At 43.2% G+C, this 61,377-nt stretch overlaps 2 protein-coding genes across 3 annotated transcripts; both read left to right on the top strand.

Annotated features, from left to right (window-relative positions):
- The first annotated feature begins 1,207 nt into the window (after nucleotides 1-1,207).
- Nucleotides 1,208-24,162, top strand: SLC5A3 (solute carrier family 5 member 3). The gene is made up of 2 exons (XM_055803168.1): nucleotides 1,208-1,349; nucleotides 15,408-24,162. The coding sequence occupies exon 2, from the start codon at nucleotides 15,710-15,712 to the stop codon at nucleotides 17,849-17,851; it is 2,142 nt and encodes a 713-aa protein (XP_055659143.1). The 5' UTR covers nucleotides 1,208-1,349; nucleotides 15,408-15,709; the 3' UTR covers nucleotides 17,852-24,162.
- MRPS6 (mitochondrial ribosomal protein S6) lies at nucleotides 1,214-48,284 on the top strand. Of its 2 annotated transcripts, XM_055803170.1 has the most exons (4): nucleotides 1,226-1,349; nucleotides 35,612-35,691; nucleotides 35,774-35,913; nucleotides 47,641-48,284. In XM_055803170.1, exons 2-4 carry the CDS (start codon nucleotides 35,680-35,682, stop codon nucleotides 47,816-47,818), a joined length of 330 nt encoding a protein of 109 aa, XP_055659145.1. In that variant the 5' UTR covers nucleotides 1,226-1,349; nucleotides 35,612-35,679; the 3' UTR covers nucleotides 47,819-48,284. The 2 variants fall into 2 exon arrangements, with proteins under 2 accessions (XP_055659144.1, XP_055659145.1); XM_055803169.1 differs by lacking the exon at nucleotides 35,612-35,691 and having other exon boundaries at nucleotides 1,214-1,349.
- The last annotated feature ends 13,093 nt before the right edge of the window (nucleotides 48,285-61,377 follow it).

The following is a 61,377-nucleotide window of genomic DNA, read 5'->3' as shown; positions in this document are numbered from 1 at the left end:
TCCTTCTTTTCTGACAGCTGACAGGGCCAAGTGATGAGGGCTTCAAAACTTTGGGCAGAAGCTCAGCACGAGCTTGCTCTCCTTAAAGCCAGCCCATGTGTTGGGCGCTCAGGGGTACGTGTGAGTGTGAGGGAAGGGGGTACGCCTGGAGGGACGCGTTTCTGCTGTGGAGGGAAGAAATGCTGTCCAAACCAGCCTGATGCACCACCAGGCTTTCCAAATGCCCCTCTCTGCTGGGTGCAGGTGGTTGCAGGCTTCCAGCACAGCCACAGCTGGACACCAGCGCTGGACGTGCTGCTGACAGGGGGTGTCTGTGTCGCTGACCTTGATGGCTGCGTGCAAGTACAATGCCAAGGGCTGAGCACTGCTGGCTGGGACACGTTCGCCCAGAAGCTCCCTCGCCGGGAATACCTGGGCATCGAGGCCAGACACCTTCCAGCCACGCAGCTTTACCTCAGCCATGCTGCCCCTCTGGCCCCTACGCCCAGCCACGCAGCTGGGTCCCATCCACCTGCGCTTCTGTCAGTGGGCGACAGGCACCCAGAAGCGCCGGGACGCGGAAGGTTCTGGAAGGGCTGCGGTGCCCCACGTGTGCAGCCCCGGCCCGCCACAGCTCCCCCACCCAGGTGCGTGGGGACGATGGCCGCTGCGCCGCGGCCGTGGGCGCCGTTGGCTGGGTGCCAGGCGCAGGGGCCCCCCGCGCCGCCGGCGCTGTCCTCCCCCCCCCCGCCATGTGCGGTCTCGGGTGTGTGTGTGCGCGGAGGGGGGAGCGAGGGGGCGGACACAGTGGAAATTTCCACTCCCTGCAGCAGGCACGGCCGCCGCGGCGGGAAGGGGGAAGGCGGGCGCAGGCCCCGAGCCGCCGCAGGGGGGGAGGCGGCGCCCGTGCCGCGGCTCGGCCCGCCCCGCCCGGCTCGGCCCGCTCCCCGGCGGCGAGTGTCCCCCCCTCCCGTCCCCTTTCTCCCCCGGGCCGGGGCGGCGGGGCAGCCCGCGGGCGGGCGGGCGGTAGCGGCCCCCCGGCGGGCGGGCGTGTGCGCGGGGGAGGCGGCGCTTGGCGCGGGCAGGGGGCGGCGCGGCGGAGCCTGCGTAGCTGCCGGCGCCCTTTAAGCCGCGCCGCCCGCCCGCCCGCCCGGGTGTCTGTGCAGCCTGGGAGCCGCGCGGGCAGAGCCGCTGCCAGCACCGCCTGCCGCCGGGGACGCGCCTTCCTCCTCCGGTTCCCCCCCTCTCCGGCATCGCCGCCGCCCCCTCCTCCCCACCCTCTGCCCCGCCGCGTCCCCGCTCCTACCGCCACAGCCAGCTCTAAGATGCCCCGCTATGAACTGGCTTTGATCCTGAAAGCCATGCAGAGGGTGAGTGAGGGAAGGGAGGACGGGAGGGAGGGAGCCAGGTGGGACCTGACAGACCCCCGCCCCGGCGTCCTCTCGCTGCCTCCTCCTCCCCGCCGCAGCCGCACGGCCCGGCCCCGGGCGCCCGGGGGGCGGGGGGCGGCCCGGCCGGCCCCTTCCCCTGGGGCGAACCCTGCCCTCCCCGCCCGGCCCGCCGCGCTCCGGAGCGGCGCTGCGCAGCGTGCTTCGTTCAGGCTGCCGTGTGCCTTCCTCTGCCCTCTCTCCCCTTCCTCTTTCTGGCTTCCCCCCGGCTCCCTTGGCGAGTTTGCCTGGTTGCTGCCCTAGAGCCGCAGTCCCCCCCCTCCCCCCTCCCCTTTGGTCCGCAGGTAAGCAGATCCCGCGCTTAGCGAAATAGATGCATTTACCCCTCTCTTATCTGCCTTCCCCGCCCCTCGTGGTGCCAGTGAACTTAGCCCTTTCCTTGCCTTTGCACACCGATGCCGGCACGTCCCCCGTCCTCCCCCGCAGCACCAGCGCTTTCCATGGCCGTGTGCTCGCCCCCCCACTCCCAGCACCTGCCATGGCCGCGCTGGGTACCGCGCTGGGGGTCCCGTCGCCTCTGGGAGGCCTTGCGGTGGGCTTTGATGGGGGAGAGCAAGGACTCGCTCTGGCAAGCATCCCCTCGTGGGATGGCAGCTCCCTGCCTCTCCAGCCAACCTTTCTGCCGGGGAAGTCTCAAGAATTATTCCCCCCCCCCCCCCGCCGTTGCTAACACCAGTTGAGCTCTGCTGATACGGCTCGCCGTATTGCCTACGGGAAGGGTTGCTAGCCGTTGCCGCTTTTTTTTTTTTTTTGGCGGCGTGATGATAAGCCGTGGCGTGAGCAAGTGAGGCTATATGATGCTCTTTCTGTTTTATAAGAGCTGAATCAGTGCGGGGTGTGTGTGTACTTGTGCGTAATAATACTACAGAAACATCTCTGTAGATGGGACCCTTTATTTGGAAAATAATAGCTGATACTGGTCCTTCTCTAGTACCTTCTATAGCCTTTGTTTATCTGCTACTTGCCAGCTTAATATGCAGTGCTGGTGTTGGAATGTAGCAGCACTTCTGCTAGGCTGTAACCCTTCTGCTCTGACCCAGCGTGGACATGCTTGCTGTTGCATTTAACCGTAATTTAAATGGACATGTATAGCTGTCATAGAATAGCAGGAAGCTAAATAGTATTACTGTGTTTCTTTTGTGGTTATAGGAGCATGTCTTCATGTATTACATGTGCGACACATACTAGTACATTTCCATTCATTTTACATGTACCATCCACATGTCAGGGTTGGCTTTTTTTTTTTTTAAACTTGGCTTAACTGCAGAAGCTGTAGTAGACCTCAGGTGAGTCCTCTAGTGGAGAAATACAGCAACAGAGAAAAATCTGGTGACATTGCTGCACCACCTCACGGAGCAGCATTTGCTTTGACAAAACATGCTGGCTGCTTTTGGGCTTGGGTTGTCAACATGGTAATTTTATTTTTTTTCCATACCCCTCCCCATCAGGGTATAAGCCACAGGTAAGGTGATGAGATGCTTTTTGTATACATGCTGTTAATGTGGGAGGTGCATTATGCTGTGTGGGCAGTGTAAATGCAGAGCAGGACAGAAAGCATAGCAAGTCTGACATAATACTGAGACTAATAAACTGACTACTCTGAAAGGATACCATGGAGTGCTGTCAGGTGGAAAGGATCTTTGGTTCCTAGAATCTGACACAGAGATGCAGGGATAAGCTTTTAGCTGTAAGATGCTTCTAATGAGCATCGATGCACTCGGGATTTAACATCTGCAACCTTTTCCTCTTTGAAGTTTGACTGCCTAGTATATTCTTCCCTGATAGATGTATATTAAGGTGTTCTTTAGCTTCGTGATTTATGTCAAAACACTTAAGTTTTGGCTCAGGTGTACTGCTGTTTTTAATGTACCCTTGTTGTAGCTCTAAAATTTAGATTCTATCTCTAGATGCTGTTGTTGCTGTTGACAGTACACCAGATCAAGGTGCTTTTTTTGTGTTCCAGTATCTTGCTGCTGCTGCCTTTCTTGTGTAATGAGAACACTTGAAAAAAATTTCTGTAGTGGTTGTAAGCTATACAGTGCTGCTGAATCCTGGCAAAGGGGTTGCTCTAGTGACCCCCATAGCAGTGCATAATCTTGACTGTAATGCTAACTTAAATTAGTCAAAGGACGGACACCTGAATATGGGGTTAATTAAGCAGTCTGAAATGATAAGGTGACTGCATAACTCCTTCCTGTAGAAGTCTGAGAGATCATATACAGTCCTGAATAAATGACATTGCTGTTTAACGCTAGTGCTTCCTGAGGAAGCTACCCTGGGCAGGTGTTCACTGTCCTGCCATGATGTCAGTCCCTCTGTGGTGGCTGTGTGCTCTGGTGCCCACTTTAGTGTGAAGGCTTGAGCAAGTGTTGACTTTTCTCTTGCTGTCTGTGGCATCCTTCCTCACCTCTGGCGGCTCCCTTGCCTTGAAAAACAAAAACAAACAAACAAAAAAAAAAAGGCAGACCTTTGCTGCCTGGCTTTCTTGTGCTTTAGGGCTGTTGTCAACTTCTCTGAGCTCCCTGGCAGCTTGAGCACAAGCCGTCTCAGAGCTACAGGCCAGTAGGCTTTCACGGCTCTCTTCAGAGGTAAACTTTGTGATTTTGTGGGGTTCCCCCCCCCAGTTAGTTTTAATAGTTACCTTGGTATTTTCATAGATGTAGGCAGAATAAATCCCTCAAATTCACTTTTGTTGCTTTAAACTCTTTTGCTCCCTAGTACTGGTTGTGTTCAAGCCGGGGATCCTGCCTCATTTTTGTTCTTCCATGTGGCTTCTGCCGTGAACCATGGAGTCTGTTGCGCAGCTGGTCTCCTCCCTACACAGCTAGCTTTGACATGGTTACAGGGCAAGCATGACCCCTCAGTCCTGCCTGATGCTCCCATGTCCCTTTGCTTCTTGGCAGACTTCCTCAGAGTCTCTTCAGCTTTCCTTTTGTGTCTTAAAAATGCAGCACCAAAGAGTTTGCGGGGTGTGTGTGTGTAAGGAGGAAAACTCTTGCTTTCAAACTTTGTCACCAGTTGTCTGCATGTACTTTTCACAAAAGCTTGTGAGTTTATTCTGATGAGCAGCTATTCTTTGTCCTGTTTTGTAGGTAGGGTATGGTCAGGTGATTGACATGCACTAGAGATACTGCACTTGTAAATTGCCTGTGGATGGAGTTCTTGATCAGCAGAGGCTCCAGTCAGTGTTTTTCAGGAAAACAATAATAAACCCTCCTAAAATACTCCCAAAATAAAGAAATCAAAAGCTACTTCTCTGTGGTATCGCTATATTTGAAGAGTAGCTGCAGTGAGGGACTTGGATTGTGTTACTCTGTGTGAGTATGTGGAAGAGATGCTTTGGGAGAAGGCTGGAGTATGAGGCCAGTGAAGTAACTGGAACTTAGGGTGGAAATAATGAATTTTGCTTGTGTGTGGCTTTCAACCCTCCAACATGCAAACAACAAAATTTGTATGGTGAGCTTGGGGAGTTTGATGGCAGACTTATCAGTAGTGTACAGATAGATGTGTGTAAACAGCACGTTTGGCTAACCCCAAGAGCCTGAGTCACGAACTGCAGTTGTAGTGAAGGTGCAGAATGAAGACACAGTTTTGTGCTCTAAACTTCACTATTCATAGCAAAAGATGAGTTTCTAATTATTTCCAACTTTCTCCCAGGGGAGTCACCACTGGCTTTCAGCAGGGGGGTTATGGCAGAGCAGGACCTTCGGCAGGAAAGGGTAGTGACCCGCTAGTGATTTAGCAGTTGTCGTCGCTTGCTGGAGAAAGGAGAGGTCTTCAGGGAGGCTTCTTCCCTACCCTCCTCGTCCTGCGGAAAGTCCCTTGAGAGCCTGGGGAAGGAAGTGGGGGGGGAAAGGGAAGGAAGAGCTGGAAATGGCTTCCTATTGCTCTGATGCTGTTTTGCAGACTGACCGCAGGGCGGCAATGTGAGACACCCGCCAAGGAGAGCTGGCAGCCGGCGGAGCCTAGGACAGACAGAGAAGGTGGCGATATTCCCATGCGGTTCTTGCTGCTGCTCGACTCTTGCGAGCTGGGACACCTGTCTTCAACAAAACAACTTTGTAACTGGAACTGAAGTGAATGGACAGTTTGCAAATACTTTGTTAGAGTATTTCACTAAAAATGAGGAAGCGTGTCAGTATTTTATTAGCAGCGTACTCTTCTCCCCTACTTCATGTGTAACAAAGGACAAACGTGTCATAGTCTAAAACCTAATCACCTCATTTCAGCAAATATCTGGATTCGGGGACCCATCTACCCACCTCTGTAGTACTGTAGTGAATCTGGGCTCTCAGTTTGACTGGCACGTTCATGCAACGTAATTTGTCTCCAGCATCTGTTTGTTGCCTTTGGAGTGGGTTGCCATGTTTCAAAAATTCCCTACCTGCTGTGGAGATTGTTAGCTATTTTAGGAAAGCCAAAGTAATGGGCAGTAGTGTTGCTTGACATCTTGACTATTACACTTAATTGCTGTGTAGGCAGCTGCAGCAATTGGGCTTTTGATGTCTTAGTTGCTAGGAGGAAGCAGGGGGAGAGTGAAGAAGGCAGTAAGCAGGCAGATACTGTTTTTATTTATTGCCTTTCCTTTCCGGTGAACCTACCTGTTCTTACAGTTCAATTGTACATCTTTGCCACCCTGCTCCCCTACTTAGCAGGTTAAAATGACAGAAATGTTTTTCTCTGTTTTCCTTTGACTTTTTTAGTAGGCTGAAACGGGCTCCTCTTCATAGTATTATGCATAGCAGGGAAGGACCCTTGTGTTGGGGGTGGTCCTGGAAAGAAGGCCAAAGATCTGGATCTAAAAGCCAAAACTGGAAAAACCACATGATCTCATGCTGACTGTCCTGTAGGAGTCAGCTTTTTGTTTTCTGTCTTAAGCATTTCCATAAGAATAACTTGATTTTGAAGTGTGAGATACAGACAGCATTGGAGAATGATACAGTCTTGGCTGACGCTTGCCCCTTTTCAATCTTAAGACTTGAGAGTGGTCCTCATCTAAGTTTCTGCCAGGTGTGGGATATGTGGCTGTCTTGGGTATGGGGGGAGGTAGAGGATTATTCTCTCTTGCAAAATAGTTTGTCTTTTTATAGCAGATAGTTGTTAGCTAGGTGGATTTGGCAAAGTTGTCCAAAGTGAGTGCTCTCTTGATGTCAAGAGTAAAGGCTTTGAAATCCTCTTGGTTCATGCAGGTTTCCGCAGTGTATCAAGTGGTGTGCTTGAGTGTATGTAATGGCATGCCCTGGGTTAACTCTGCCACTCTTGTTCCCTAGTCTGTAGAGTTGCAAGCCTTGAGTGCTGAGGCTGAGCTGTGGGCAGGTTCTTGTGTCCATGCTGGGACTGGCAGATTTCAGTGAGATTTGGCTAGCCCCTCTTAAGTGGGCAGGAATGGTGGCTTAGTCTTTAAAATACTTTTTCTTTGCCCCCGTTACCTACTTAGCAATGTGCTCTTCTCTCTTGGCTGTGTCTCTCTCCTCCTTTGTTCACTGTATGTATACATGTGGATGCATCATGTATATGAACAGGGGGATGCTTATAAACTTCATAAGGGCAGATTGTCTGTCTGTTAACGTTTGAAGGAGGGAGAACGTATTCTGATAAAATAAAATTATTGCTCTCCATTGTTGTAAAAACCCTCAAAAGCAACTGACACTTTAAAAGATGTCCATCATATCACTTAGAATAAGCTGTTGAACTAATTCAAGTATGAACATGTGTATATGTTTTCTTTCTTCTAATATATCATATATACCATATTTTCTAATGATGGAGCTTTTGCTTTCTGTGCTTATTCAGTAGTTTTCTCCAGTTCCCTTGTTCCAGGGTCATAACGCTGGCAGTTTCCACCCAAAGATTATGTTGGTGGTTGTTGATTATTGATCACGTAACTTATCTTGCTTTTTGTGAGACTCCAGCCAGAGCAGGCTGCTGTAATTATTTGAGCCACAGCTGCCCAGACCTCCTCTGCTACAAGTCTGCCAGTAAGAGATTTTACATCTGTTACAGAAGAGATTTTACAAAATTTCTGATGGTGTGCTTCTAACAGGGTGGTAAAGTTTGACTTCCCTGTCCAGAAAACTTGATTATGTGCTCCCAGATCCTCTACAGATATCAATACTTGCCTATTTATGCTTGTTTTACCCATTCTCTTGCTGTTGCTGTTAGTGACTAAGTACTTCATCAAGTATGGCTTGTGTGGAAGCAGTTGCTTGATAGAGCTGCATATACCAGCCTCTGTGCTGCTTATCCAGGGGCAGCAGGAGCCACTGGGCACTAGGCTGTTCCTTTCAAAACTGGCTGCCCAGTGGACCAGCAGGAATATCTCTGGTGTGCATTCTGTAGAAGAGCTGATAAGAAGGTGCTAGGGGGAGGGGGGTAGGGTAATAAAAGGGAGGACAGATACACAAAATATAACTGTTTTATGCAGAAGTGGAACAGGAAAGATGGGAAGTAGAAATATGGAAAGTAAGGCAAGATCGGTGTAAATGAAGGACCTGTGCTGTGGGAGCACTACCGCAAATAGCGGTGCTGGAAATGAGATACTAAAGAAAACGCATCACCCCTGGTGAGGGGAGGGGGAAGGGAAAGAAGCAGATGGAGTAAAGGAAAGGTCACAAACCCTAGAAACAGGATTGTGAGGAACTACACAGGAACTATTGTTCTATTTCTTGCATCTTTTTTTAGTCCTAGTTTGTCCACTTGTAAGCCAGTCCTTGTGCTTCAGTTATGCAAATATTTAAGGAATAATAATTAAAAACAAAGGTACATGCAGAGCATGGATGCAGAAGGGGAATGTGTTCAGTGGAGTTGATGTGTTTGAGACTACTAGAAAAATCAATGTTTGGTAGCTTTTAATAAAGGTCATTACAAAACTTGATGTAGACTAGCTAGTTGTTTTATAACCAAGATAACTTTATTTAAGCCTTGTTTTGGGGTCTTAAAAATCCCCAAGAAGAATTAGAAATCTTGTAAGAGCACACTGCAGAGCAGGAAGCTTAGAGGGCCTTGAACTTAAATTCTAGGATTATGTATGTCCCTGAAACTTCTGTCTTGCCTTTCAATAAAACTTGTGATGCTTTATGTTCTTGTAAAGGTGTGGGCAGCCATAAATGTGTTGGATACTTGGGGAAGTCCTAAATTAGCTAAAATGAGTCTGGTTTTAATTTGTTTTATTCTCCCTAGAAATTCTAGGAAGAAGTTATTCGTAGTATTTTGTCCGGTTGCATGTGACTAATGCTTCTGCTACTCCTTTGTTATTTCCCAAGTAATTTCTGAAGTCTGTACTCTCCTAGCCAAGATCCTCTTAAAACTGGGTGAACCAGCATGTTTTTCTAGGCTAGGAGTGGAGTATGCCAGTTACATCAGTTACTGCTGAATGGTGATAATCACTAACTGGATCACATTTTTGTACCTTGCAGCTAAAGAAAAGGTCATCTTTGGCAGCAGTAGAGATTTTACAAAATTTCCTGACGGTGTGCTTCTAACAGGGTGGTAAAGTTTGACTTCCCTGTCCAGAAAACTTGATTATGTGCTCCCAGATCCTCTACAGATATCAAATACTTGCCTATTTATGCTTGTTTTACGCATTCTCTTGCTGTTGCTCTTAGTGATGAAGTACTTCATCAAACTAGGTGAATAGTACTTATCAGTGACAGTGAATATGTTTGCGCTTCTCACCTTTAGGTTGCCACAAAAAGGAATTTGAGTCTTCGGGCTAAGTGTCCCTCTGCAGTTTCCAACTTAGTATGTTAGCTGATGTCTTGACACACTTACCTGGCAGGGAAAATTCGGCCTGGTGCTGCATGATACCAAAATTTTCTACTTTTTACCATCTCCTGGAGGAGACACCCCCTCCCATCTGCATTAAAATGGCTTCTTTCCCTGTTGCCCTCTTGTGCTCTTTAGTAACTGTTGACCGCTTGCCTCCTCAGTATCCTCTGTCCTCTTCTGTTTCCAGTTCCTGTGTAAAAGGAAGAATGTCATTGTGTCTGCAGTTGCAAAGAAAAGCTTGTTTTCCTTGCTGAGGGATGGAGCTGCATATAGTGACAACCCATATTTGAGCATCTAAGCCTCTGGTAGTCATCTGCTTGAGTTATGGCAGAGGCATGAATGATTTGGCTTATTTGCCAGGGAAGAGTAGCCCAGTTCCTCAGCAGTGCTGAGCAGCAGCTGAACCTTCTGCTCTCTTCAGAGAACCCAGATAACACCTGTCACCTGTGTAAACATAAGCCAATTTTTTTGGCAGACAAGGGGAAAAGGAAGTACTTGCATACATGTTTTCTTTAAACTAGTAGTCCAAGTTAAACTTAAGAAAGTCCATCAGCTTAAGACCCAAGTAAGGTGACTACAGTATGTCTAGGTAGGTGTGGAGAAGATAGTCTTTCTTTATGGTATGTATTTTAACAAATAAAAAGGAACCTTCTATCTCCTTTCTTCTGTCCCCAGCTTAACACCCCACCCCACCCCCTTGTAGGTGTTTGGAGTTTCTGAAGAAGTAGAAGCCAATAAATCCACTGTTCCTGACAGTGCTGGGGACTGACTCATGGGGAGAGAAACCATCCAAATGTGAATGCCACAGGCAGTGGTATGAAGTGGCTTGCTGAGGCACTGCTAGTGATACTGGTTTCAGAAAACAAGCCACCCTCCTCTCCCTTTGCAATTAACGGTACTGGAGCTTCTGTTTTTATGGAGTACTGAATAAGGACTCTGCTAGAGCTGCATCCTCTTTCTTCTGCCTTCTCTCCTCCCCCCCCCCCCCCCCCCCCTTCTTAATTTCTGACTTGGTGGGAGACCTAAATAGGTCTATACACTTGGGATGGGGGGGTGGGAAGAATGGTTAAAAACAAAAACAACTAATTGATTTATTACTCTAACACTGTCAGTCACAGTGCCCTTCGGCTTCAGTTGGCCTAAAGTACTCCAGTTTGCTTCTGTAATAGTTCACAGTAGCATTACATTTCCAACTGGGAAATGCAGTGTAGTTCTTTTTCTGCTGCTGAACTGCATGCTGTGAGGTTACTTATTTCTCTCATGTCTCCTTCAGCAGTCCTTTAGAAAAGAATCGAGAAGACTGTGTTCTGGAGCAAGCTTCTCTTTCTGATGCTGCAGTAAAATGAAGACCAGAACTGGCGCGATTCCTGAAACCCCAGACAAAAAAAAAAAGTGTTATATGTTCGTAACAACTCCTTTGAGTGACTGACTTGAACATTGCACCTCAAATTGGACCTTTACGGTAGTGATGGTTTATAGAGTTGTCTCTGTGGCACTTGTGTTCTTCAAGGCCAGCAGATGTATTGACGCAGTACCACTTTGGGGCAGCAGAGCATGTGTGGCAAACAGGTTAGTCAGGTTGCTGCTGGGTCAGCTCACTTGGAAATGTGGTACTCTTCTTCTACTCCAGACTGTTGAGCTGCTGGGAATGCCAGTCCAGATCTTAACTCAAGTTATTTATTAGATGCTACAGGCCAACTTCTGCCTCTGAGCTTTCCTGCTTCCTACAACATAACCGGTTTGTCTCAGGTGGGTTTCCTGCTTGGCCTCTCTGCTCCAGGTCCTGGTTTACAAGGGAAGGTCCTGAAACTGTGGTCTTGGATGTTTAGGGCTCTCAGCAGCTGGCAGGGCTAGCCCCTCCTTTCTCAAGGGCATGTACTACGTAAGAGTAAGTTGGTGTGTATCAGTTACTCCATGAAGGACAATTGTGCTCCTTTTTTTTTTTGTGTTCTAGAGTGCTGCAATAAATGGAACAAAGCTTTTTCCTATGTTTTTCCCCCTGAGAGACGGGCTGCCTCAGACAACCTTGTTTTTACTGTGGAGAAGTGGACGGGTAGGAACTTGCATGTCCATAGCAGGTAGCCTGCAGTGTGAGCAGGCCAGACAACACACTTGAGGAGCTGGATGTGGTACAGGCCTGCTCAAGGCATAAGACTCTTATTCTTTTTTTTCATTCTTCCCCGCCCCCCCCCCCCCCCCCCCCCTTGGGAGAGCTATTGTTAATATTTGCATGTATCTGTTGAGCCTGACAATCTGGGTATACTCCTTCCATGCAAGTGAGTTGTTGAGTAGGTAAAATGCTATTGATATGAGTTATCGTGCCCCTGCTTGAAGAAGATGAAGAAAAATGTTCTTTCTAAGAAAGAGCCTCAAAACTACTGTGAAAAAAGTTAAGTATGTTCTTAATTTGCTAACAGATGATAGCAGTGGACATTCCTGTGTCGTATGTGGGTGTTTGCATCCCCAGACTAACCCTTAAAGCAATGGTCATTGGGACTGACTCTTTAAGAGAAAAGGGAAGTCAACTGAGAAACTTCCCATCTGCTAAGAAGAGAAATAGGTTGAGCAGAAAACAAATAGTTGCTTTAGGGCTGGAGCAGTTTGATTCTGGCATATTAAAAGACACATCTTATTAGAAAAGCACTGTGGAGAAAGTTTTCCTTTAAAACAATCATAAAAATTTCTCCTAAAAATCCCACCCTAAATCTGCTTCACATTAGCTAATATCTCTTCAGGGAATTGCTTGACTTTTTTTTTTTTTTTTTTTCTTAAAGGACAGGCTGCCTGTTGGAGCGACATATGCATTGTTTCACCAAAGCTGTAGCCCTCTATCTTCAGACAAGAGGGAAGCACATCATTTTGTGTCTTTGATATGATCCAGCCAGAAAACAGCCTTAGGGAAAAAAAAACTTCAGTCCTTGGCAGCAGTGCTGTCTTTCTGTCTTTTTTTTTTTTCTCTCAGTGCCACAATGTATGCTGTTCTAATAACTTGAGATTAAACTCACATGGGGCATCTCAAAAGTCCTTCTTAAGACTTGAGGTCATAACTTGCTGAAAGTTCAGAGGGACGAATCTCATTTTCGTAATGAAAAAAAGTTCCAGGGTTATTTTAGAAATAGGTCTAATAAGAAACTGGTACAAGAAGCTACTTTAGTACAGTAATTTAGTAACAGTGCAGCAAATTTGTAGCAGCTACTGAAAGCTTTCCACCTTCCTGCTAAAGAGAGCTAAACCCTGCAAAATTCAGATGTTGATTACAAAGGTGATGATTAGGGTCTCTGTAGACTGGTTATTTCAAATGCATCATCTGGCTGTACCTTCCAGTGGAAAATGCTCAAGAAACTTAATGTATTGTTTATTTTGGTTAGGCTGAGCCCACTGTAGTTTTGCAAGTATCCTTATTGGGAAATGTCATGATTTATTCAAGAGAAGCTGTCTAATACTTGCACTTTTCAGAGTGCTTGAATGTGCTTTTAACAGTTGTGCTATGAGCTGGGTACCCCTTGTATCAACTAGATGTAGTTTTAAGAATATTTTTTTTTTGTGATTCATAGATATTACTGTCTAGTATAGTTTGCCAGGTCATTGATTAACCTACAGGGAAGATGGTGGGATGTGAACTGAAGTTCAAGTCTGAACATTTTCAGTAATAAAAGAGGGGATAATATCAGTTATTACTATTTCTTTAGCTTGCACGTTATTCTAATATTCTGTGTAGCGGTTTTTTCTTCTGTGTCTGAGTAAAATCGCTTCTTACCCTTTCATTACAATATTTATAGTTTTGGTATAAACATTATAATGTAGTTGCATTTGAAAATATAACCGAATATAGTAAAAGATGCAACAACACTGAAGTGTTGCTCAAAAGTGCTTAAAACTAAGAATAGTACATTATACCTGTATCTGGCATCATATGGTTGGAAGTGTTTATAATTCTGTGTTGGATTACACTAATAGACTATTTAACTACTGCTGCATTTGTGGGTGGGAATAAATGTGAATTCTTCTGTGGAAGAATTTAAAATACATCTGTGGTTTGAGGCTTATGAGCATGATAAATTTAGCACACTACTGTAATCAGTCCATTTTGTGCCATGTCTCCGTAGTCTCTCATTATTGGCTGTAACTCCAGCAGAATGAATATCTGTATTCTCATGTGGGTTTGTGGTGGTGGTGGGGAACCCTTATTATCTTTTTTGATTCTGAACTACTCTTGAAAAACAGCCAGCTTGTACAAATAACATGATTGTGAATTTCTCCTGAAGGCTGAAGTTGTGGTTTGCTGTAAGCTATGTTAAAAATACATTTGCCTTGGAGAAGTGCACTTTTTTTTTTATATCAGCACTGTTGCTGCCTTCAGTAATGCACAAAGTAAGGCAGAGGGGAGGGAGTGTGTGATTTTTTTTCAACCTCAACTATAGTTTTTATTATTGTCTATCTGAGAATTTTTAATGTTTTTATTCTTTTTTTAAAACAAAATGAATAAGCTACAGGAATGCTAAACAAAAACCCACCCAAATACTAGAATACGTTATCTGGGTGTTTGTACTAATCATAGATGAATTACTAGGGAAATGTGAGTTTCAGCATAGTGCCAGAGCACTTCTGCAAATGAAGTGGGAGTGCCTGAAACTGATGCTTGTACAATTTCTAAGGCTGGTAGACCTTATGGTCACAAAAAAGGTTCAACAAGGTGTTTTGTTGGTGGTTTTTTGTTTGGGTTTGTTTGTTTTGTTTTGTTTTTTTTGGTGTGTGCCTACATTACCTTTACTGGTGGGTGGGATAGAGGAATGGAGGCAGACCCCGTTCCCTACTTTTCTGTAATAATCTTGAATACTAAAGATTTGTGTTCTGATCATTAGACTAGACTAAACAGATTCTTTGGTTTGGTCTTCTCTTCCTTTGCTGTGTACATTTGGTGTAGGAAGTCGAACTTTGTCCAGCACCCTCTAAATCCATTGAAAAGTTTCAGATGGGTATTGGTAAATGATACCTCCCAAAACATAAATAGGAGATAGAGGCATCCTGTCTGTGTGGCAGAGGTAGGAGCCCCAGTGTGCAGCCCTTCAGACCCCCTTCCTTTCCCACCTGTCTGGTTGTCTGCTAGCAGTCTTTTTATTATCCCCTTCCCTCTACTCTGAGTGCTTCAGTCCTGCTTGCCTAAATGAGTACCTGTTTTCTGACATGCTTTGATAGAATTGGGTGTGATTGGGGCTTGAGGAATGGAGAGGCAGGGTATGCTTTGCCTTCAAAACCTTGGGTCTCTGATGTTAGTGATCCTCTTCATGCTTGGATGCAGATAGATGGTGCTGGCAACAGTGCTCTTTGTCATCCTGGCAACTGTAACTGCTACCAAAATCCATCTGGTTCTCCCTCCTGTGTCTAGGGTGCTCCCAAAAAATCCTGAAACCATGCGGGTGTGGGTATCAAAAAGCACACTGCAGACAGAAATATTCTTTAGAGTATCAGATGTAGTCAGATGTCGGGTGTAGCTTTGCTTTTGTCACTTGCTTGAATGGGACTTTTTTTTTTTTTCAGTTGGATTACATGGGATATGTATGAAGGACTTCCAGAGCAAAATGTAACCCTGTGATTATCTGTACCCCAGGCAGGTGCAAACTCACCTAAAACCTGTGGAATAACATTGATTTTTCCAGCTGATCTTAAATTTATGTTGTTTTTTGACAGCATTGTGACTTCGTTTTGATTTTTAGCTCTAGCAGCCAGCTGGTGTCTCAAGTGCATGCACGTGATGCCAGAATCTATCAAGATTTGTGGGGTGCGGTGCTAGTAATGCTCCTTAGTGGTTGTTTTTTGTGTTCTGGTCGCCATCCCCATTGTCCCCCCCTAGATCGCTTGATAGAGGAAGGCTTGTTTAGTGTCTTGAAGCAGACTTGGGCAATTCTAAAGTAAAGAAAAATAAAATGTCTGTTCCTTACCTTGGTCTGGGGAATTGGGGTCATTTAATACTGCAGAATTGCTGCGTCTCTTAAAGTACTTGTAAACATTAAAGTTGATTTGTAAAAGGCATTACTACTTAGTTCTACAAATAATTATGTGTGTTACGGTTTGCATAAATGCAGCAGGAAATATAAGGGGGAAAAAAATCTGTGGTGTTCAGTCATTGTTTTACTAGACTTCAAATTTTTTCTCATTACTTCATGAAATTCTTCTCTAATTCAATCTTTGTCTTTTGTCTTTGCTGCCTTGCAGGGTTGGTACAGTAGGCCTCACTAAACTTAGCTGCAACTAAGAATTTCTCCTACATCAACTGAGTTAAGGCTGATGCTCTTGTGGAATGTGGATTAAAAGTGCGTGCTAAGTTCCAAATTTCCATTTGAGAAGCGGAGAAAGTAAATGTGCCACAACCACCAGCATCAGGACAGCAAACCAAGGGACAAAGAATTTGATCCACAGTGTTGATATATGTTAACTGGTTCACGTGTTGCTTAACAGACGTTTGCTGGGGGGCGAGAAGTGGACGTCAGCTGTGCGAAGTCATTTTGTTTACAGAAATGAGGGCTTCTTTGGAAACAGCAGACATTGCCATTGTGGCACTGTACTTCGTGCTTGTAATGTGCATAGGTTTTTTTGCCATGTGGAAATACAATCGGAGCACCGTAAGTGGCTACTTTTTGGCAGGGCGTTCTATGACCTGGGTGGCTATTGGTGCATCTTTGTTTGTGAGCAATATTGGAAGTGAACATTTCATTGGGCTCGCAGGATCTGGAGCGGCGAGTGGATTTGCAGTAGGTGCATGGGAATTCAACGCCTTAATGCTTTTGCAGCTTTTAGGATGGGTCTTCGTTCCAGTCTACATCCGGTCGGGAGTGTACACCATGCCTGAATACTTGTCCAAGCGTTTTGGAGGGCATAGAATTCAAATATATTTTGCAGCATTGTCTCTAATTCTTTATATCTTCACCAAACTCTCAGTTGACTTGTATTCAGGGGCACTTTTTATTCAAGAATCGCTAGGTTGGAACCTCTATTTGTCAGTTATCCTCCTTATTGGAATGACTGCACTGTTGACTGTGACTGGAGGTCTTGTGGCTGTCATCTATACAGACACCCTTCAAGCTTTGCTTATGATTATTGGTGCCCTCACACTTATGATCATAAGTATTACGGAGGTTGGTGGGTTTGAAGAAGTTAAAAGAAGGTACATGTTAGCGTCACCAAATGTTACGTCTATCTTGTTAACCTACAACATTTCCAATACCAATTCCTGCAATGTCAACCCAAAGCCTGATGCTCTTAAAATGTTGCGTGAGCCAACAGATGAAGATATTCCCTGGCCTGGATTTCTGTTGGGACAGACACCAGCTTCTGTGTGGTACTGGTGTGCCGATCAAGTCATAGTTCAGAGAGTTTTAGCTGCAAAAAACATTGCTCATGCCAAAGGATCCACTCTGATGGCAGGCTTCTTAAAGTTGCTGCCAATGTTTATTATAGTTGTCCCAGGGATGATTTCACGAATACTGTTTGCAGATGATATCGCTTGCATTAATCCGGAACACTGTTTTCAAGTCTGCGGGAGCAGAGCTGGATGCTCTAACATAGCCTATCCACGTTTGGTGATGAAACTGGTGCCAGTTGGTCTGCGGGGACTGATGATGGCTGTGATGATTGCTGCACTAATGAGTGACTTGGACTCCATATTCAACAGTGCTAGCACCATATTCACACTTGATGTCTACAAACTCATTCGGAAGAGCGCGACGTCTAGAGAACTGATGATTGTAGGAAGAGTCTTTGTTGCATTCATGGTGGTTATAAGCATTGCCTGGGTGCCGATAATTGTAGAAATGCAAGGTGGTCAGATGTACCTTTATATTCAAGAGGTAGCGGACTACTTGACCCCACCGGTGGCTGCTCTGTTTCTTATGGGTATCTTTTGGAAGCGTTGCAATGAGCAGGGGGCTTTCTATGGTGGAATGGCCGGGTTTGTTCTTGGAGCGATACGGTTGATACTGGCATTTATCTATCGTGCTCCGGAGTGTAACCAGCCGGATACTAGGCCAAGCTTTATCAAAAATATCCATTACATGTATGTTGCAACAGCTCTGTTCTGGATCACTGGCATTGTGACCTTTGTAGTAAGCCTTCTCACGCCTCCACCTACGAAGGAGCAGGTTCGGACGACCACTTTCTGGGCAGTGAAAAACAGGAATGTGAAAGAGAATGCTGCAAAGGGGGAGCTGTACAAAGTGCAAGAAAAGAGCATCCTGAAGTGCAATGAAAACGCTAACCACATCATTCCAAATGGCAAATCAGAAGAAAATATTAAAAATATTAAGCCAGAGGATATCAATCTTCTGGTTACTTGCAGAGATGACAGCAACCCAGTGATTTCTGTGAGTCACTCTGAAGTTGAGACACCAGTTGATTGTTACTCAAATGGACAAGCAGCTTTGATGGGGGAGAAAAAGCACGAGGAAGAGACTGATGATAGAGACAGACATTTGAAATTCATAGATTGGTTCTGTGGCTTTAAAAGTAAAAACATGAACAAGAGAGCTCTTCGGGAGATGGAGGAAGAGACTGTTTGTTTACAAATGCTGGAAGAGACTCCAAAAGTTAAACTATTACTAAATACTGGACTGGTCTGTGTCTGTTCGCTTGGAATATTCATGTTTGTCTATTTCTCTTTGTGAGTGAGTAGTGAACTTTTAAGGGTATGGCTAAACATACAGAAGTTGATACAGGTCTCTGGAGATTTTGTTTGTTTTGCATTTTTGGTTATTTGTTTTTTTTTTTCTTTTCAAATAACAGTAACTGCAACTGAGGCATTGTTTACGCTATAATTGTAAGATCAAATCAACTCTAGCCTATGTAGAGACCATTTGAGACATGTTGTCCTATCTCTCCTGAAAGCAGAATGTGTCATGTGATGTCTTTTTCTTTTCCCTTTTGTCCTCCCCCCCCCTTCCTCCACTTGCAGTACTAACCTTTTGTTTTCCCATGTATACATGTATAAATATACCAAAGGCAGGCAGGTGGCTGTGTTTGAAGTCAGGCGGTTACAGAGCTCAGTCAGCATTAAGGTGATGCTAACAAGTAATCATTTACCAGTGTGTAAAATCTAAATGATTAAAACTGTGTCAAAATATTATTTTTTTTTTAAATGTAGGGCTGTGATGCATATTGCTGTGCAGTTGTTCTTTGTAACATAGCTGTATTACTTTTGCCAATTCGGCACTTTTTAATTTTGCTCACTGCTTCTAGGTTTGTTTTGTTGGTTTTTTTCCAGTTTTTCATTTTTCTTACGTCAACAACAGGAAGATATTTTGTCTCATCTTTAGCACTTAAAACATGATAGCTGTTAGAGCTTTTTTTTTACCTAAGAAAATTTGCCTTTTGACTTCTATCCACTGTAAATTCCATTACTGAAAAGTTGCTGTATTTAAAAAAACACAAACAAAAACTAACCAAAAAAAATTCCAAACCCAAAAACCAAACCAAAACTCTGGAGGTGATAAGACTGGCAATGGAGGAGATGGGGAGAAAAGAAAAAAAAGGAATGCTTTTTATTTGGGTTTTGTACTATATTGAAATAGAAGAGTACCTATTCAGCTTTTTCAGTCTGCAAAACTTTAGACTATAATTAGGGTTAGCCTCTTCTAGAGAAAAAATTGTACATAGGTTCCATCATGGGGGGGAAAAGTGTGAGACTTCTAATGTCTTCACTTTGGTAAGCACACTGAAAAATAACTCTGCCTCTGCTGTGTATGTCTAGAAAGAAATACTCTGCAGCCCTACCGTTGCTGCATACTGAGCCTGTAAGGCTAGAAAAACAAGTGGGAAGACAAGAGTAAGGGCAAGTGGGGAAAGAAGTGGAAGTGGTCCTTATTCTCCAGAGTCCTTTTGCCTCATGTCTTCTCCCACTTCCCCTTTCACCCTGTCAAACTTTTTTTTTTTTTTTTTTTTTTTTCCCCTTACGGAATGACTACTGAGGGATTTTGTGTCAGGAGATAAGGAGCACGTGCAGTCATAATCTGTGTTGGCAATTGAGGTCTGCCTTTATGATTCTTTGAAAAAAGTTAAACTTTTCCCAGGTGTTCATAGATGATCAGTAGGCCTCGAGATCCTGAGGTTCCTTTCTCCTGAAGGATGGATGCCACAGACAGGGATGAACAGTTTCTGGGTATGGAGGACATTCCAGCAGCTTGATGGAGCTTAGCAGACGGAAAGGTTGCGGAGCTTGGTCCGCTTCCCCCTTGGTAAAGCAGGAGAATGTGTTGCCATCGTGGGTGCTCACCTGCTTTTGGACACAGAGGGCAGCTGGCAGTGTGTGGATGCACTTACAGTATTAAACTCCTTTATCCTCCAGGACAGAATGGTCACATCCAGGCTTTCCATGTGAAAATAATCCCTCCAGTTGTCTTTGTTCCTGAGCTCGTCTTGGGACTTGTTTGAGAGAGTGTGAACTGGCTAGGCCAAAAACTGTCTGAGGGACCATGCTGACAGTTCAGCAGCATCGATTCAGGGGTCCAACAATGTTTCCTTGGCCCACCAACAAGAAACAATTCCTATGGGTGAAGTAGTTCTGTAGAAATGAAACTTGGGTTAATCCTGCCTTTGACTGCTGGAGGAGGTTTGCTTTCCAGTACAATGGTGCCATAAATGGCAGGCCGTCCAAATAGCTTTTAGTAGTGTGATGTATAATGCATATTTTCAGAAAAAATAACTTTTTACCATTTTTGTGGGGGTTTTTGTTTTGATGTCATTTTTAAGCCAGTTAAATCCCATTCATTCCAAGACTTTAAACAGAGGCTGAGATGCCCCACCTTTCTCCACTTTTAGTTGTTGCTCCTGGAAAGTAGACTGCTCTTTAACTGGAAATAAGTGTAGGAACAGTGTTACAATATATGTAGAAGAGAAGATTTACTGTACTGGAGTCTTGATGTTAGTAACGGTGTGACAAGACACATCTTCTTACTGTTTGTGTGGTTGGCTTTGATCAGAAAAACCATTTTGAATACTTCTTAATGGTAAAATTGTAGTATGTGAAATACATTAATGGCATCTCAAGTTATTTCATTAGTGGGCTTAGTTGGGAAGGTCAGTACTGTAAGAAAGGTGTAAAACATAGTTGATTAGTTTATCCTGCATAAAAACAATTTAGTACAAAATTTGGTCTTGGTGGGATGAAAAATAACAACTTGTGGAGGGTAATGATAGTCTCAGTCCAACAATATCTTCTTGAAAAGGCTGGGATTTGGTTAACATGCTTAACTTGGCACAGGGAAAGAGAGACTCTTGTACCAGGCACTGTCCCTTAGTAACTTGACACATTTTTCTATCGGTGACGGGTACTTGGATTTTTCTGGACCAATATTAAATGCATTGCCTCCTAACCTGTGAAGCCAGGTTAGCTCAGGGACCCTTTTGCTTGGCTTGGCTGCCATTGCTTCATCTGTGCTTGCTTTTTTCCCAGGGTGCCTTACATGGTTGTGAAGCTGAAGGCATGGCTTTTATTGCCACCTGAAGAGTGATTTGCTTATAATAGCTTTTCCAGCTTGATCTTCCTCCTCTCTTCCACCCAAGTAATTTGATATTTTAAAGAGAACACTGTTTAAAGAGTTAATAAATAGGATGCTTGAATCCTGTTAAGTATAACTCCAGTACATCCATAGTGAAATTTTCCTTTACTGTGGTAGGGAGTCACAATCCTTCACAAATGTGCAGTGCAGCCTTTGACTATTGAATCTGAGATACTACATCTCCCAGCTAATGTATTCCCACTTCTGCTAAACTAACAAGTTGCTGCATTAATTAGTGTAATTGGCAGTCAGTCATGATGCCAAAACGGCACAGAGTAACTGCTCAGAGACTATTTTTGTCTTTAAGCAGCAAAGGTCATTATTTCATGCAACGTTGGGGATCTAGCCGGTTTGCACTGGACAGACTAGCTCCCAAGTTTTCAGTGAAAAGTCAGGTAATTTATACAGTTTTCGTGAGAGGTTACAACATCTTTACAATATATTCGTTCGATTTTGACATCTGATCATTCTGTTCATAATAGGTGGGATCTAGGTGGAGTAAACCTTTCAACTTTCTTCGTTCAACGATTTCCTGACTTATGGTTTCCTTATCTCCTTCAGGTGCCCACCTTATCTTTTCTAATTATTCGTAGTCCATTCCTTTCTCAACACAGAGCATCACCCAGAGCATTGTACCAAACTCATCCTGACTAATCTTTTTAAGACCTTGTTCTGTTTCAGTCAGGATCTGAATAAAGTAATACCTTGCATCCCCCCTATCTTTGGACCTGTTATTTTGAAGAAGCTTTTAAGCAAGTTATTTTTCTTTTCAGTTGTTTAAAAGTGTATTTCTATGCTACTCTCTGCCTAATGCCAGCCTCTTCAGTCATATGCTGTTTTCATGTCTTAGAGGTCATAAAAATTGCTGTTGTTCTTTGCTGTGTATAACCACTTAATAAAAGGCCTTCATTTGAGGGGAAAAAAAAAAGGCTTCAAGCAAACTGTCTATATTGGTGAGCAAGTACCTTGCCTAGTGTAATGGACCTTAGTGTAAGAAGTTGCTTGAGGATTTTTTTTTTATAGCGTAAACATGCCTTTGCTAATCTGCTGATCATGATCTTTGTGGAAGAGGTGTTAACCCAGGTTAATACATTTTGGTTTAAACACCAACTTTTCTGTCCAGCAAAACTACAAAGGGTCTCCCATAAGGACAATCAGTTGCATAAATCTTAATGCCTGGCTACTGCTTCCTCAGTGGGACTGGCTAGTCATGCAGGGGTAGATCCAGGAGGATGAGCGCTTCTGTCTTGCAGAGATTAGTTTATTTATTGCCTTGAGCTTAGAATGGCACTCTTGGAAAAACTTATTTTGGAATGACACTTTTTTTTTCTATTTCCCTTAACTTATTTTTCTGTTAAGATATTTGAATTTTCTCCCAGAAATTTATTTGAAGCCTTTTATTTAAAAAAAAAAACAAACCACAAAACAAACAACCCCCCCAAAAACCCAACAACAACAAAAAAAGGCTTCTTGGGAGCTTAGTAGTACATTCTGGGAGACTATTCTTATTTAATTTTTTTTTTAATGACTGATTTGATGCTATTCTCTGCCAAACTTTAGGGATTTTTTTTGTTATTTTTGTGATTTTTTTTTTTCCTGTTGGGTTTTAGTAATACCTGAAAGGAAACGGTGAGAGATTGTAAGAAACTAAAATGGCCTTCAGTATACCGCTTGTGTATTTTATACTTCTCCACTTCTGTGTTCCCCTTTCCACCTTAATCCCAGAAGGGCCAGCATGAGACTTCTGATGTAAGTCATGAGTACTGTAACTGAGTAGTGAAGAGGATTTATCACAAGGTTACAGTGAAGCGGGCAGAGCCATCAAAGGGTCTCTGCACGAGCACTTAAAGCTTACAACTTTGAAACATACAGCTTTATTTTTTTTATATATATATTTTTTTAAATCCTAAGATAAAGGAGGTGTTGGGAGATGCTCCCTTTCAGAGAACAGGATACATGGAAGAAGTTGGAGTTTCTAAGCTCTAGCTTTCTTGAGGAAATCTTTGGATTTAGCATGTATAGCAAAGCAAAAATACTCATCTGTTAATTTGGTATTCTGTATGTTCTGTGCCCTTAAACGTAATTGTTTTGAAAATAAAACTAACCTTGTTATGTGATGTTAAAAAGCAGACTTGTGTGCAATGTTTTACAAAATTTTTTTTAAGAAAATGTTTGTATATAATTAAATGGTTTAATGTGCTTTAATTGGCCTAAGGTAAAGAGTAGTCCTAGAATGTAAACATATATAATTAGGATTCTGATTTCACTGTGAGATCTCTGAACTCTCTTGTTTTGCAAAGTGGTTTGTTTTGTTTACAAAACACTTTCTATTATTTCTTTTATGGTGTTGGTTTAAAGGCATTTGCTTCACTTCTGTTCTAATATTGAATTCATGGTATAGTGACATCTGGTGACACTTAGCATTATCAGTTTCACTGTGTAAAGTCAGACACTTTGAGCAAAAATGGTAATGATATGACAATTCTCTGTGTCTATAAATACACGTTTTTAAATGAGGTGGTTATAAAAATAGTTGCTGTGCAAAATGTTAGTAGTCTTCTTCAAGAAGAAAGCAAATTTTCTAATATCACTAGGGCAGTCTCTTCATTCATCATCTTATTTTTAAAGCACAGTGTCAAAGTGATGCTGCTTTACCTTGTATCTCTGATATGTTTTTTTAGATATCTGTGAAGTATTTTTGGTTTTTGTTGCTGTTGTATTTTTTCTGCAGATTTTATATAAAATACCAGTTAATGAACTGCCTTTTTGGGTTTTTTGTTGTTTGTTTTTTTTAACTATTCAACTAAAATACATTTCAGACCAAAACCAAATGATATCATATAGCATTTGAAACTTGCCTTTTTGCTTGTCCCTTGTTTTTTTGAAATAAGCCAAATGGGCATGTAGATAAGATCACTATAAAGGATCCAGGTCTCTTTTGGTAAAGTGTTATTTAAAGGTCTGTTAAGATCTTATAAGACATATACTGAAAAAAATTACTGTAGTAGGAATATAGATTTAGAAGTGTTAATGAGATTAATACAGCTTAATTATATTGTAAGTTGCTACTGTCCTTAATGACAAGCTTTTTGTCATAGAAACGATGTATGATAAATTAATTTTGGTCTAGTGTATAGAATCATCATATTGCTATAAACCTTTGAAGTAAATCTGATGCAAAATTTTCATAGTTAGCATTGCTGGCCCTGTGTATACTGTTCTTTGTATACTGTATGCATATTATTTTGCCTACTGCATTAGTCTTCAAACTAAAACTCTTATTAGAGAGTATTTGGATACTTCAGACTGTGTTTCTTGCAGTTTACATTCCTTTACCATGGCATTTTGTCCTGTCTAAAAGTATTGTATGGAAATGTTTAAAACTTCTGTACAAAGTTTCAATAAAAATAGAGAAAAAAACCCAACAAACAACAACAGAACAGATATTTGTGAAGCTACTTTGGAGAACTTGTCTATAAGTGTCATACATATTCTTCCTTGTAGTAAGCCTTGCATCCCTCTATACAAAGATACCTCTCAATTTTTTTCCTGTTGTTACAAGGCAGACCTCTTCAAGCAGGGTGTGGGTGTTTGGTTAGAGGAAACAACCCAAAGCAGATTCTTAGAACTGCAAGAACTTAAGGATCCAAAATATGGGTGGAGAGTTTGACTGCAGAACCTTCAGCCCACCTCATGTTGTGGGGAGGTGGGGCTGGGGTGGCCTGGGCTGCTTTTTCTATGGCCTGAAGCAAGGCAAGGCTGAACGCCTGAAGCACCCTGCAGAGCAGCAGCCTGCATGCAAAACAAAATATGGGTGAACCCTCATTTAACGGAGCGGCTGTGTTGGATATCATGCAAAATTACTAACTTTTTTTTTTTGTTCTTTAAATGCCTTGTTCAGCTGCTGCTTAACCAATTCTTGAGTGGGACAGGCGCCTTCTTACTTGATTATGGAGTGTCCTTAAGTGGCTCCACTTGTGTTTTGCTATCCCACTGGGACTGCCCCAGCTTGGATGCCTCGGTGTCTGTCTTGTGTTTATCTAGAAATCATTCCTGGTGCCTAAGTCCTCCAAGGAGCCTGTGCCAGCAATCATGCTCTAAGAATGATGCATGTGATGCTGTCTCCTCCCTTGTAGGAAGCAGTGACCGCTTGTGGTAGTCAGTACTTAAATAGTTGCCTTTGGGGAGGGAAGGATACCTTTCCACAACTTTTATTTGAAAAAGATTAAAACATCAACACAGTTCTGTAAGCAGAGACCAAATGTGAGCCTTCCGCCTTGTCAGTGTCCCCCGTAAGGACATATTGGAACTAACAGCCAGGGGAAGTGTGGTGTGAATCGTGACTTCTTTGTTGTCCAGTGATGATGGTTCAACAAGGAGGTGGCCAGGCCTGGTGTTTAATCACTCGTGGGTTGGGGATTAACATACTATTTTAGGAATGGGATGCTGGGTAAAACTGTGAGAAAGATGCTAAACCCAGGTTTTCATCTGCAGAGGAAGTACTGCATTCATCAAAGTTATTCTAGGTATTCTCTTCTTTTGCTGCTGTGTTGTAAAAGAAAAGTGAAAGCGGCAGTCTGTTGAAGGAATGGCTAAAAGAACGTTTTTGGAGGAGGCTTTGAATTTGGGATGAAAAATAAACAAGTGTTTCCTGCCTGCAGGCTTGGTTTAGCATTGTGATTTCTAGGAGGGAGTGGGACTCCTGTGTTTTCATTAGTTAGCTGTTGTTAATTAATTGGTTATCTAATTTATTAGGTGATTATTCGGTGAGCAGCTTTCCATTTCATTGATTTTAAAAGAGGTTCAAGAAGCCTCTTCATCACCAGCTGGTTTGATTTGTATTAGCAAAGACTCTGATCCCCAATTTACTGATGTCTGAGGCTTAATGTTTCTCTGGGTGTGGAGTCCCGGCCCAGGCAAGTTGCGGGCACATTCAGTAAATGCCACAGCAGCATTTATTTTGAGGGTTCACTGGAAAAACCCAAGGAGGTGCTGGTAATGTGTACTCTTTGCGTGCTGGCTCTGATGAGAGTTCTGCCTGCTTGGATGTGGCTGTCCCAGTTTGCCCTGTACGAGTTCTTGTGCCAGGAAAGCGGACAAGCCAGGAGGTTTCAGCGCCACGCTTTCTTCCTGCCTGTCTGGCAAGCCTGTTTAATTGGGTTGTACTTGATGATTTGGGTTTTTTTGATGGTGTTTTTTTGGTGGTTTTTTTTTTTTTGAGGTGTTTGTAGACTGATAGGAATAAGGTGATAATTTAACTTCATGGTCACGATGTTTATAACCTTCAATTTATCAGCAACTATTTTCAATGCTTACCCGAACCATGAAGCTAGGGTTTTTTTAAGTCAGTTTGCAGTATCCCGGTATATATGCTGTAGTGCATGCGAGAATTTGAGCAAGAAGCTGCAGAGGTTAATTTTCACTTGCGCACACCAGTTGGTGAAAACAGTGCAGCTTCCACATTAAATGCTACTCTGGTTCAGAGCCAAAGATAGATAGTTTTCTGCAAAAGTGTGATGATTTAAAAATTGTGGCTATAGTCCTCAGCACACTCTTTGGATTTTGCTAACCATGTTCAGGTTTTTCTTAGTTCTGACTCTTCTTTGTTCTACAGCAGTAAGGGCGTGCATGATGGGTGTGACAGCTACATGTCAGGAACCAGATCTCTAGTCCTTAAAAGATTCTCTCATGGAAGAGAGCTCTTCAGTGGCTTAGTCTAGTCTGGACAGTGCTAGTGGTACACCCTAGGTCTGGAGTGTTGGGGACTTGGTTGGAATATATCCTGATGCCTGACTACTACAGTTGGTGCTTTAGACAGCTGTGGGTATTTCTCCCAAGACTGGACTATTGCTGGCACTCTAAGGCTGGAAGCCTCCAACCCAGAGAATTTAAAAATTGACTGCATTTGGCCTTTGCAGCCATGACTCAACGGAACTGGTGTTTTTCTTCTGGAAGCTATGCAAGTGCCTATTTCCTTCACCACTGTGCAGATTTCCCCCAGTTAGAGAGGTATGAAAGTTGATCTGGAAAATGCTGAACGTGCCCAAGGCAATTACACTGGAAGAGCCTCTGTGGGTTTAGAGCTGTCTGCGTTGTGCCATGTTGGCCAGCAAGCTATTCCCTGTGGAGAAACGTACCAGGCTGAGTATCGCGTGGCAGGGAGGTGGCTGGGGTTTTGAGCCCTGAGCATTTTGTGTAAAATGTATTGAAGCCTTCCTCCTTCTTGGTACCACCACTGGCTTTGCCCCAGAAGCATCCAGGGAAGCAAACGATAACAGCAGCAGCGTGAAGGTAGTTTGATTCGTGGCCCTTCCCCAGCTTGCAGAGAAGCTTGTGAACGGAGGTGCCAGGCAGCTGAAGGTATGATTGCTCTGTGTTCAGGCAGTCTTTCTCTTTCAAACACTTGGAGAAAGGGGATGGTGGGCTTCTGCTTACCTTGGAAATAGCAGCCATTGCTCTGGGACTCTTTCTGTCAGCGTCTGTAAGTTTTCCAAGCTGGTGTTAAATATGTGGGTGAATAGAAGAGCTTAAAATAAGTTGATGAGAGAGAATTCTAGGGGAGCTGGAAACAAGGCTGGGTTAGAGGGAAGAGAATGAAAGAGTGAGGCTATTTGTGAATAGAGATCTTATCCAGAATTAACATTCTTAAAATCAGTCTTGTCTTGAGAAGTTTGGTAATATAGGTGACATTCTTGAGAAGTAAGCTTCCAAACTTAAGTTCTAGCTTAATTCTGGTACTGAGTTGTATACGTTATCTTCCATTTACAGCCTGTTTTCTTAGGACTTGCATCATATTAAACATCTTGGCAGGTAAAATTGCACCACAAGACCTATTATCCAGAGGAGGCATAACTACCTTTCTCAAGAAAGCAGTAAACTGTAACAGTCAGGTGTAATCTTGAAAGATGGGGAGGGAGAAAGAGCAAAACTTCTGCTCTCTGTGGTGCTAAAATGCTGAATGCATCTAAACATACTGTTGTGCACAGAATTTCTTCTTTAAACTTGTTTAAGGATGGCTTGATGCAGATCTTCGTTGGACTATGCTGCACGTTAAGTCTGGCTTTACATTTTGCTTATCTCAGGGTCTTCTGAAGGTGGGTCAGTGAGGCTGGGCAACTGCAGTACAAACACTTGAGGAATCAATGGGAGAGTTTGAGAAGCTGAAAACAGTTCCAGGGTGTCTTAAAACTGGCAGTTCATTGTTTCAGGGAGTAGAATTGATGACGTGAATTAGGAAACGGCAGCCATGTATCCCCTTGCAGTGGGCTCAGGAAGAGGTTTACCAGTGAGAAATACGGCGATGGTGAAGGGAAGCACTGGCTTCTTGACTGTGGTTCCAGCTTCTGTATCACAAGATTGAGGAAGGCTTTTTTTCCCTCTCACTTTTCTGTTTTTCTGCTCCTAGTGTTATCTTTTTGTTCTCCTCATTGGAATGTCTCTTCTGTTTTTCATCTTGAAATACAACAAATGTGGAAACAACAGAAATTGTATGTGAGCGTGTGTGCATTTCAAAAGCCAGGGAGAAAAGGTGTTGGAAAATAACTCCCTCTGTTGTTTTTTGGCTTGTTGTTTGATTTGTTGGTTTTTTTATTATTTTTTTTTCCTTTCCAGTCTTGAAAATTTAAGCTTCAGGAATACATAAAATAAACTTGATGAAATTATTCACATCTGAAAGTGATGAGAGGAACAGAACTTACTTGTAGTTTCTGGTAAGCTTGGTCGTAGCAAGTTTCTGATAAGTAGATTTTAGCTGACTAGGAGTATTACACTGACGTCCATAATATAATTTATTATGGTTGGGAAGAAGAGGGTAAGTTTCTAAATGGACTTTAGAAGATGTTTAATTGATTCAAAAATTGTGGCCAACTGTTATGTTAACTGTTTCTAGTAATAAACCTTTGAAATGGCCCTGAATCATGGAGGATTTGGTTGCTGTTTACTCCAGACTTACAAGAGACCTTCTAGAGTTCTCTTTAGAAATTATCAAGAGTGTCAGCTCTAAAACAAATTAAATTGAGCTAAGTTCAGAGTTGAGACAGATGTGTTACTTTAACTGTGACTTTGTATTTATAAGGTACTTGTATTACTTTTTTTTTTTAGTTCACTTTCTGTAATAATTTCCTTTGATCTTAAATGTTGAGTTAAAAATTTATAAATATAGCGGAATTTTGATTCTTTGAAGAAGAAAGGTGGATTTTGCAACAAAAGAGATACTTGAATCACTTTGACTTCAAAAGTTGCTGCTTCCTCTGCATCCAAGCCCCCGGGCTTCATATTTCCATCAGGTGAAGTTGTTAGTTCCTTAGCTTATACCTCATTAAAATGTTAATTAAAGATCTGTTTTGAGGGTGGGGTGTTATTTTTAGTTCAGACTGAGTCAGTTTTGATCACTCCCTCAAACTTATTTTTGGTGACCTGCCTGCTATAACTTTTTTGCTATTTGCCAAATCCTCTTCTAGAGTAGTATCACACCTTTTTGTTCAATCACTGTTTGATGGAAATACAGAATGGTTATGTGGTTTGGGAGCACTTGGATTTCTCCCATTTGTTCCTTATTCTGTATCATTTAAATTGTACTGTCATACTTATGGAAAGCCCTGTCCCTACCTAGTGCTGCCCTATGTCCAGCTGTCCCTAGACTGGTCCTTCCCCACCCCTGCCTGGGTCTGAACTTCCAGGCAGGTGTCCTGAGTCCTCACATTTTTGTTGCTCAGTTTCTGGACATCCTGATTGTGCTCATTGGACACATGCAGGCCTTTAGCAGGGGTGCAGCACAGGTCCCACATCTTCTGTTCACTTCATCTACTGCTTTTATCTTTATTTCTGAATAGTAGGTATCCTTCAGTAGTTGTGCACTACTTAGGACTGCTGTTCTGTGTTGTTTATGCTTATATAGTAATTGCAGCTTTACATCTTGCACCAGCAGTTCAAGTTTGTTCCCTAGGCAGACGAAGAACAACCCTGCCACTAGCTGTGTTGTATCTCTGGCTATGGTTTTTACTAATACTAGCGCTAATTTTTTCTTTGCTGTCCATTCTTAATCTGCTGATTATTTTTTTCATCTGCTTGCTGTGTCTTCTTGTACGCTAAAAAAGGGTGTGACAATTAAATGACTCCAGTTTCCCCTTGTTTCTCATTGCAAAGCTCGCTCTTATGTTGGTGTTGATCTTGGCAAGTTCACAAATGTGCGTGTGGTTTTTTTATCATTTTCACTAATAAGTTTCTAGTGTTTTATTATGTAGTAAATGACAGTAATGAGTTGTTCCCCCCCCCCCCCCCCCCCCCCCCCCCCCCCCCCAGTTTCGCTGCTTTTCATTTGCAGCTCTCTTTTAAACATAGATTTTGCATTCTTTATTTTCTGAGGTGGCAATTAATCTCAGAACAACCTTTTGTAACTGGTTAACAACCCAAAACCCCCATAATTTTATCCTACTATTACTACATTGAAAGGATAATCAAACTAATTATGATGGATTTCTTTCTGTTTATAATTCAAGGAGATGTGCCCGCTGACTTCAAATGCTTCCTGTTGAACCTTGTAAGTGGCCAGAAGAACTTGAGTATGGTCCTAGCCCTAAAACTTAAGTATTTGGTGTCTGCTTCCTTTTCTCTCTCTAAAGACTCTTTTTGGAGGAGCTTTGGTGGCTTGAGAAGGCTGCTTTTTTAGCCAGTTCTGGTATTTTTACCCCTTTGACTTTGTGCTCTCTCTTGAGCTCCTCTGGCCAGCTAACAAGATGGAAAATTGAGTAGTGGTGCAGAGTCTTTTTGCATGGCTCCAGTTCCAGCTACAGCGTTGTCCTTCCCTTTAGGTGGGTGTCTTCTTGTTTTTTACGAGACATCAGCATTACCAATGCTTTATTTCAGGCCCTTGCCACATTTCTGGTCTGTCTCCAAGCTGTTCTTTGCAGCTTCATGGTGGACAAGCTCATGTCTCTTTGGCCTCCACTAGAACAGAAGATACTTTGCTATCAGAGTATTCGCCATTTTTTTTCTGTTTGCCTGTTTTTAATACACTTGCTGGTTGCCATGTAAGTTCTGTATGACTGATAAAAACTGATACAGTTTTTACTCAGCTGTTGGTATATAGTCAAAAAGAGGTTGTTGGTGCTGTGTTTCAGTACTTGCAGGTTGTTCTACCGTGTGTTTGTGGCTTTGATCCTGGGTAGTAGTTGATGGTGCTTAGGGCATGGCATGCAGCTGTGGTTTGCGTGGCACCTGGGGCTACGTATAACTTCATGGGAATAGTAGAGCTTTTAATGAACTGAACTGGACCCTTTGTGGAAAGGTGGCCGGTGATCTCAATGCTCATAGTTCCTGTGGCAGCAGCAGCAGCGTGGGGTATCCCTGGCAGTGCAGCCACCTGGTAAATGAGGCTGCAGCAATCCTCATCCGTGGAGAAAGCCAATGATATGCAGAAAGTATGTTTTGTAATGTACCCCATTGTGGTTGTTTTGCCTGGCAGATACAGGGTTGACATGCTAGTTATTGTGTTTCTTCTGGGCAGCTGCAAGTTGAAAAACGCAGGGGTAAAGGAGTAGGGTATTTTGACCTGTAGACAACAGTCCTTCAGGTACTTCTTCCAGGGGCAGTTTTCCAAGAAAAAGCCTGCAGTGACCTCCCTCCTTTTCCTTTCATGGCTTGGTCAGGTCCGTAGAGCTGTACCTTTCTGGGAACAAGGTAATACTTGTGGCTGAATGATACTGAAGCCAGTTCACTAACAGAGTTCACCAAGTTCGCTAAGGGTGAAGGCAGTTAAAAGGACTCTGGCTTGACAATGCAGACAGGAGGGGGAACCAGAGCTAGAATTACATACCAAGGCTTATGCACTCTCGCCAGCGCTTCCTGCTCTCTGGCATGGATATCCTGGCACTGCCTTCCATTTTCTCCTTTTTTTTCTTCCACATCTCTGCTTCCCCACATCTGTGGTACTGGAATTAGTGCTGGCTGTTCAGGAAAAAAATGTTGTGGCTCCTGGGTTGGGAGTCAGGCAATACCATTTCCTATGTCCTCAACTGGCCTGGCTCTGAGGCAAACCAAGGAACCTGTGTCTGTGGATCTTATGGTTAGCAAAGGCTAGCCTATATATAGTTTGGTTGATGACTTTAGGCAAGCTATGATAAACCATGATCTTTTTTGGAGAGGAAGAATGAGAGGGATTACAGTGACAAGCTTTCAAAACCAACAATTAGTTTACGTTTTTAAAGTATGGCCACAAGTGGGGAGGTTGCAAAAATGTGTAATCTTTTACAATCCTTAGTGTAGAAATCTGTGGCTTTCTTTTCTTGTTCTTTTTGTTTTGTTTTTAAATACATGGGACTTGATCTTAGACTTCATTGTGTTTAGAAACTGCACATCATGTTGGACATGTAGCCACTCGGGGAATGTGCTGATCTGTTGGTGTGTATAAGAGACAAAAAGCTTATATGTCATTTGAGGGTATCAGAGGAGTAAACTTACCCAATAAGATATAACTTAAATCTGCATGGTTGTTAAGAAGGGTATGTCAGACTGCTCCACTGCTGGACATACAGCTGTCTGTCTCAAGCTCTCAGTCAATTAAGAACTCCTTTGAACAAAGCTCTGTTTATGGACCAGCGTTTTTTACGCAAGTGGGAGACAAGTAGCAATAGTAAACTCAACAGTATTTTTATTCATTGACCTGACAGATTGCTCCTGTGATAATTGTCTGAGCACTGTGGAGGCTTCTGCAACCTAACCACACACAGCAGGCACAGTGGGAGATGACTTGAATGGCAGATCCTATTCCTTTCCAAGAGTATCTGTTAAAGCCTGGGGTCAGGAGCACTACAGGTGGACTGCAGTACAGAAAATAGTAAAGCTGTTAGGTTAGCTGCCCTTTCCCTCCTAAAACTGCTCATCTCTCTTACTAATGCGGGTAAGTAAAATCCTAATGGTTGGTGTCAGTTTCTTGTTTAAAAAGCAAAACTTTCTAGATAGTAATGCATACTTTAGTACCTGCTTCACAAACTCAGTTCTTGTTTTTCCTCTTCTTTTTTGAAGCCAGGTTTCTATTGTGGTTCTTACAGCATTAAAGAATGGGTATCACTAGCGGCTTTGTTACCCTAGTTTTTGGCTTGCCTGTGTAAAGCTGCTGCTTGACAACAAATGAGAGTGTCTCAGCAGTAGCTCCTGATCTAGATGTGTTTGAGTGCTGAGATCATGGAGAAAGTCTTAAGAAAAGAGTCTCTGTTCCCCTCTCTCTCTTGGTGTTTTGGCATTTGTGGAGTTTGGAGAACAGGGTCAAGTAAAGCAGAGCTGCTACCTTTCTCTGGCTGTTACTGATGTTTCTCCAATAGCAGAAGTTTGAAAGAACACTTTCCACTATGGCAAAACAACATGTGTACGTGATGCAGAGTAAGATTTTGTTCTATGTGCTCTCCTAGTTGCTGGCATTATTGTGAAGACACTATTTGATGTCCTTGCTTGGCTTTTCTTGATTCTGTTCCTCACCTTCAGTCCTGTCAGCTCAGCCAAAGGATTTCACAGTCACTCTTCCTGCTCCTTGAGTACTGCTCAGAGTACTGAGGGAGTAACGTGCCATAGCTGCTGCTTCCCCAGTTCTTCTCTGAGCAGTATTTGCTTGTCCTTCTGCTTGGGTTTGTGGAGAGAGAGAGGACTGCATGTGACTGCTTGGTGGTAGTTGTCAGACATATTTGAGGATGAAAAGTAATGCAGAATATGAGCACATAGAGAAGGTTAAGAATCCAGTCTTGGAATAAAATCCTTGGTTGACGGGATGCTCTCTAGTATTTGAATCTAGTATGCAGAAGTATTTGAGAGATGAGAGACGGATTTAAAGGGGGGAATGAAAGTATTAATGTGGACAGCATCATCAGCTGTGGCACCGACATGCAATGCCTACATGATTTACAGAATTGGTTTAGTGCTACTTTTATAGCAAAGGGCTGTATAGTTGTGGACTGCCTGTCCATCTGTCAGTCTCTCCTTCGTAAGTTTTCAATGCACTGGTTTTCTTCCAGGTAAGCTCAAACGACTTTTGGAAGTGTCAGAAATTGACCCCTGTAACACTTGTGGGAATGGCTTGCTTTGAGGCAAGAGGCCAAAAGGAATTATAAGGAGATACAATTAGTTCTGCAAACCTTTTGGAAAAGGAGGTCCTAAACATGAAAGGTGCTTTCTTGAAAATCTAATGAGTGATAATGGAAGCAACCATCCCAAGTCAACTGAAAAATAGTGTTATTGCTGATTTTGAGCTAAAATATGATTTAAATATGAACTCTCTTAATCCCTTCATCCTAACTTTTCACACTGTAACAAGAGGTACCTTTAGTATTTGTCTCTTGTGAGAAACAATTGTTCTAATGCATTGAAGGATTTTGGCAAGGTAGCAACATTTCTTCATGTGTGAACATTCTTGTCTGGTCCCATAATTGTTTCATAACACAATCTAAACATACGTTGAAGAAAAATTCTGGGCATTTTTGCTGACCTTAGAACTGTTCAGACTCTTTGTGTTGAAAATAAATTTTCCAAACAGTGTATGCAGCTGGAGACAGGATGATAAAATTTCTGATTTATTGTGAGGAGCAGTAGGTGTGATCCGTGATTGACTCTTGACTGCCACAAAAGGCAGGTCTTTCACAGAGCAGTCAGTGTTGTGAAACATCATGTGCTGAACATCTCTGCTCTGCATTTAGAGACTCCTTCATATCACCTTGTATTGTCAGGAAAATGAAAGGGAAATTTCACGTGCTGGAGGATGTGGTGCACTGCATCTTGTGGGATTCTGATGCTACCTTTTCCCACCAATTTCCATTAGGGGATCTGGGCATTAAACAACCCTTTTTCTTAGGCAAGGTGTGCACCTCTTCCTTAGAGACTTAGGAAACTAACTTTCAGTTGTCGTGTACATAAAGTGGTGGAAAGCTTACAGAAGTTTTCTTCTGGCTGAGAAGGGATGATGAAATTATTATGGTGGTCTGATTTTCAGCTTAATTCAGATTTTATTTTGTTAAAATCAGTTCTTTCACTACTTTTCCATTTACAGCTGTTGCCATCTCACTGGACAAGTAGACTTGGGAATATATCTTGTGAAATGTTGCAAGGAACACCGAAGAAAGCTATAGTCTGGTTTGTGTTCAACTGGACATCCATTTAGTTTCCTTTCTCTGTATGAGATCTGTTTATTAAAATACTTTTTGTTGCTGAGAGTATGTAAGTTTGCAGTTGTTTTCAAAACATTCTAATTTGTACTCTATTAACATTTTCATAGATATGGTTGAGTGTCATTATCAAAATGATTCAGTGCTCTAAGGAGCCCTGATACACAGTGAGCAAGAAAATGTTGCATCTGTTTTACCTACTGTTTTTTGGCTGCCTGTCCCTCAAACTTGTTTTTCTAAGGAGTGAAATCTCTGCCTGTTAGACTAATTACTGCACATCAGTTTCTTAACCCTTAAAAAGGCTTGAATGTCGGCTGTACAAAAGTAATGAGATGCGCAGTGGTTTAGCCGAGGGTCCAATATGTATTACACGCGTGCGGTTGAAATGACAATATGAAATAAGTGCAGTGCTAATCGTTTCTGTAGCAAGGCATGGGTTAGTGTTCCCCCAGCACTGTTCATGTCAAATGTTGTGTTGAACAATATTAATGAGCATCGATGGTCCAGGGACCTTAAAACTGTTGCCAATTCATAATTGCTCTTTGCCACATATATTTACTTATACCTGTGCAAAGGTCAGCCAAAGTGATACCAGGTGAGTCAAATCCATTAACTGTTTCCTTTTTCCTGTTGTTTTTGGGGCCTGACTTCGAAATTTGTGGAAACTTTGCTGTTGCCATAATTCACAGAGGAATTGGCTGTTTGTTCTTAAAAATTTTTGTCCTAGGAGGAGGTCTGCTTCTGCTTCCACTTTGCCCTCTCAGTTTACAGAACGATCTCTTCTGGTGCTGAGCCATGCAAGTACAGGTATCCCTTTTAATCACATAATAAGAGTAACCAGATTTGTGTACATTTCCCACTTTTTTTTTTTTTCTTTTTTCTTTTAAAGCCTGAGACTGCAGCTGTGCTGAAGCGCACTGTTGAGGCTCTTATGGAGAGAGGAGCCATTGTGAGGAACCTAGAGAACCTGGGAGAAAGGTCTCTACCCTACAAAATCTCCAGGCACAATGAGCGCCACAGAAGAGGAGGGTATGCATGATGTGTTTTTTCCTTAAAATCCTTTAAGTGCTCCTTTTAAAATGTACATAAGTAACTGTCATGGTTTGGTCTTCCTTGTGCTTTTTGGGAGTACGCCTGTAATGTCTGTGATCTCAATAAGGTGTTGTGTGGCTGTTTCTGCGTGCGTGTGTTTTTGCTTCGAGTGTTTTGTGTCTTTTATTCTGTGGTGTTGGCTTTTTGTCAGCCTTTGGTTGTTGTGTTACAAGTAGCCTGAGTCCAGGCCTGCAGAACTGCTTTCCCCAACATACACAATGTCATTTTAACATAACTGTTTTCCAAGGTAGTCAGGCTGTTTGCTGATAAAAGCCATACTTAATCTGCTGGCTGCTAATTGCTGGTCTGGTTCTTTTTCTCCGGTGCATCTGAACTAAATGTTAATTACTATGTGTACCCTGTAAGACTTGCTTGTGTTTCTGATGCACTTTTTGTTATGGGTGTTAAAAGATGACAGTGTGGTTTACGGGAAGTGCTGTCAATGTAAATGAAGCTGTGAACAGACCTCTCTGTCGCTGGGCTCTCCCCCGGGGCAGGAGGAAGGTGCTGTGGATGTATCCCTGCTTGCTTACCCCGTGTGTGTGGTGTTGCTCCTTGGGGCTAACTCCGACATGGATGCTGGCTCTGGGAGGATGGAGAAGTGTTGCTAGGCAACGCACGCTGCACTGGGGCTGCCTGCCCTAATCAAAATAACAATTAGTGATGTGCGTCTCCTAATCCCAGTAATGCAACTGTGTGTCCATCCGACCTGCCTCTCCCATGGGGGGTGTTCGGCGCTGGAGGAGGCGAGGTGACTCCAGAGGTGCAACCTTCTACAAAGCCCTTCTTGAACCACCTCCCCAGGGGTGACTCATGGTTTTGCTCCCTCTTCTGTGGACCTCTTCATTCTCCTTGGAGTGGGAGTGGTGACAGCTGCCAGTTAAGGCAGACTGACAGAAAAGGTAGGGGAAGAAATCTCCACCACGTGCCTCTTACTTAACCAAAAGCAATGGTGATGTGGCCGTGACTGTCTTGCACTTCTGCTTCTTGGCGACCTTCACAACAAGGCTTGATCCTGCCAGTTTTGCATTTTTAGGATGAGGTCTTGCTGCCTACACACAGGAGCTAATCAAAGCCTTGACTTAGGACAGAATTGCTAGTTACCTCATCCTGTTGGAGTAGAAGCATTTTATAAACATTAAAGTCTTTTCCAATGGCTTCAGCAGAAGGAGGAGCTGGTGTTACTCTTCTTGTACAGGTAGGGAGCTAAGGCAGAAGGACTAAGATCCACTAATTTTGGATGCTGAAGTTGAGACTTTCGGCTTCTGGGTTCCACCCTCAACAACCCCCTTTCCAAGAGTACTTAGTACTCTCTAACATTTCACCACTTCAGATGACAGTTCCTGCTTGGCTTGGGTGGCAGTACTCCTGCAGTTCAAGTCTTGGGTTCTTCAACAGGGAAACCAGGCCAGGAGACTGTAACCAGCATCACAAGTACTGTGTAGCAGACATGAATAGAAGCCATTTCTCCAGGGGATCTTTCAGATGTGTAAACTAGCTTAACTCATTTACTGTAGTAGATTAGCTATTTAATAAGCAGGACCAGGAGATCTGTAGGCTATAACCCTCTTCCTGGAAGAGTCCTCGGAGCAGACATATTTTGTGTTCTGAATGAGGCAAGGTTTTAGTAGCAAATAATTGTGATTGTGTCTTGAAACACAGGTGGGAAGCCATCAGATTACTGTCACTATCGCTGTTCCTCTTCCACCTCCCAGTTCAGTTGTCTCCAGATACTGAGCAGTCATTCTGCTTGCCCTGGATTTGGATCCTTTGTATTTGAATATGACAGTTCCCTTCTGTAAGTTCTTGGCTTCTTGAAAGGGAGAAGTCATTGAGAGAGGGTATTAGAGGAAGTGGTTCTTTTGTGTGCTTTTAATTGGAGAACTCAAGTTCAAGAGACATGAGATACTACAAGGTGAACAAGCAGGCAGTTTCAGTACCTGGTAATGCAGGGGAATTGTATTTCTGTAGATTTTGCTGGGGAGACTACAGTTCAGTGTACAGGTATTGTGGATTCCTGGTATACCATCCAGGATTTTATATGGTCTGGAGAGTAAGTTACTCAGGTTATTAAATATAATCTAGGAATAGGAAGTGAAAAGTCAGTTCTTGATCCACCTTGTAAAATCAGGCAGTTTTACAGCATCTGTAAAAAGTAATTTTTTAACAGGACTCAGTTAAAAAGGCGAGATAAAAAAAAAAAGGCTTTTCAAGATACCTCTCTAAACTGAATATACACCTGCACTTACTAAGAAATCCTGAGGTCTTTTCTCCTTCATTGTAAATTTTTAATTCTGTCTGTGTTCACTTTCTTAGCAGGTTGGTGTAGAGTGGTATATTTAGTACAGTGTGTGTCACCTTTTCCTTAGTCTGGACTTTTTCTGAAGTAACTGAAAGGGTTTCTATGAGAGTGCAAATGATACTCTTGTGTCTGGGGCGGGGAGCGTGTTAAATATTTCAAAGCTTTTCATTTTGAGTTTTTTTGTTTGCTGCTTTTTTTTTTTTTTAATTTTGTGCTCTTAGCAGAGCTTCAGCTGGTTTATTTTCCAGTAGTATGGAGGTGGTTGGAGACTTAGAATGTACACTGAATCTGTTGCTTTGTTGGACCTCCTGGCTGGTGAATTATATGAAAAGTAGTGGAACACAATATTTGTAGCAACAACCTATGAAAATTAGTGCGATACAATAGTCATGGCATGGGTCACAGCTTAATAGTGTGACCTTAGAGACACCGCTTGTCCTAATGACCACTGCATGAACTGTCTTCCCATCACTCAGAATGGCATGGAATCCTCCCACCTGTTAGGGGTGTTTGCCTGAAAAACAGAACAAAACAAAGCAATCTTCCTCACCAGCATAATGAGGCTAGCTTTGCTCCCTTATAAAACTCCTGGTGCTGTCCAAGCTGTGTCTCTTAACCTCAAACCAAGGGCCATCAGTAGGCCAGCACCAGCTATTTGCAGGTCAGTTGAGACCTGCTCTGTGGCATGCCTGGTAGTCGTCCTCCTCTCAGGCTTTTGCTGTATGTTTTTCTTCATTTAGTTAATTCCATTTTTAACTGTGTTTGAAGTCTTTATATACAGCATATCATAAAACTGAGTGATTGACAGTGAAAGGACGTGCAAATACCATGTGCATGGCCAAGCTACTGCTGGACTTAGCCAGGTTTTGGTAGTGTCTTTAGTAAACAGTGAAGAATTACACTGGAAAATACATATTTATAAGTCAATAGGGAGGATAGTGTCTCCTTAATAAAGTGTTTTTTCCCCTCTGAGTTCTGTAGTGCTTCAGCATCATCTGTCTCAGATGTGCCTGTAATGCAGTATATTACAAATTTAAGAATATCCAGGAGACTTTACAGAGAATGAGAATTTTACTGCCAATTGATCTGTAAAGCTGCGATTGTTTCAAAGCCTGCCATAGGGGATTGTGGCCCACAGCTGTCACTGGAATGAGCACTTTTACTCTCCCAGGCAGCTCTGAAGACTTCAGATCATACATATAATTGACTTGTTTCTTCCTAGGAAATTATATTCAGTGAGCAGGTGGTGCATGTGCATTGAGGGTATATTAAAACAAATTCAGGTCTTTCTCTGAAATGCACCTCTTTTGGCAGAAAGCACCCTCCCTTTTTTAAAGACCTGATTTTAGACAGCTTTTGCATTTAAGTAAGCATGAAAATAGTATGTTTCAGGAACTGTTTGGATAAGTCTGAAGAATCAAACTTTTAAATCACTGGTTTATTGATATTTTAAATGGAAGTTGGTTTGGCTACTAATTCACATTTAGGGTATTAATTGCTGTAGTAGAGCATTAATATTTTGGTTTTAAAGTATTTAAGAGCATGATTCAAGTAACATCTCACAAAATTGTAGCAAATGCTATTCACCTTATAGATCAATAAAATCTGACAACCACATGTTGGTTCTAGTGTGGGTTAGGTGTGTAAATTTAGTGAGGCACTGAGCCTGAGAAACTTGCCCGTGGTGGCAGTGTCTCTGATAAAAAAAAAAAAAGTGGAAGAATGTCAATAAGGATTACCAACTTTTTCTCTTACTGAGCAATAGATTTGTGCCAAGTATTTGTTTTACTAGCTACCACTTGTTTATAATTTTTTATGAGTTGTATTTAAATTGCTTTTCACGTGATGCGGTTTTTTTGAAATATTGTATTACATGTATCAGGAGGTGCTTATTTCTGGAACAAATAAAACTGAACTGATTTAAATAAGGTGTGTACTGGTATTTGAATTCAAGGAATGTTAAACTCTGGATTTGTTTGCTGTTTAAGATGGTACAGAAGCATTGAATCCCTCAAAGCAGCTTTCACATAAAGGGTCCAGCCTGAGGCTGGGTGATGACATTGCAGAGCTGTTGTGCATATTTGGTTAGTGCTAAAGTGGAGAATATTGCAACTGCTTGTAAAATGATAGATCTCAGCAGCAATCTGGGTTTGCACTTTGTGGCGTACCTGTTTTCTTTGGCCTTCCCAGGGTATGCCTAATCATATGCTTGTGAGGCTTCATGCTTCAGGGCATCAGATAAAGGAGGTGGTTTGGGGGACGTGGTTGGTATGTAGGATATTTTTACTTTAGGGGAGATGGTACAAGGGTGGCTGCAAAACAGATTTGAATTTTATATTTTTTTAAAAAAACTCCTTTGGGAAGGTAATTTTTTGCAGACCAGGCATCTATTGAACTGGAAGAAGCTATGACAAGGGCTTTGGGGAGAAGAAAGTGTCCAGGTGTAACTGGGTTTTGAATACTGGATACCTGGCTATGCTCTAGAGATTTGTGGTTAGTGATTTTATTCCCCTCTGCCCCTCCAAATGTTGCTTCCATTCTTATTTCTGTTGTTTCTATTATAGAAAAAGATGATATACATCATCCTGGTCAGTGCTCAGATTTTGTAAGGCTTTGCAAATTGGTAGAGCACTGTGACCTTTCTCTTCTACTTTGTTTTGTGTATGTGTGTGCTTTCCCCTATTAAATCTACCTATACTACGGTAATGTTTTTAGAGCTTTGCCCCCACATTTTTATTATTTACTTCATTTGTGAGTTCTTCAGTTAAACTATAATTCTGAATATTCACAACAGTTTCCACGTTCTATTTGCCAGTTTTTCATAGCCTTGTTATTTTTCCCTTTCAAATTTGATTTCTAAAAGATGGCAATTTTCTTTTGTTATTTACTTGCTTGTCTGTTAATCTTTTCGTTTTGCTGTTCACTTCCAGTTATCTCATCAGCCCACTTGTTCTCTGAAATATCAAACTCAGGTTTTACTTTTGTTCTTGCTGAATTGTATTTTGGAAGCTTATCTTAACACCTGCATGGGGAATTTTCTGTAGGTGGTGTGTGCAGGGACCCTGGTGATTGCCAGGGTCCACTGGGGAGTGTGGGATCTATACCAACAGCATCTAATAGGATCGGGAGTCAGAAAATGCAGTTGCAGTTTTAGTTGTGCTGTGGACTTGTGTGATGGGGGAAAATGGCAAGGCAAGGAGCTCCTTTCCCGAGGGCGCAGCATGCTGAACTCAACTTGGCTTTGAGACCCTGCAGCGCTGCGATTGCTTCCCAGCAGCTGGGATTCACCAAGCTTCAGTACCAGCTTCCCCTCTGCTATGGCATGGAAAGCTTGGACGCTGTCCTGGCCTTCCCACAAATCACTCCCACCTCCTCTGGCTCGTTTAGGGTCTGACGTGGTTGGCCCTCCTGCAGGAGCACCTTGTGTTTTGCCGTCATTGTGGCATGTGATGTGACGTTGCTTTGCCAAAGCACGTGCTTAGGAGAGGGAGCGTGACTTTCGTTTCTTGGTGCCTCAGTGGGCTAATGCACAAGGAATAGATAAATGAGTATTTCACTAACTGAGCATCATGTTGTTTAAGACCTTTGAATATTTTGGAAGCATAGCTATGTAAATTGTTACATGGTCAAACTTTTCTTCTGTCCGTAAAGTACCTGAGCTTAGGAACCGTACTTACGCAGCGTAGTTTTAAACAAGCAGCTTGTGACACTGTAGTATTCCATGTGGACAAGAGATGCTGAAGTGTCTTTCAAAAACTCACGCTCTCTGAATAAAATTTTATTTATTTGTAAGAGTAAAATAGTAGTTACCCATCAGAATTGTTCTCCGGAGTGTTTACAAGATTTAACAACCCTTCTCTTCTCCCTACCCCCTAGTAAAATCTGAACTATTGTATAAAGGACTTCATCCTCCAGAAATGTACCGGCCTGTTTAGCTTCACTCCGGTGGAGTTTCTTGGCAATTTTTATGGCTATTGAATACCAAAGAGGAGAGGAAAGAAAAACGGATGAAAAGGGTGGCAAGCTTTCCTTTTGTAATACCACCAAACTAAATGTACGGCTAATGCACAGCCTGTGTTGTTTCTGTTCAGATTTTAGAACACCTCGATCTGTTACGGCAAAAAGGAGTTCTGGGTCTGTTATGTGCTTGGATGAGAACAAAACCAGTTTGAATATTTGAGTATTACGCACATTTGTAGTATTTTCTGCTATATTGATTGTCTTCTTCCACTAGATGGGGCTTTCTTCATTGATGAGTTGAACCATTACTTTTCCTTCAAATGTTTTTATCTACGTGCACATACATGTAAGTGTGGATGTGCATCAAGTATCAGCCCTAAAATGTCGAAGTTTTTTTTCAGTCCACCTTACCTATGAGAGTGCACTTTGCGATTTTGATGCGCAGCACCAGAGGACATGGTGCTGTGCAATAGTTTGTTATGTAGAGGCGCTAGTTCTGAGGCACTAAATTGTGTAGCATCCGTGTGCAAGCACATGGATTAAATGTGATGGCCGCTCTCAAATAGTGGACTTAGTGGGAGATGGGAATTAGTCACCATTTTTGGGGTTTTTTTTAAGCTGTAAATTATACGGGAGGCAGAGAAGTGACACAAGCAGAATTAATACTCACTGTGTAACTTCAGCCCTGCTCATAAAAATTTTGCAGACTTCCCAAATGCTGCCCAGTGAGCATGACTTTTTCAAATACTCAGATATGTCATGCTGGTTTCTCTTTTGCAGTATAGCAGTATTTTTTTTTTATTTTCTGCAATGCTGCAAAATGTCTTTCCATTAGTTATTTAGCTTAATAACAGGCATCTGTGTATAGAATTTGGCAAAAGAAATTTCTAAAGGCTGTGGATGGTAAAATGTATTTTTCCCTGGAGTACTTGCTCATTATGGATCATTTGTGTCATTGCTGTGGCACAGTCTAGTTACTAAGGTACCAGCCTTTGGTTTTGATCTAGTACTTGCCCATTGCTGTCCTAGTGATTTTCAAGGGACTTCTGTCTATTCCATATGCATTTTTCAAAAGCTAAAAGGAACACGATGTGAAAAGCTAAAAGGAACATGTGTACTAGTCCTTCCAGCTACAAAGTTATAATCCTTCTGAGCATGAACTTGCTTGCCTGCCCTGCTGAGGAAGGGTAGTTACCATAGGAGTTGAGAAGAAAAACAAACTCTCTCTCTTCAGAGCAATGCCGTGGTCCCAAAGATGAAGTGATCATTCAGGTAGCAAAAAACTTCATTTATGTAGGATTACCTTAATGAGACGTTAATGAACAAGTGTCCAGCTGCTCTCACATGAGTGCCACAGCTTGCTTTCCTCCAGGTAGTTTCCTGTTTCCCTGTTCAATGCCTGAACACTTCCTTTCCTTTCTTATCTTCCACCTCCCCATTGGGGAGGCTTACGTACTCTTACTGCCACTATGTAAAGAAGAAATTTAAGCATACAGACATTTTTTGGGCACAACCGTGGGACCACGCAGCCTCTTCCAAGTCCACCATATGTGTACTTTTCCTTTGGCTCCCCTGGCTGACAGAGTCGTATTCTAGGAGGATTTAAAAGTGAGTTTTGATCCAAGTGCTTTTCAGAGTTTTTTGAAGTCATAGACTGTCCATTTGAAAGCAAAATATTTGAGTATCCGTAGGACTGAAGGTTCAAGCAGTTTCTGCCTTGATTATGTTAAAAAGCACAAATGAAACCTGGCTTCCCCTCCCTCTTTTTTTTTTGTGTCTTTTTTTTTTTTCCCCTCTCATATGCAAAGGCTTTATTTGAGATCATATGATATTTTAATTTTTTTCCAGTTAATGCATTGTTTTAATATGTCTCAGTCTGCTCTCCTGTATTTACATCATCCTTCTGTTTGCAGTTGAGCCGGATGACAAATAACTGTGGTCTCACACTGAATCAGTGGAATTTTCCTGCATTTCTTCCCTGATGACCGACTCCTAGAAGCCCTAAATGCTTTTGCATTTTTGCTTGCAAGAATGAGGTGGTTTCCCTCCTGCATTCCTGTATTTTTCCCTGTCTTTAAGTCTCCCTGGGATTTGGTTTTGTTTACTACACAAACAGTAGCAAGTGTTGTGTATTGGGTCATAGATCACTGCCTGAAATTAAGGTTGCTGCATGACTTATTGAGGGTGGGTTAAAAAAACCCCGTAGCCTCAAGACAGCTGATTTAAATATGTGTGTTTAGGGGGAAAGGGGTTCCATATCTCCTCTGGGATTGCACTGTGAATTGTGTTTGGTTATTGCTTCTACAGCCGTTAGTTTCTTCTCTTTCTTTAATGAAGAAATTGTATTTTTTACACTGGCCCTCTTTTCCTTCTATCTTTTTCAGCACAGGAAGGCACTCGTTGCTTGTTAACGTTGAAGAGTGGTGGTTGTTTTTAAAAACTCACATTGTCCCCAATTACTGCAGTTTTGTATCCTCAGATAAAATACCTATTCTGCAAGGAGTCATAAAGATATGCTGTAACAGCTCATCCTCCCATCCCCCCCTTCTCCTTCAGTTATCAACAGTGCGTCAGTGGAAATTTCCACCCTTTGCTAATGTGAGAGAAAGCACAAAGTTGCAAAGCAGCCTTTGGAGAAAAAAACCACCACACTATTGCTGTTTTAGGAGCACAATGAAAAGCAGCATACGACTTGCAAGCACAAGTGAAATTAAATTCTTGAGAAATGGGACTAAAATGGTGCAGCAAAGAGCCCAGATTGCAATACAAATAAATGCTCTTGCGAAGGGAAGGGGCGTGAAAGCGGTGGTGGATTGCCAGCTAGAATTTCTCCCCCATCCTGCTTTCTGTTATTGCACCTGTGAAGGGGGTTTGGAAGGCTTCTCCCCAAGGTGAAGAGTTAAGTGTCATCTGTTGAATTTACCAGTGGCTTTTAAAGGCTTTAACAGAAAATACGACTTTCCCTTTTTAAGGGTTATGTGTCCATCGGAGGCTGCTGTGCAGTATTTTGAATGAATTAGCCAAGATTAAAAATTGTTTATCTCCTTAAACTTCTAACCAGGTAGGATCTATTAATTCTTGAGAGCAGAAAATAGTAGGTGGTTCAGTTTCTCAAATACATTAAGCCAAATCCTGTTCCCCATTGAAGCTGGTGAGGATTTGCGAGGAGGACTGAGCCCATCACAGTTCCTCCAAATCCTTCTTGAGGCACGTTGTTCCTGTAGCTCTTGGTAGCCCTGCTGCAGTCAGAGGAGCAGCACCTTCACTGACGTGACCTGGCACTGCTCCCTTGGCTTCAGTGATGCTCGGCCGCAGCCCACACCAGCTGGGCATCTGTTCTGGAGGACTCGTTCCTTCAGCATGGGCTGCAGGGAGATATTTTTTTTTGCCATCAGACCTCTCACGTACAAGAATTCAGTGCTTCAATCTGGTCTTTCTGAAAAAGATTTCAGAGATAATTCATGTCTATTAATGTAGGCGCCTGTGTAAGCGTTTCAGGATTAGGATGTCTGGCTAAGGAGAAGCATCTTTGCTGCGTTTTCCACAGGTGGATTCCATGGCTGTGCAGTAATCCAGCACGTGCTGCTTGAGTCATTTCTGGCCTGATGGGTCTCCTCTGTGTGTAATGTTTTCTGATGTAATACACTTAGCTGGATGAAAATGAACTCAATGCAGCTTGAAGAATATGAGTGTGTCTGTTGTTTATGACCCCATCTCCTGTTTTTCCTGTTCGGACTCCCATTTCAGCTTCTGGTCTTGGGGACTTGCCCTCCAAGATCACCTTTATGAAGGTGGACTGTGATGTTCATGCTATAGTTGACTCAGTAAGAATCCATATGCCTTGCAGAACAAAGTCCTCTCTGTGAGGTACAGTTTTTAAATCAGACTGGGATGCTTGATCCTGCTTGGGTAATACGACTTCATTTAAGGGATATCACGTTCAGGTTATACTGATGCTTTATGGGGAGGTGTGCTTGAGTGGACTAGGAGGAAAGAGGAGCTTTAATAAGAGGATGTGTAAAGATTAAAGTGAAATAGCTAGGTGGGAAGTGCTGTACTTTACATTTAGCCTTTAAATTACTGATAGTCTTAAAGTTGAGGTGAGTGGTTAGTTGTCTTCAGCAGGATTTCTGAGAAAGTTGCAGTGTCCTTCTACTGTACTGTAGCTAGTGCCATGCCAAATGCTGGATACAGCTCTGTTGACAGTGCTGGTTTGGTTCATTCACAGCATTTCAAGGGAAGAGGGATGGCCAGTGACATGGCTCACTCATCTCTTGCATTAGTATGATGGCTGGCACTAGGTCGCTTATAACATCACATCTCCTGTTTCTGCAAGTTGCTAGTGAATTTGAGGTACACCTCACATTAAGAGAAGGGATCTGAATTTGCATATCTGAGATTAAGTTAGTACACAGTTGTGTCCCTTGTCTGAAATGAGGCTTATGAAGTGCAGTACGCCTCCTTGCTTATTTGGGTGTACTGGAGTTTTAAAAGCCTCTTGCAAAATTGTAGTTGAGGTCATGAAGAAGGTGCAGTTCTTCAGGAAGGGAGTTTATTGCAGATGTAACCTGGGTGACCTACAGATATTCATGGGGAGCAATGTTCTCCTTCCCATAGGTAAGCGGTTGGCTTTTTCTTTATGGACGTCAAAGATAGCTGTGTGGTGGACACAAAGTGTTTCCCTGGAGCAGTGTGTTTTAGACGTGCTGTGCATGTGTGGAAGTAAGACCCTTCCAGTCCCACCAAGGTCAGCACAGCAGTAGGCTCATCAAGTCCCAGCTGTGCAAGTGGGCATTGCCTGTACGCAGCTTCAAGGTCCTGCCCTCAGATTGAAAATTTAAGCCATGTTCACATCAAAGATGTGCCTAATTTGGGATAAGCCTATCTCCTTGGGTTTCTTTTGCTGTTTTTGTTTGGTTGTTTTTTTTTTTAATACTTCCATTCAGCTCTGAAGCAGAACATTAAAGGAAAAAATGTGCCTTTATGTATATAGGCTTGAGATGTTTCACGCTGGCATCTGTTCCCCAAAGAAACAATGTTGTGAATTCAAAGGAGGATGATGCATGTTGTAACTGAATGTGCCACCCTGCCTTTTTTTTAAGACTGTTCAAATCAAGATATGGAAATTAATGCAATAGGTACAAGAAGAGAAAGCTCTCTTCAGTCTCCTTGGGTAAGCAGTGCCGTACAACAAAGAAGAGTTCAGGCTGAGCCTGCTTCAATTGAACTTCCCTTATTTGAAATCAAGATAACAGCTTTTATTTAAAACAATTGTGGTACCAAAATGCAGGGAAAAAAATAGAAAGGTTCATTTAAGGTATCCTACAGAATAGTTACTTGAATTAAAGTTGCTGCACTACAGGTATTTTTTTATTTTACTCTGTGTATGTTTCTCATTGCAGGTATTTTTTGATAGACTTAGAGGGTCCACCTTCGATTGTATCGACCATGATGGAACATTTAGGACGGGATATTGATGTAATTAGACGTGCTTTTGTAAAGTATCCTCCATCAAAGACAGAAGAATGCAGTGGCATAATCCCAGTCAACTATGAAGATAAACTAAAGGCCAAGAAGTGAATATTCCAAATAGCATGTTTGAAAACTTGAAAGATCTTTTTTCTTTTTTGTTCCTGCTGTGGAAAACAATTATGATAACTGATGTTCATCAAAAATAATCTATTTTGGCCATGATGTGTGTGTGGTATAGTACATTATCTTAAATTACTGTAATATTTGAGAGTGTTTTTGTTTAAAATAATTTGAATAACATAATCTGTATGTTTATCTTGATATTTGACAACTCTGAAAATTGATTTTCTTTTCTCTTAGAGCATTACATTGATAATGAAGATTTATCCATCATCAGAATGCTAAAAATAGCATTCTTTTCCAAAGACAGATTACTTCAGAATATGCATATTTACATAGGGGATTAAGAAGTCTACAGTGTAAATATAGCAGTATAGGATGTGATTTGTTGGAGGTTTGGGGTTTTTTTGCTTGTTCTTGGAAAAAGGTAATAAAAGCGTGATTAAAAATAAAATGACTCTTTTTTTTTTAAAAAAAGCAGAAAATGTACAAGAAAAAATAACTTGCACTGCCAAAAGACATGTCATACTTCTTTCTTTAAGGTAATAACTCTATTCAAAGTACCGCCAAAAAATTGTTCTCTATAGAAAAGGCCAGAAACTGCCAGGTGGCAGATTAGAGAATAACCATGCTTATGTATGAACAGAAGAATAAAAGATCCTTTGTTTTACCATCAGCTAGACCCAGGTGTACATTTCAAACTGAGGAAAACTTCATGACAAAAATCCTTAATGTGTATTTTGTCTGTCTTTTGCTCTTGTGAAAATGGGAGAAAAAGCAATGCACATGAAAGATGTCACTGATGTAGTATGACCTCCTGCAGGTCTGGCACAAATTCATTAGTTGCCAGAGGGTCTCCGTATTTCCCCCATGCTCCTGAAGGAATGCACTGGTCATTTCTCCTTCTGAAAGCTGTATCTGTAGAAGAAAGTAAGTAGACGGTTACGCAAAGAAGATATCCCTTACCTGAATGAGCTCCATCTAGAAGCTACCACCTCTGGTGCTCCAGCGTTGTGTGTTGCTGAAGGGAAGGCCAGCCTGCCAGAGGCCAAGGCCAGGTGCTTAGAGAGCTGTGACAGGTCTTGTTGTGACTACTCTAGCATGCTATTTCATCACAGGTTCGTCTTTATTTCTTTTTTTCTTTTTTTTTTTTTTTTTTGGTGGAGATAGCTGGGTCATTTTGGCAGGGGGATGCTGCTTTTTTTTTTTTTTTCTTTTGGATGCAGAACTTGGGGGGGGGGGGAAGTCAACGTTTCTTCTGAGTATATTGGTTTGTTAAAGGAAAAAGTGCATTAGAAAAATAAAACCTTCTGTACAACTTTATTTAGGAGACATGAATGTGTGTATTTTTGTAGGTTTGGATTTTTTTTCTGGGTTTATATCTCCTTTTCTTTCAAGAGCAGACTGTCACATTTTGTCTCCTGTTTCCTGGAAAAAATGTTGGGAGAACAGAGGGATTGCACTACATGCTTACTGAAGCTGGGTTTTATATAAGGTGTGGTTTTATTTTTGTATTTAGTGAATTTTGATCATGTGGTTGCTGTCTGCCCCGTTGTCTACTCCAGGCAGAGCTTTTCTTATTGATGATTTTCGCTTGTAGGACAGACCTTCCTCCCATACAGGTGTGAACTTAGCCAGGAGGAGCCATGGGTTTGTAAGTCTATGCCATGGGTTTGGCTCCCTGAGCTGCCCTTTTTCGTGGGCTACTGAAAATTCAGATTCGCAGCATAGGAAGTGCAAACTACTAGTAGGCAAATACAGAATGCTTTAAAAAATGTGTCTTACTCCGGAGTTTCTCAGGAGCTTTTCTTTAAGTGAAAAGTGAACAGAAAGCCTGTAGTTTAGTCACTATGCCTCTGGCTAGGACTTTGGGCCCTAGATTTCATTTGAGTAGAAAGGAGAATATATAAGCTTTCAACTTCCCAAAATGAAGGTGGCCAACAGAGGCTGTACAGATACAAATGTTGTGTGTTTGTCTTTATTCAATTTCCTTTAGCATGGTGTTAAATTTTGCATTTCATTTGTTCCAATTTCTAGGTTGATGCCTGCATTCAGTAGGAAAACCCTAGGTGCTTGTTAGGGATGGACCTGTCAGCTTATTATTAAATATGTGACATTATTTTTTTGTGAATCAGGACCGTTGGTCAGTCAGGCATTTGTGCCCTTCTTTTCCGTGGAGCCCATTTCTGATCTTGACAGAAGAATGGTGGATGTTAAGGGCAGAAGACTTGGGCTCCTGTGTCCATCTCATCCCAAGAGAGGATCGGCAGTAGCGTATCTCTCAGAGCCACGGCAGATCCTGTTTTCTGAAGTACTGACCGTACAGAGGGGAGTGACTGAAAGTCTTTGCATTCGGGATGGAAACAATGACCACTGAAACCAGTGGCCACAAGCAGAGCCGTGCTTGCCGAACTGGCGCATGATTACATAAGTGCTAGTGCTTTCTCAGCAGCAGGATTTATTTATAAAAGGTCTGCTGAATAGCTGGCTCTCAACTGGATGTACTATTTTCTTCATAATTGATAGTTTCTAATATGAACTTTTTTTTTTTTAATGGGGGGTGGGGGAGTCTAAGGAAGGAGCCTTGGTTTGCAATTTGTTTAGCCCAGTCAGCCACCCAGACTGGTAGTTAGCTATTTTGGGAAGCTAATGCATAACAGTGTGCGCCTTCTCTCTCAACGCAGGAATGGACACAAGTCTATCAGAAGATCTGAACAGTTCTGGGTTTGAGCAAACAGTCTCAGTTGTGCCGTGGAGGAAAGTGTGTAACTGTACCATGAATGATCATAAATTCTCCCTGGAGAGGAAGGGAAACCCTAGAACATCTTCCAGATGTATTTGCCTTTTTGATTGTCGATAGCTGGTTTGTCCCACTGGGCTGAGAGCAACTCTCCATCTCCAAGAATAAAATTTCAGGATGCTATGTGGTGTTGCTGGAGAGCCAAAATAATCTTGTCCAGCCAAACCATAGCCAAATAGCTAAAATGTCAAATTCCATTGGTATTCCCAGAGACCTAAACAGTTTGAATGCCAGTACTTTAAATTTTGTTCGCCAAAGGATCTGATAGTGAAGCTCTTCAACCTTTCCTTAGATTGTGTTCCCGAGTGTATAAAATCAGTAGTTTTGTGCTCCTAGATACTCTAGTTTTCTTGTTTGTGGATTGTGGAGGTACACAGAATTGGGGAAGTATTAAAATAACAACTGGCAGTTCTCCTGGCTCAGAAATGTTTTCTCTTCTCTGACTTAACCTTCAGCAAACAAATGAGCACACGTGGTTTTATGGTGAAGGTCTTAGGTATGTCTTCAATAACTCCTTTTTCCTGATCTTAGCCCTCTCAGCTGAATCTTGCACTCAGGAGGTTTCTTCAGCAGACTGAGGGAGGGCACTGTGCTGTCAAAGCACTCTGCAGTGTGGCCCTTAGCTTGACACCAGGAAATTTGTGCTTGCAGGGATTTGCTCCCACAGACCGAGAGCGCATCTTCTGCACAGCTGGCTAGTCTGTCAAAATCCTGTTAGTTGATAGCGTGAGCTTAAAGAATTTCATGATGCTCAGTGTCAGCAGAATGGTTCTGTCACTAAATGTTTTAATGGCACTCTGAAAGTAATTTTTAGCTGGGCTTCTGCTTTGGAGCTGCAGGCTGAGCTGGTTACAAGCAGCATGCAGGGATGTGTTGCTTTGGGAGTCATCCGAAGAGTAATTAGAATGGCAACAGTCAACATGAGTCATGGGCCCCTACTGTTGAATCTAGGCTTTGATAGCTGAAACATATCACCTGTCACTTAATGAGATCAGTTTCTGTTTAGCAAGTTGCTACACTCTGTTACAGAAGGAAGACTTTGAAATTTAAAGCGGTCCTGTTGGACTTAAGACATCGCCAGTCTGCTACACGCTATTTCTGCTCAGAGAGGCTTGTAGGATCTGTCCAGCACTGCCAGTGTGTCCAGCATAAATGTTCAACTGCCCCCTAGATATTTTGAACTTGTGGCGTGTAATCATGGGCTTAAAAATCGTAAGTATTGTTTAAAATATGAAGTTCCTTATATTGACATTTCAGATCTTATGAATCACTTTTTTCAAACTTTGTTGCTGGCATGATTTTCGTGTAACATCTGACTGAAGAGCTCTCAGAAAACCACAAGCTATAGCAATGAGTTGGTTGATAAATTCATTGGGACTGGTGCTATGTCCACCCACTGAAACAGAACAAGGGAAACTAAAAAGGGAATCATTATTGTGTCCTTTCCTGGAATTCTGAAGTTCAGATAGGATAAAAGTGAGAATTGGTGTGGAGCCAAAACATGCATTTTCCCAACTGCTGCACAAGGGAAAAATTAAAAATGTGTTACTATGTGACCTATGTAATGTGTTGCTTGCTTAGTGCTGCCTCAACAGACCTTTAAAAACATGCAGGCTGCAGCTGGTGGACTACCTTTGGCTAATGATCTTCCTCTTTGCACAGCTATTTGTGCAGTGCTGCGGAGGAGTGGGAGAGTCACTGCTTATTGAATGCTGGTTAAGAGGGGGAGTGATGCATTGACAGATTCCAGTTCTGGAGTACTAAAGGTTGCCTTCTAAAAGCATTTTTAATGGGAGGTAATGTGCACTGTAAACCTGGGAGAGTTTTCATCCCTGTTGTTTTTGCACGGGGCTTAGGCTGCCAAGTCAACCTTGTTTGGTGAATGTCAACAGGCACATAGAAAATCTGCCGTATTAAAATCTTCAGCACATTTATGTCAAGGATAGTTTTGGGCGATAGTGCAGCTCCACTGGATCAGAGGCCTCTGTAGGAGCCACATGTAGGAGCATGTGTATCCTGACAGTACAATACACTTTCTCCCAAGGGGAATCCTTTACCCACCTTAGGAGGGTCTGCAGACTTCTGAACTCCTGTTGCTGAAGGCTCACATGACACTTCTGCTCATGGGCTTGTTGGTGCACCTTGGAGAATGCCTAACGTGCAAGGCTCTCATGCAGACTGGTGATAAGCTAAGTTCAGCTCAATTTTCTGCTGAGACCTGACATGGAAGTTACATGCAGGGTGATAGAAGGCTTAAATTTTGAGTTTCCCTTCACAATTCACCTTGGAAGAAGCAGTGGGGTGAGGCAGGGTAGAGAAAGCCTGTTCCATACCCTGTGTGCTTGCAGGCTCTCTGCTCCACTCTTTTTGTATGTGATGAGCAGAATGAAAGTGTCATAAATAATCTGTTCTGTCTGTATGCATCAATACCTGGGAGATACATAACTGAGGAAAATGGAAAGAGCAGGATGTTTATTATCTTATTAATGCACAGGCATCATTCCCATTCTCTTGCTCAGTGAGTGGGAGTGTCGTGAAATAAACACTCTCACTTCTTAAATGTCAAGGAGGCAGGCACCTTAGAAGTGCTAATATCCGTAGCACTGGGGTGGAGGGGTGAGTTGGACTGAGCATCCCATTCAAGAGTAAGTGGCTGCAGCCATGGTCATAACAGACCACACTGGGTGAAAACTGTGGTGGAGAAGGGTGTTGAAGGAGTAAAGGGTCTGCGTGGAGAAGCTGAAGGAGCCCGTTCTAAGTACAGGCCACAGAGGCATGTAGGAATGCTGGGGGGGAGAAACCAAAGCGCATCACTCCCTCCTGCCCTGAAGCAATCTGTATGTTTGCATAGAGGAGTGCTGGAAGCAGCTGGTGGGTATGTGTCTGTGCCCAGCATGCTCAGAGGGTAGACACAAGACTTGTGCTGCGTCAGCATGCTGGAGGAGAATCAAACCAAAATTGTTTGATCCTCCGACTTGCCAGCTATGAGGCAGGATAAGATATTGCAAGTTGTACCAGCCACTGGAAAGTGCAAATGGTTTGCTTTAGTAATCCCTGTAATCCCCTATAAATAAAGCCCTCCCCTATACTGATGAAAAAAATCTACGTAACAGCTACACCCAGCCAAAAGGGGAAAAAAAAACCAAAACAAGAAATGAACTAGTGCACTCATGATGCTGGTCAGATTCATCTGAGCTGCATTAGGAGAGTTTAGGATTTCTGCCAGAGGAAGGACGACTATCATTAGGAAGGTAAATCTGCGTAATCTTGGGCTGGAAAAGTAGTTTTCAAGAAACTCCAGACCCCGAGGCTTGCTTGCTTATGTGGGATGCAGGCTGAGTTGGAAGGTGGAGGGGCTGATGTATTGGGTCGTGCTCAGCTACTCATTCAGGGGGACTTTCACCCTGGGGTTCCTACACTGACTGGCCTCCAGGTCAGTAGCAGCCACCTCCGCTTGGATGTAGTGGCTCTTCCATGTTCCACATGCGCAGGTAAATCACTGCTGGCTTGCTCTGGAACCCTTGTTAAGCTTTGATGAAAAGTGATTTAGTGGATCAGGAGATCAAGCTGCAAAGGGTTTCTCTCCTGGAGGTGGATGTACTGGCAGAGTTGCTGGGAGATATTTGCACTGTGGCTGAAGGAAACTTTATTCTCTGGTTAGAGAACTGCAAAAGGACTGTCAACTGTTGATTGGTGAGCCCAAGGTTTGGCTTTTAAAAATGTGTGTGTATTCATTCAATGTGGACTTAGGTGCTTGGGGTTGTCCTGAGATCTTACTGTGTCTCAGCTGTGCTTTGGGCTGCAGTCCACAGGAGCTGGCAGAGCTGAGGTGACAGTGATGCCCGTTTGATGGTTCTTGGATATGCCGTAGGGGTCATGGAGTGCACAAAGGGACATAGCTAGTGAGTGCTGGTGCTGCACCTGCCTTTCTCCTTCCTCTTCCTCCTGTCCTGCCTCAGCCACCTCCCAAGAAGCACTCCCCCAATATCCTCTGCTACTGCTGCCCAGAGACTGCCAGCTCAGTCACCTGAACTTCTCGTAAGACCTGGGCTTAAATGTTGGCAGCAAGTGTCAGGGTTTCAGCTGGGATAAAGTTTATTTCCTTCTAGTAGCTGGTATATGCTGTGGTTTGGATTTCGGGTGAGAATAGCGTTGGTAGCACACTGGTGTTGCGGTTGCTGCTGAGCAGTGCTTACACCAAGTCAAGGACTTTTCAGCTTCTCACACTGCCCTGCCAGCAGGGAGGCTGGGGGTGCACGAGAAGGCAGGGGGGGACACAGCCAGGACAGCTGACCCCAAGTGGCCAAAGGGACATGCCACACCGTATGAGGTCATGCTGGACAAAAACCTGGGGGGGAGTTGGCGAGGGGGGTGGCGGTGGCCTGCTGCCTGGGACCGGCCGGGCGTTGGTCAGCTCAGGCGGTGAGCAACTGCACCGTGCACCGCTTATTTTGTGTATTCTTTTATCGTTATTATTTTCCCTTCCTTTGCTGTCCTATTGAACTGTCTTTGTCTCAGCCCAAGAGTTTTACCTTTTTCCTGATTCTCTCCCCCGTCCCCCTGGGGGGACAGTGAGTGAACGGCTGGGTGGTGGGTCACTGCCTGCTGGGTTAAACCATGACAGTCCTTTTAGACACCCAATGTGGAGCTCAAAGGGTTGAGATAATGACAGATGTGACCAGAGCATGGTAAAACAAATTTGTTATAAGGATTCATTTTGTTTGTTTAATAGTCGCTTGTCACAGTGTTGATTTACTTGCTGTCAGAGTTGTTGCACTATCTGACACCTTACTGGCTGTATGCGTTCCCTCTTGCGTTGTTTATCATCTCTGGCAGCTGGGTTAAGGTTATCATTTTGCTCTACTGTGTAACACTGGTTTATGATCTGATAAGATTACTGGTCACAGAACTAATGTGGTGTTTGTACCTGGCATTGCCATCATCTCTTTCTTTTGGAACCATCTTTTAGGAACTATTAATAGTTACACTTTTTACCTTTCCTCCTTGGAAAGCCAATCTGTGGGGGAGACAAGAGGGGACACTTTCCTCTGCTCCTTCACCTTCCCCTTCTCTTCGAGGCTAGTTACAATAGCTCTTGAAAATTTTTAATATCCTTGGATTTTCAAATCAGCATGTTCCTACTGCTATGTCTCCTGAATGTATTTCACATCTTGTTTAAGATTAAACAACTGTTTAAGAATGCCACCCAGAGATCTGCCCTGAGCCTGGGTAGTTAAGAGTGGCAGGGTGTGTGGGATAGTTTGGGAAAGTACCTAGGACAGTGGACACCTCCAGTGTTTTGGAACTTTGCCCCCGAACAAGTGCAGAATCCTGAAAAGCTAGTAAAATATTTGGGAAAAGTATGCCGTCACCCTGGCAATTCCAGAGAGACACAAATCACTGCGACATGCTGGGGCCTGGCCCATGCCTACCAAGCCCTGTTCAACACTGTTGAGTACCCTCAAGGGGAAGAGAAGGTCTCTACATCAGACAGCAACCTGACAGGTACTGTGGCCACTCCAACCCCTGTGACAGGCACTGCAGCTGAGCCAGAGAACCAACCTGTGCCGGTAGCAGTTGCCCCTGTTCACAAGAAAAAATTTTGGGTGCAGAAGTCAGCTCATTTAGTAAGGGAAGAAGCTCCTATGAAGAAGGAAGAAGTGGACAAGGCAGGCTACTCTAAGGCAGGGCCATCAGAAGAAGAGGAGGAGGAAGAGGCAGAACTCATAAATGAGGCAGTAACCACCTGATCCCTGTCCCTAAGTGAGCTGTGAGATATGTGAAAATATTTCAGCTGTTGTCCAGGTGAGCACACTGTCACCTGGCTGGTCTGATGCTGCAATAATAAGGCCAGTAGCCTGGAATTAGAGGGTAGGGAAAGGGACACTGACAAAGCTGTTGGAAAAGGGGCACAAGCCCTCAGCCTCTGGAGGTGACTGCTGTCAGATGTGAAGGAAAGGTATCCCTTCAAGGAAGATGTTATATGTAACCCAGGCAAGCAGACCACCATGGAGAGAGGTATCCAGTACCTGAGGGAATTAGCCATACTGGAGGTGACTTATGATGACCTGGACAACAAGCAGTTATCCAAAGATCCAGATGAGGTCCAGTGCACATGACCCATGTAGCAGAATTTTGTGTGGAGTGCACCATCATCATATGCCAACTCATTGGCAGTAATGACTTGCAAAGATGGAGAAGAACAAATGGTGGATGAATTGACTGGCCAAGTGTCAATACAAAGAAAGTCTCTCATCCTCCCTATGGGCTTGCATCTTGGCTGTGGAGAAACTGTCCCGGGAGTTCCAGCAGTTCAGAGAATATGTCCTACTCCCCACCTGCACGGACCCGTATCTCAGCTATTAGGAGTAAGCGTTCCTCTGCCTAAGAGGGAGGAGATAGTGGGTACAGCCCACAAGCCACCTTGTGGTTTTGCCTGCATGACCATGGAGAGGACGTAAAGAAGTGGGATGGAAAATCTACTTTGACCCTAGAGGCACATGTATGTGCGTTGCAAGGAAAAACAATCGCTAACGGGGATTCTTTGGGGAAACTTGCTGCTCCAGTTTCCAGTGGGCAGTTCCCCAGGCAGGGTAGAAGGGTTGATCTTACTTCTGATCTTAATAAAGGGACTTCTGATTTTTATTTACAAGAAGTGAGTAATGAATACTATGACCAGGACTAGAGGAGCCCTGTCTCCAGCCAGGGGACAGCTGGGTTTATTGGACTGTGTGGATTTGATGGCCTGGCATGTCAGACCCACAGGAATATAAGGCTCTGGTGGACACCAGTGCACAGTGTACCCTAATGCCATCAAGCTATAAAGGGGCAGAACCCATCTGTATTTCTGGAGTGACAGGGGCATCCCAACAGTTAACTGTATTGGAGGCTGAAGTGAGCCTAACTGGGAATGAGTGGCAAAGGCACCCCATTGCGACTAGCTCAGAGAGTCTGTGCATCCTTGGCATAGACTGTCTCAGGAGAGGGTATTTCAAGGACCTGAAAAGGTACTACTGGTGGGGTTTTGGTACAGCTGCCTTGGAGATGCAGGAAATTAAACAGCTCTCTGCTTTGCCTGATCTCTTGGAGGAGCTTTCTGTTGTGGAGTTGCTGAGGGTCGAAGGACAACGGGTGCCAATTGCTACCACAATGGTGCATCAGTGGCAATATCTCACCAGCTGAGACTCCCTGATTCCCATCCATAAGCTGATCCACTGACTGGAGAGCCAAGAGTGATCATCAGGGCCCGCTCACTCTTTAGCAGTCCCATGTGCCCAGTGCAAAAGTCTAATGGAAACTGGAGACTAACAGTAGACTATCATCATGCTGCTGCTGAGTGCTGCCATGCCGGACATGCTAGAACTTCTGTGTTCTGTGAAATGGAGTTGAAGGCAGCCAAGTGGTATGCCACAACTGATGTGGCTAATGCGTTTTTCTCAGTCCCTTTGGCATCAGCTTGCAGATCACAGTTTGCTTTCACTTGAAGGGACATCCAATACACCCCGAATCAACTGTCCCAGGGGTGGAAACACAGCCCCCGTTTGCCATGGGCTGATCCAGACTGCACTGGAACAGGGTGAAGCTCCAGAACACCTGCAAGACACTGATGATATCATTGTATGGGGAAGCATAGTAGAAGAGGTTTTTGAGAAAGGGATGAAAATAGTCCAAATCCTTCTGAAAGCCAGTTTTGCCATAAAACGAAGTAAGGTCAAGTGACCTGCACAGGAGATCCAGTTTTTAGGAATGCAATGGCAAGATGGATGTCATCAGATTCCAATGGATGTGATCAACAAAATAACAGCTATGTCTCTATCAACTAGCAAAAAGGAAACACAAGCTTTCTTAGAGATGTGGGTTTATGGAGAATTACAGTCTGATTGTAAACCCTCTCTATCAAGTGATTTGCAAGAAGAACAATTTCAAATGTGACCCTGAGCCACAGCAAACCTTTGAACAAATTAAATGGGAGGTAGTTCATGAAGTAGCCGGTCTGAGCAGGACAAGATGTAAAAAATCTGCTCTACATTGTAGCCAGGGAGAATGGCCTTACCTGGAGCCTCTGGCAGAAAGTACCAGGGGAGACTTGAGGATGACCCCTAGGCTTTTGGAGTCGGGGATACAGAGGATCTGAGGCTTGCTGTGCTCCAGCTGAAAGAGATATTGGCAGTATATGAAAGGGGTTGAGCTGCTTCAGAAGTGGTTGGTGCTGAAGCATGGCTCCTCTTGGCACCCCAGCTGCAGTGCTGGGCTGGATGTTCAGAGGGAGAGCTCCCCCTACACGTTGTGCAACTGATGCTGTGTGGAGTAATTGGATTGCACCGATCGATCACACAATGGCCTCAAATAGGAAACTCCAGCTAGCCAGGAATCTTGGAAGTGATCATGGACTGCCAGAAGGCAAAGATTTCTGACTATTGCCAGAGGAGGAGGTAATGCATGATGAAGAGGCCCCACTGTATAATAAACTACCAGAAAATGAGAGGCAGTATGTCCCGTTCACTGATGGGTCCTGTCTTTATTGTAGGAAAGTATCGGAAGTGGAAGGCTGCTTTAGGGAGTCCTATATAACAAGTCACAGAAACTGCTGAAGGAGAAGGTGAATCAAGCCAATTTACAGAAAAAAAGGCCATCCAGCTAGCTTTAGACATTGTAGATGGAGAAGAGTGGCCAGTGCTCTATCTCTATACTCACTCATGGATGGTGGCAAATGCCCTGTATGAGTGGTTACAGCAATGGAAGCAGAGCAACTGGCAGCACAGAGGCAAACCTATCTGGGCTGCTGCATTGTGGCAAGATACTGCTGCCTGGGTAGAGAACCTGTTGCAAAAGTACATCACATAGATGCTCATGTACCCAAGAGTGGGGCCACTGAAGAACTGGCAGGTGGATCAGGCTGCTAAACTTGAAGTGACGTGGGTGGATCTGGACTGGGAAGATAAGGGTGAATTACTTATACCTCGCTGGACTTGTGACAGCTCAGGGGCAGCAAAGAAGAGATGCAACATATTGAGGGGTGGACTTGACCATAGACACTATTGCACAGATTATTCATGAATGTGAAATGCGCTGCAGTTGAGCAAGCCAAGCAGTTAAAGCCTCTCTGGAGGCAATGGCTGAAATATAAATATGGGACGCTGGGCAGATTGGTTGTATCACACTCCCACAAACTCATCAAGGCAAGCGCCATGTACTTACAATGGTGGAAGCAATCTCCGGATGGCTGGAAACATATCCTGTGCTCCGTGCCACCACCCAGAACACTATTCTGGGCCTTGAAAATAAGTCTTAAGTCACCATGGCACCCCAGAGAGAACTGAGTCAGGCAACGGGACTCATTTTCAAAACAGCCTCATAGACACTTGGGCCAAAGAGCATGACATTGAGCGGGTATATCACACCCCCTGTCATGCACCAGCCTCTGGGAAAATCAAATGATACAGTGGACTGTTAAAGGCTAAACTGAGAGCAATGGGTGGTGGGACCTTCAAACACTGGGATACACATTTAGCAAAAGCCACCTAGTTAGTCAACACTAGGGGATCTACCAATCAAGCTGGCCCTGCCCAATCAGAATTTTACATACTGTAGAAGGGGATAAAGCCCCTGTAGTGCTCATAAAAATTATTCTGGGGAAGGCAGTCAGGGTTATTCCTGCCTCAGGCAAAGGCAGGCCCATCCATGGGACTGCTTTTTCTCAGGGACCTGGGTGCACTTGGTAGGTAATGTAGGAGAACAGGGAATTCTGGTGCATACTTCAAGGGGATTTAATTTTGGGTGAGAATAGTCAATAATTTGGATTGTATGATGTTAATTGCTATATAATACTGTATGTCATAACTACTATGGTAGCTATATACCGTATCAATGGTATTACAGTAAGAATTACTCAGATTAATGAAGAATGATTTCTGATGAAACTGAGCAAAGCGCAGCGATGATAGAACTGGACAAGTGCAGCGGTGATGGAACCAGAACTGGCTTCAGCATGCAACGATCCAACACCAAACACCATCCTGCTTGCCCTGAAGGGCTGTTGTGACAGATGGAGCCTGAAGTCGTGTACTAAATGAATTCAACAGAAATTTTAGAGGGATGACCTATGGACTAAGGGAATGATATCTGTATGTATATATCAAAAGACAGGAAAGGTGGTGGTGATTAATTGGGATGTATTGAGAAGTGTGGGACCTGGGCATGATGTAGATGGTATAGAATAAGGTGTGGATATTGTCCTGGCTTCAGCTAGTTGTCAGCTAGATTTCCTTCTAGTAGCTGGTATATGCTGTGGTTTGGATTTCGGGTGAGAATAGCGTTGGTAGCACACTGGTGTTGCGGTTGCTGCTGAGCAGTGCTTACACCAAGTCAAGGACTTTTCAGCTTCTCACACTGCCCTGCCAGCAGGGAGGCTGGGGGTGCACGAGAAGGCAGGGGGGGACACAGCCAGGACAGCTGACCCCAAGTGGCCAAAGGGACATGCCACACCGTATGAGGTCATGCTGGACAAAAACCTGGGGGGGAGTTGGCGAGGGGGTGGCGGTGGCCTGCTGCCTGGGGCCGGCCGGGCGTTGGTCAGCTCAGGTGGCGAGCAACTGCACCGTGCACCGCTTATTTTGTGTATTCTTTTATCGTTATTATTTTCCCTTCCTTTGCTGTCCTATTGAACTGTCTTTGTCTCAGCCCAGGAGTTTTACCTTTTTCCCGATTCTCACCCCCGTCCCCCTGGGGGGACAGTGAGTGAACGGCT

Source organism: Falco peregrinus, chromosome 4, assembly GCF_023634155.1.
Source record: "Falco peregrinus isolate bFalPer1 chromosome 4, bFalPer1.pri, whole genome shotgun sequence".
Classification (NCBI taxonomy): Eukaryota; Metazoa; Chordata; class Aves; order Falconiformes; family Falconidae; genus Falco; species Falco peregrinus.
This window is presented reverse-complemented; position numbering and strand designations above follow the sequence as displayed.

Bases quoted from the DNA above. Each gene is read 5' to 3' on its own strand.
- MRPS6 (XM_055803169.1), top strand. From the start codon at position 1,305: ATGCCCCGCTATGAACTGGCTTTGATCCTGAAAGCCATGCAGAGG. The intron at 1,350-35,773 runs GTGAGTGAGGGA...TTTCTTTTAAAG, and splicing joins TCCTGAAAGCCATGCAGAGG to CCTGAGACTGCAGCTGTGCT. The intron at 35,914-47,640 runs GTATGCATGATG...TTCTCATTGCAG, and splicing joins GAGCGCCACAGAAGAGGAGG to GTATTTTTTGATAGACTTAG.
- SLC5A3 (XM_055803168.1), top strand. From the start codon at position 15,710: ATGAGGGCTTCTTTGGAAACAGCAGACATTGCCATTGTGGCACTGTAC.